This window comes from Mustelus asterias, chromosome 8 (assembly GCF_964213995.1).
Source record: "Mustelus asterias chromosome 8, sMusAst1.hap1.1, whole genome shotgun sequence".
In the NCBI taxonomy this organism is placed as follows: Eukaryota; Metazoa; Chordata; class Chondrichthyes; order Carcharhiniformes; family Triakidae; genus Mustelus; species Mustelus asterias.
The window spans coordinates 82,346,855-82,418,943 of record NC_135808.1 but is presented as its reverse complement, the minus strand read 5'-3'; the positions used below and the strand labels follow the sequence as shown (position 1 = coordinate 82,418,943).

The 72,089-nt window shown below is 41.2% G+C and overlaps 1 protein-coding gene across 3 annotated transcripts; it reads right to left on the bottom strand.

Moving 5' to 3' along the window:
* Positions 1-39,482: 39,482 nt before the first annotated feature.
* On the bottom strand, positions 39,483-63,593 carry prrx1b (paired related homeobox 1b). 3 transcript variants are annotated; one of them, XM_078218359.1, is made up of 6 exons: positions 63,325-63,593; positions 62,062-63,074; positions 57,688-57,863; positions 52,499-52,674; positions 44,754-44,858; positions 39,490-40,305 (listed from the first exon to the last, which is right to left on the bottom strand). In XM_078218359.1, the coding sequence occupies exons 2-5, from the start codon at positions 62,309-62,311 to the stop codon at positions 44,786-44,788; spliced, it is 675 nt and encodes a 224-aa protein (XP_078074485.1). In that variant the 5' UTR covers positions 62,312-63,074; positions 63,325-63,593; the 3' UTR covers positions 39,490-40,305; positions 44,754-44,785. The 3 variants fall into 3 exon arrangements, with proteins under 3 accessions (XP_078074486.1, XP_078074485.1, XP_078074484.1); XM_078218360.1 differs by lacking the exon at positions 44,754-44,858 and having other exon boundaries at positions 39,483-40,305; positions 52,485-52,674; positions 63,325-63,545; XM_078218358.1 differs by lacking the exon at positions 44,754-44,858 and having other exon boundaries at positions 63,325-63,544.
* Positions 63,594-72,089: the final 8,496 nt, after the last annotated feature.

Genomic DNA, 72,089 nt, shown 5'->3' with positions numbered 1-72,089 from the left:
TGTTTAGCTAAATAATACTTAATTCATTACTCTATTTTTGAAACAGCTATCCTTATAGAACAGTGCATAGAATCAAAGGATTTGGGTAGGATGGGAAAATGGTGTTGATGTAGAAGATAAGTGTTGTGCATTCATATGGTTCCTAGTTGGTACAGGGGCACCTTAAGGGACTGATCACATGATGTGCTGATGACATGATTGCCCATTTGCACAGGAAAATGGGCTGTCTATCCTAACAGCCTGCAGAGTAAACACTTCTCCAATAAAGCTCTTGTTTGTTTGTACCTATCCTCTTAAAATACCATAAATAACTGGTGATGAGGTGGTTGATCCATACTGCAAACACCCACGAAGAATTGCAGAAATCCGGTGGAACAAGAGAAATATCGTCAGTCCATGCTACTGATATCTAGAAAGACATAAGAGGTTAAAAAAAATTGCGGGACTAAAGTTGGCAACGGTGGGGTGCTGAATAACGGTAGCAGCCATCGAAGGAACTGAAATTTAAACTAAGATTTTGGAGAAAGAATGTCGAATCGAAGCTCATTATGTGCTCTGCTTGGAAAGATCTGGAACAGTACGGGGAGCACTGTGAGTAGCAAGTACCCTGCAACAATAGCTAGGGATGTTACAAAGCTTGGCAGGAAACAGGCTGAGCTCAGGAGCACCTTGTTTGTAAAAGGGAGCAGGATAGGTACATTGTGCTTACGCGAGCCCTTTCCATAGTAAAAACGGCAGGGGATTTTGGTGCTGTGGGATCGTATAATGAGAATACTGACTCTGGTGGAGCTCATATAGTGGGAGTTCCACTTGTGATCCACCTGACGAAGGAGCAGCACTCCGAAAGCGACTGGCTTTTGCTACCAAATAAACCTGTTGGACTTTAACCTGGTGTTGTGAGGCTTCTTACTGTGTTTACCCCAATCCAACGCCGGCATCTCCACATCACAGCTGGAAGGGCCAGGCTCGATAGAGGGATTATTGCAGGGTCATTTCTCACCCAAAACTTTGGTTGTCGCCTGGAAGTTCAGGTTCCATAAGCTTAATCAGCAAGAAGGTGAATGTAACACACAATTTCGAGCTACTCTGAAGAAATTAGCTGAATATTGTGAATTTGGGGATGTCTTGAATGATCCCATTAGGGACAGACTAGTATGTGGGTTTAGAAGCAAAGTTATTAAAAAGCGATTGTTAACAGAAAGCAACCTAAACCTAATTAAATCATGGTCTCCATGGAATTGACAGCCAAGGAAGCTCAACAGTTAAGTTCAAGCACTAGGATCCATAAAACATCAGCTGAGACCTGAACAAAGACACAGGTTCGAAATTGCCATCGTTGTGCAAAGACCGGGCACTCAGCAGCAGATTGCTGGAGCAAAGACGTAAAGTACAGAAGTTGTGCAGAAATTAGCGCATCAAACACGCTTGTTGGAGAAAGAAACAATAAATTCCAAGCAAGAACTATAAAAAGTAAGAACTGAATGCATCACATGGAAAACCAAATAGAAGGAAAAGTATCCACATGATACAAAAAGGGCACAAAAAAACCCAGAGTCCTGGTCAGAAGATGAACTGTCATTGAATATACTGGCTATTGCTGGTGCAACAAACTGATACTTGGTTACTCCTTTATTGGATGGACAGCTGGTGAAAATGGAGGTGGACCCTGGCGCAGCAGTTTTGTTGATACCAGAAACTGTTTCTCAAGGAAAACTATGACATATTGCCTTGAAACCCTCAAAGATAATATTAAAAACCTATTCTGGAAAAGTGGTCCCATTGAGGGGCCGTATCGATGTAAATGTGCAGTTGAATGGATAGACCACTAACTTGTTCCTGCACGTTATTAAGGAAAATATCCAACATTAATGGGGACAACCTTTTCTCACTGGAAAAGATCAAACTAAGCTGGGCTGAGGTGAAGCTCATGTCAGATCCTGAAGCAGGTCTACTAAAGATTTTAAGGAAACATGTCATTGTCTTTAATAGGGAGCTGGGAAGCATGAAGGAGATCTCAGTCAAGTTAAATATTAAGGATGAAAGTCAAGCAAGATGCTTAAAGGCTAGGTCAGAACCATATGCAATCAGGCCTCCAGTAGAGGCAGAATTCGAGAGGCTGGTCGAGACAGGAGTCCTCAAACCTGTTAATGTGAGTGATTGGGCCATGCCTATAGTACCATGATGAAGCAATTTAGATTAGTACACAGTTGTGGCAACTATGAAGTCACTATCAATCTGGTACTGTGCGCAGAGCAGCACCCCCTGCCCCGATTGATGCTTTATTCGCTGGGTTGGCTGCAGGCCAAAACTTCAGTAAAACTGACGTTAATCAAGCTTATCTCCAGATGAATGTGGATCCAGATTCACAACAATATTTGACAATCGTGACACACAAAGGGCTATTCAGATGTAAAAGACTTCCATTTGGCATCACATCTGCACCTTCATTTTTCCCAACATGCCATGGATCAAATTCTAAGCGGATTAGAAGGAGTCCAGTGTTTCTTAGACAATGGGCGGGATTTTATGGCCTTAACTGTTCCAAAACCATAAAATCCCACCCAAGGTCAATGGACCTTCCCAGGCTCCGCCTCTTGCCTGCTTTGTTTCCTGTGGCAGGCGGGCAAAATTCTGGCCAATTTCTTAGTTACTGGAAAGAATGAAGAAGAACATCTCTACAACCTAGATGCCACACTCCAGAGACTAGAAGATTACGGATTAGGAGTATGTAATAATAAATGTGAATTTTTCCAATCTTCTATTGAATATCTGGATCATGTCATAGACGCAAAGAGAGTTCACAAATTGCCTTCAAATGTCAAAGCCATTATTGAAGCACGAGCACCTCAAAACATCAATCAACTTCATTCTTTTTGGGCTTATTGAACTATTATGGAAGGCTTGTCTTCACTTACATGACTTATTGGAAGGGATTTTGCCTTGCTTGACCCGAGACCGGAAAATCCAGCCTAACATCAACGGACATTTCCATTGTCCGCCCCTTGCCCGCTCCAATTCCATGGCAGGCGGGGCGGTAGAATTCTGATGATTATGTCAAAACAGGAAATGGAAATGTGTGCATCGGTGTGAGAAAGCCTTCGTACAAGCTAAAGAGGCATTATTAAAGTATAAAGCCCTGACACACTTTGATCCGAATTTACCTTTGCAACTGGCATGTGATGCATCACCTTAAGGGTTGACACAGTGGTTTCTCACATAATGCCCAATGGTGTAGAGAAACCAATAGCTTCTGCATCAAGATCCTTGAACAAAGTAGAAATGAATGATGCACAGAGAGAAAGAAGCTCTAGAAATTATTTTCAATTCCTGTATGCAAGGAAATTTACTTTATTAAGAGATCATTAACCATTGACAATGATATTTGGGCCTGATACTGGGATTTCATCTCTGGCAGCGAGCTAGATGCTGAAATGGGCATTGCTGTTGTCAGAACACACATATATGACAAAATATCATCAGTCAAATCTCTATGGGGATGTTGAGGGACTCTCCTAATTACCTTTACCCACCGAGTTATCAATAAACAGTTCAAGCAGGGGCAGCACGGTGGCACAGTGCTTAGCACTGCTGCCTCACAGCGCCAGGGACTTGGGTTCGATTCCCAGCTTGGGTCACTCTCTGTGCACATTCTCCCCGTGTCTGCGTGGGTTTCCTCCGGGTGCTCTGGTTTCCTTCCACAGTCCAAAAGACGTGCTGGTTAGGTGCATTGGCCATGCTAAAGTTTCCCTCAGAGTATTTGAACAAGCACTGCAGTGTGGTGACTAGGGGATTTTCACAGTAACTTCTTTGCAATGTTAATGTAAACCTACTTGTGACACTAATAAATAAACAAACAAACAGAAGTGGAAATATTTTCCGCTTTGAGCAAGTCGATAACACTCCGGTAACCACAGGACAAGTGAAGAAGTATACCAGAAATTATCCACGATTGTCAGAAGATATGGACATGGCACTTTGTGGCAAGACTTTGGGAGCAAACCCAGAGTTGAAGCCATATGTCACCCGAAGAATCAAACTATTGGTGCAAGCTGGTTGGCTCCTCTGAGAAATGAGAGTTATTATTCCACCATTATTAAGGAAATGTGTACTAAACCAATGTCACAAAGGTCACTGTGGGTAAGGATGAAGGAGATAGTCAGAAGCTCTTTTTGGTGATCTGGGCTCAATACCAAAATCAAGGAGAAGGCAGGGACATGTTTGTCTTGTGCCAAAGTTCGGAACCTGCAGCCACTAGTGTCATTACTCCCATGGGAATGGCCAGAAGGACCGTGGAAAAGAGTTCATATAGATTATGCCGGACCACTCGAAGGTTGTATGTTTTTCATTATAAGAACATAAGAACATAAGAAATAGGAGCAGGAGTAGGCCATCTAGCCCCTCAAGCCTGCCCCGCCATTCAATAAGATCATGGCTGATCTGATGTGGATCAGTACCACTTACCCGCCTGATCCCCATAACCTTTAATTCCCTTACTGATCAGGAATCCATCCATCCGCGCTTTAAACATATTCAGCGAGGTAGCCTCCACCACCTCAGTGGGCAGAGAATTCCAGAGATTCACCACCCTCTGGGAGAAGAAGTTCCTCCTCAACTCTGTCTTAAACCGACCCCCTTTATTTTGAGGCTGTGTCCTCTAGTTTTAACTTCCTTACTAAGTGGAAAGAATCTCTCCGCCTCCACCCTATCCAGCCCCCGCATTATCTTATAAGTCTCCATAAGATCCCCCCTCATCCTTCTAAACTCCAACGAGTACAAACCCAATCTCCTCAGCCTCTCCTCATAATCCAAACCCCTCATCTCCAGTATCAACCTGGTGAACCTTCTCTGCACTCCCTCCAATGCCAATATATCCTTCCTCATATAAGGGGACCAATACTGCACACAGTATTCCAGCTGCGGCCTCACCAATGCCCTGTACAGGTGCATCAAGACATCCCTGCTTTTATATTCTATCCCCCTCGCGATATAGGCCAACATCCCATTTGCCTTCTTGATCACCTGTTGTACCTGCAGACTGGGCTTTTGTGTCTCATGCACAAGGACCCCCAGGTCCCTTTGCACGGTAGCATGTTTTAATTTGTTTCCATTGAGATAGTAATCCCATTTGTTATTATTTCCTCCAAAGTGTATAACCTCGCATTTATCAACGTTATACTCCATTTGCCATATCCTCGCCCACTCACTCAGCCTGTCCAAATCTCTCTGCAGATCTTCTCCGTCCTCCACACGATTCACTTTTCCACTTATCTTTGTGTCGTCTGCAAACTTCGTTACGGTACGGTAGCGCAGTGGTTAGCACTGCTGCTTCACAGCTCCAGGGTCCCGGGTTCGATTCCCGGCTCGGGTCACTGTCTGTGTGGAGTTTGCACATTCTCCTCGTGTCTGCGTGGGTTTCCTCCGGGTGCTCCGGTTTCCTCCCACAGTCCAAAGATGTGCGGGTTAGGTTGATTGGCCAGGTTAAAAAAATTGCTCCTCAGAGTCCTGGGATGCGTAGGTTAGAGGGATTAGTGGGTAAAATATGTGGGGGTAGGGCCTGGGTGGGATTGTGGTCGGTGCAGACTCGATGGGCTGAATGGCCTCCTTCTGCACTGTAGGGTTTCTATGGTTACCCTACACGCCGTCCCCTCCTCCAGATCATCTATATAAATGGTAAATAGTTGCGGCCCGAGTACCGATCCCTGCGGCACGCCACTAGTTACCTTCCTCCAACCGGAAAAACACCCATTTATTCTGACTCTTTGCTTCCTGTCGGATAGCCAGTCCCCAATCCACTTTAACACACTACCCCCAACTCCGTGTGCCCTAATCTTCTTCAGCAGCCTTTTATGGGGCACCTTATCAAACGCCTTTTGGAAATCCAAAAACACCGCATCCACCGGTTCTCCTCCATCAACCGCCCTAGTCACATCTTCATAAAAATCCAACATGTTCGTCAAGCACGACTTTCCCCTCATGAATCCATGCTGCGTCTGATTGATCGAACCATTTCTATCCAGATGCCCTGCTATCTCCTCTTTAATAATGGATTCCAGCATTTTCCCTACTACAGACGTTAAGCTGACCGGCCTGTAGTTACCCGCCTTTTGTCTCCTTCCTTTTTTAAACAGCGGCGTAACATTAGCCGTTTTCCAATCAACCGGCACTACCCCAGAATGCAACGAGTTTTGATAAATAATCACTAACGCATCCACTATTACCTCTGACATTTCTTTCAATACCCTGGGATGCATTCCATCCAGACCCAGGGACTTGTCCACCTTCAGTCCCATTAGTCTACCCAGCACTGCCTCTCTGGTAACATTAATTGTATTAAGTATTTCTCCTGCTGCCAACCCTCTATCGTTAATATTTGGCAAACTATTTGTGTCCTCCACCGTGAAGACCGACACAAAAAACTTATTTAAAGACTCAGCCATATCCTCATTTCCCACTATTAACTCCCCCCTCTCGTCCTCCAAGGTTGATGTGCACTCAAAATGGGCTGGAGAAACGACGGGCGGTCAATCAAGATTAGACCCTGTCAACATTGTGGTCAGGATGAGTGGGTACTTGATGTGCATTTAACTGTGAAGGGCAATAAACACAGGTGGCGGGAGGATTATAGAAATCCACTGGGCTGACAGTTTAATTTTTATGAGGCACTGCACGTTAAACCTGTTACAGATCAAAGGCTTCAAGTGCAATGGAAAAGGATTCAACGATTTCTGCTTGCTGGGAAGGCTCAGCAGCTTCATATCAAAGCTGTGTTCAAACATTGGACCTGCTCCTCCATCCCTCACTACAGGTGAAATTGACATCTCCTCTCTGTCAGAGGACTTCAAAGACGTCTGCTCTCACAGGGAAAAAGGAAAATCTCTGCTGCAGAATGGAGTGCTGCAATGATTTAAAATCCTGCCAGGTGACCGGGGGGACATGGAGGTTAAAGTGACGTGGCCACTTCAGAATTTGCACAGCTGACAGGCAGGAATGCAGATATTGATCACAGAGCTGCCTGAAATCACCATGATGTGGAGATGCCGGCGTTGGACTGGGGTAAACACAGTAAGAAGTTTAACAACACCAGGTTAAAGTCCAACAGGTTTATTTGGTAGCAAATGCCACTAGCTTTCAGAGCACTGCCCCTTCGTCACTGGAGTGGGAGATCTGCTCGCAAACAGGGCACACAGAGACACAAACTCAACTTACAGAATAATGATGGGAATGCAGTCTTTGCAGATAATCAAGTCTCAAACGTACAAACAATGTGAGTGGAGAGAGCATTAAGTACAGGTTAAAGAGATGTGTATTGTCTCCAGACAGGACAGCCAGTGAGATTCTGCAAGTCCAGGCAAGCTGTGGGGGTTACAGATAGTGTGACATGAACCCAAGATCCCGATTGAGGCCGTCCTCATGTGTGCGGAACTTGGCTATCAGTTTCTGCTCAGCGACTCTGCGCTGTCGTGTGTCGTGAAGGCCGCCTTGGAGAACGCTTACGCGAAGATCAGAGGTCGAATGCCCATGACCGCTTAAGTGCTCCCCAACAGGAAGAGAACAGTCTTGCCTGGTGATTGTCGAGCGGTGTTCATTCATCCGTTGTCGTAGCGTCTGCATGGTTTCCCCAATGTACCATGCCTCGGGACATCCTTCCCTGCAGCGTATCAGGTAGACAACATTGGCCGAGTTGCAAGAGTATGTACCGTGTACCTGGTGGATGGTGTTCTCACGTGAGATGATGGCATCCGTGTCGATGATCCGGCATGTCTTGCAAAGGTATACACAGGATCTGCTCGGATGAGGAGGATCGCAACAGACACCTCCAGACGCTGAAAGATGCCCTCATAAGAGCAGGATATGGTGCTCGACTCATCGATCGACAGTTCTGACGCGCCACAGCGAAAAACCGCACCGACCTCCTCAGAAGACAAACACGGGACACGGGGGACAGAGTACCCTTCATCGTCCAGTACTTCCCCGGAGCGGAGAAGCTACAGCATCTCCTCCGGAGCCTTCAACATGTCATTGATGAAGACGAACATCTCGCCAAGGCCATCCCCACACCCCCACTTCTTGCCTTCAAACAACCGCACAACCTCAAACAGACCATTGTCCACAGCAAACTACCCAGCCTACAGGGGTACAGTGCCCACGACACCACAAATCCCTGCCACAGCAACCTCTGCAAGACATGCCGGATCATCAACACAGATGCCATCATCTCACGTGAGAACACCATCCACCAGGTACACGGTACATACTCTTGCAACTCGGCCAACGTTGTCTACCTGATACGCTGCAGGAAAGGATGTCCCGAGGCATGGTACATTGGGGAAACCATGCAGACGCTACGACAACGGATGAATGAACACCGCTCGACAATCACCAGGCAAGACTGTTCTCTTCCTGTTGGGGAGCACTTAAGCGGTCACGGGCATTCGGCCTCTGATCTTTGCGTAAGCGTTCCCCAAGGCGGCCTTCATGACACACGACAGCGCAGAGTTGCTGAGCAGAAACTGATAGCCAAGTTCTGCACACATGAGGACGGCCTCAACCAGGATCTTGGGTTCATGTCCCACTATCAGTAACCCCCACAACTTGCCTGGACTTGCAGAATCTCACTGGCTGTCCTGTCTGGAGACAATACACATCTCTTTAACCTGTGCTTAATGCTCTCTCCACTCACATTGTTTGTACCTTTAAGACTTGATTATCTGTAAAGACTGCATTCCAATCATTATTCTGTAAATTGAGTTTGTGTCTCTGTATGCCCTGTTTGCGAGCACATTTCCACTCCACCTGACGAAGGGGCAGCGCTCTGAAAGCTAGTGGCATTTGCTACCAAATACACCTGTTGGACTTTAACCTGGTATTGTTAAACTTCTTACTGTGAAATTACCATGCCAGGGGTCATCTTCAGGTTTGCCAGAGCTAGGAGGGGCAGTCTATCCACGACATCCCCATCCCAGTGAAGAGTGCCAAGGTCAACCCCTTGCCCCCAGCTTGAACCCACCCAACTCCCAGGACCCTTGAGGGACTCGTCCTTTGCAGCTTGGCAACAGTAGAGGGGCATGTGGCCACTGGATCTATCTCTTCGAGTCCCCTCTGGGCCCAAGGTGACAGGCCACGGTGTCAGTGCCAGGGTTCAGGGGGTAGTGCACTGTTGGCACTGCCAAGGCGTGTGACCTGAAGGGGGGGGCCTGAATGTAAGATCTGAGGGGAAAGGGGAGGGATAGGTCAGATAAACCTCATGCCTGCTGATGTGGGGCAAGGGGACAATGCCTCTCATTGCTGAGAGGTTGGTGGTATGCTCTTGAGTCTTGGGGTCCAACACGCCAGGTCTTTGCTTGTGAGGACCTGTATGAAAGCCTTTCCACTACAGATCCCCCTGGGGAGGCAAATGAAAGCTATTTGACTTGGGCTGCAAGCGATTGGGGCCTGCAGTGCAGCCTGGGAGGGGCGCAATGGGTTTGGCGCCCAGTGCATAACCCACTTTTCCACCAAATCTGGACCATCATAATACGCACCGGGAGCTAGTGATCCTGGAAAATCTCCCCCATAGTGTTGGAGTGATGCAGCAGGCTTGAAGGACCACAAGGTTCACTTCTGCTCCTATTTTTTGCATTAACTGGAGAGCAACCAACATCCATAAAGAGTGAAGTATGAAGAAAACCAGACAGGCTCGTCAACCTTGAAAGAAGATGTTTGAGATGGAACATTGTAGAGGTTTAAAACATAGTAAAACACATAGAAGTAATAAATCTGAAACAATTACTTCACATTAAAATGTGACACATAGAACAATTGGTGCGGGTCCAAACTAGTAAAGGGCACATCTAAGATGGATACTGGGAAATTATTCATGGAGAGTAATAAATATAAGAAAGGACTTTCCGGTTAGTGGAGGTGAGACTCAGACATTTTTAAGAAAGAACTGGATGTTGTCAGGGTGTACTGAAGGATTTGCAGTAATAACTGCAAATGATGGAGATGGTTGCAGACAAAATTAGATTCCTACGATTAAAATTGATTGCTGGAGTGCCAATACTTCCTGGGCAGAATTCATGACTTCAGCTCGTCCTGTTGCCGATGAAACCTTTCACATCTCACATAACTGCGTCCTGTTTGGATTTCCAGCTGTCGAACCCATCCACACCAAAACTCAGCATAAAACCTCAGTGGACTTATTCCGTCTGCTTCTATAACCACTGTTATTAAACAGGCCACTCTATAAACAGTCAGGACCTTGCATTTCAAATGTCTGTCATCAGGCCTTCTTATGTGTAACTTAAGCAAATTCCTAACAATGATATTAGCTTAAAGAAACTGTATCCCAGTGCGGGTCCTGCCAGGCTGATTTTTAAAACTTGTGGTAATCATTTTACTGTTATTACAGAGTAAAGACTCTTCGCAATTGGACAGGATTAGAAAAGTTATTTTGGCACAGAGAATGCCTCAGGAGTAAATGCACCATCTTTATTTTTACTGGTGTGTTTAATACCCTGTAATATTGTTGTTCAATATTACAATTTTTGGATAACTTGAGATTTTTATTTGGACAGTGAGGTGGATAAAATGTCACTCTGTACTCAGTGAGGGATATTTTCTGAGTTTGTGCTTCTGCTGGGGTCTCTTGCCCACTGCCTGTATGTATCAGGAAATCTCAAGAATGCTCCTATGACTACACACTTGTTAATTTTAAATGGCTGGAAATCCTCAGTGATGCTTTTCACCCAAGGTACAGACAAGAACAATTGCAGATATTGTATTATAGCTGTCTGTTAGCAGTCTCGGAAATCACCCCAACAGCATGTGGAAAAGTACCTCAAAAAAACCCCAAATACATTACACTTAAACCCCTTCTCGGTAACCTTCTTCTGCCTTCCATCCCTCTGAGATTTCTGTGCTCCTTCAATATGGGATTCTTGCACATCCCTGGTTTCTATCACCTTATCACTGGTGGCTGTTTCTTCAGCCTCCTAGTCCCTAAGCTCTGGAAGTTCCTCCTTGAGTCTGTTCTCCTTTAAAACCTCCTGACAAACTCTCTTTTTGATTAAGTTTTTTTTGTTCACCTGCCCTGATATCACTCAGCAACTTGGTGTCAAATCTTGTTTGATAATGGTCCTGTAAAACACTTTGGGGTTTATTTTGTTAAAAGCAGTACAGGTTGTTTTGTTGTTGTGACTGGCAGAGAGAGGAACCCATTAGATTCTCAGTCCGCATAACCATGATGTGGAGATGCCGGCGTTGGACTGGGGTGGGCACAGTAAGAACTCTCACAACACCAGGTTAAAGTCCAATAGAATTATTTGATAGCACAAATTTGCTACCAAATAAACCTGTTGGACTTTAACCTGGTGTTGTGAGACTTCTTATTCCGCATAACCAAATCTTGGAGGTGAAATACAAATTGCGAACCCTCCATTTGCTCAGGATACTCAATGTGATCAAAATTGTTTAGAATATTTATAACTTATACACGATGCTCTTTTGGTGTTTTGATGCATTTTTATTTCTGACAATAATCAAGTAAAAATGGCACCAAGAGGATGACAGATGGTTCCGGGATCCCCGATAGCTGCTTTGGAGTCACAGAAATGATAACTTAATCGTCTAAAAAAAACAGTATTGTTACAGAGTAAAGAAAAGTAACTTTAACCTTAATTTGAATATTTGCAACCAATTTTGAATCATTTATAACTGAAAATTCTTCATCATAATCAAAGAATCTGGGGAAGAAAGAAAGGTGCAGAAAAAAAATAAATCAGAATGAGAGGTGGCGAATGGAAAATAGCAATTTATCTGCAATCATAATAGGGAAATAATTAACAGAAACCGAAAAAATAAAATTAAAGTATTAACATGTTAGTAACCACCTAAATTTTTTTTTTAAATTCTTCAGCGTTTACCTTGTAGAAAGGATATAATTCTACAATAATCAACCCACTTGGATATAGTTCAGGAAGGTTGGAGATTTGTTGCCCTATGCCACGTTAGCTGATCTCAAATGAAATGACAGTGTGTCCTTTAGGTTTGGAATGGGTTCCCACACAAATGACTATCTAGCATAAGAACATAGCATCAGGATTTAGCCATGCAGCCCTTCAAGCCTGTTCTGCAATTCAATGAAATCATGATTGATATGTGACCTAATTTCATACAATCACCTTTGCCCCATTTCCCTTAATACCCTTGGTTAACAAAAACCTATCAATCTCAAATATGAAATTTACAATTGATCTAGCTTCAACTGTGGTTTGTGGAAGAGAGTTTTTTTTTTCCAAACTTCCATCTGTGTAGAAGTGTTTCCAACTTTCACTTCTGAAAGGTCTTGCTCTAATTGTTAGATTATGCCCGAGTCCAAAACTCCCCAATTAGGAGAAATAAATTTCTCTATCCTATCTTAATATCTTGAAAACTTTTATCTTATTGTTATTATATCCCAAACTTTTCTTATTGCATACACCTTTCAGCTGCCCCAAGTACCCCTACCAGCGCACAGTAGTAATATTTTAATTCCTTTAGTGCCCATTAAGGGACAAATGACCTCAGTTGGTTAGTTGGCTAGCATGTGGCTCAGAATCATGCCAGGAGTGTGGATTCAATTCCTGCTCCAGCTGAGATAGACTTGGGACCCGTCGCTTTGAACGGCCCCTGAGAGTGGTAGGCAATGGCAAACAATACTGAAGAAAATGGCTGCAACATCATCAGTGAGCCAAAGACCAGGCTTTTGGGCAGATCAAACATGAATAAATAACACTCATTGTACAAAATGGGCAATAAAATGTATATAGACATATACAACTTAAACAATGCCAAAACTGTGCTATTCACCACTAATTCGATGATCAAATGGTTTGTTCGGGCCTGGAGTGTTAGTTTAAATCTTAGATTGCTCTGCAAATTGGACACTGAAGCAAATGGCAATTTTTTGGCTGAACAATACTTCTGCTAATTTCTGCATCGGTAGTCCCCCACACACCCCCAGGCCATTGTTCCTCTTTAAGTTCTTTCAATCAAAGTTTTTTGAGTTGTTACCAGTAGTATGACAATGGAAATACTCTCTCAATGTCTGCTATCACTAAATGCTATGCTGTGGGAACAGAGAAAGATGAAAGTGGCAGCCAAGCATTTCATTCCCTGAAATAAATTGTGTGAATCCTTGGCATTTTATATGATACTGAACTGAGGTCATTAACCATCACCAAAATCTCCCAATTTTACCTTTGCAACATTGTCATCCCACTGCTATTAAAGCCCTAAAACTCATTTGTTGTCAACTCCATAATCGATGCCCTCCTGAGCTCCATAAACCTTCACTTATATAAAACACAGCAATCTGAAAACTGTTCCACACTAATACCCATTTGGACATCATTGACCTGCTTTGGCCCTATCCCACATATATTAAATTTGAACTACCCATCCATATAAACTTGCTCTGTGACCTTACTGCACCCTATTTCTACAACATCTTCCAAAGTCTTATTTACATTCTGCAGCATTCTTAAGTTCTCTGATTCTGGTCTTATTTATACAACTCCCTCCCTTCTGTGGCATTGGTTTTACTATTCCCCTAGCCTCCTCTGCATGTCCACCAGTCCCTGTTCCTTTAAATGTCAAATCAAAAAACATCATTTTGGCAGGTTTTGGTCATTGCTCTACTAATATTTCATCCTCCATGGCTCACATTCCTTTCCCTACAAACTACCCCTTGGGCATTTTTCTTTACCATAAAGGAACTACACAAATGTTAGCTTTTGTTTGAATTTATTCTTCAGATTATCGTATTATATCTGCACAATTGTATCTCATCATATCTATCAAAATGTTGGTCCAATACACAAACATTTTCTAAAATATAAATGATACATTCATTAATGGAGTGTTAATTAGATTTTAGATTGTCAATTTAATGTTACAGTGATTTTCAGTTTGATTTCTACTGAAAAAGTATGAAAACTCTGTATTTCTTACCTAAACTGAGGAAGCTTTCAGCAGAGTCTCCCGCTGTGAACTGCCCAACCTCACTGACTCCACCTTTACACTGATCATAGGTGGGTCTGACACCGAAAGGAAGAGGCTCCTCTCAGAGTGTAAAAGACTCCCTTCAGGGGGAGATGTTGGAGTCTTTAGATATGGGAATCTCCTGAAACACATAGTTAGCAGATGAGGTCAACAGGCTGAACAAGTTGACCTTCCCACTCTAGACCCTGTAATTTAATCTCCAGTTGGGAGTCTTGCACACTCAGGAAACCCCAGTCGGGGTCCATCGTACATTTCTAGGCAAAGGCCAGGTAGGTGTAGGTGATGGTCTCTTCCTAGATGGTGCATTGCTTCAGGGAACCTATGAGCCCCAAGTAGTTTGGAGAAAGATGATTCCCCTTGGAAACCACAGACCTGAATGCACTAGGGAGTTGTAAGAATGGACAGAGAGGGTCACTAGTGATCAAATGACATTGAGATCTTCCCTTTTTGGAGAAACTTGTGTTCCCAGGACCCTTACATTTGGGAAAATACAACAGGAAGAGCAAACATCTAGCAGTAAGCAGCCCAACCTTTATTCTTCACACACACACAAAGTTTTAAAAAATAAAATGCAAGGGAAAATAGTTAAATGTTTGCATTAGATCTTGAATCCACATTGGACCATCTGCCCCTTTTATGCTCCAGAAATGTCTCGCATATCTCCAGGGTTCCTAGTTTTGGAATTGCTATTCTAAATTCCATAGAATCGAACCCTAGTTATGTAACCTCTCCTTGTAATTTAACCCTTGAATCATTCTGGTAGATTTAAGCTGCACTTCCTCTTAAGCCAATATATCCTTCCTAAGGTGTACTGCGCAGTATTGCAAATAATATTCCAGATGTGTTCAAACTAGGCTTTGTATAACTGTGTCATAAAGTGAAGTCCCCTTGTACTTAAGTTTTCTGAATATTTTGATTTGATTGATTTGATTTATATTGTCACATGTATTGGTATACAGAGAAAAGTATTGTTTCTCGTGTGCCAAACAGCCAAAGCATACTGTTATTAGAGTACATTGGGGAGAAGGAAAGGAGATATATAAAGGCCAGCATATGATTACTTGTTTATGGTATTTTAATGATCTCCCATCCTCAGTCTCTTTGGGCCTCCTGTTTCTAACTTTTCAGCATTTTGGAAGTACTCTGTTCTATTTCTTTATGTCCGATATCAATGACAATCACATTTGCCTACATTGAAACATTGGAATAGCTTTGCCCATTCATTTAACCTATTAATGTCTCAGTAATTTCATGCTCACAGTGCAGCAGTACCTGAAGAAAAGTCAGCAAGTGTGGATAAGTAGAGAATCAAGTTCACTCCCAAGGCTAGATCATTCATTCACAGTCACTGTGTAGGATCACACTTGCAAAAAAGCCACTGCACAAGATGTAGGAAAGCTGAAATGTCCTTGAATAGTACCACTGTATTCATCACTATCTTGGAGGGGTAGCAGGGCAGGGAAGGCTGAAGAAACTCTTTAATGCTAGTACTTCATTTCCAATATTTTGATTGGTTTAATGTGTTGTCAAAATATAACTAACATCAAGAAAATAATGTTAAACAAAATTTAACAGCAAGGGTATACAATTCGAAATCATGCTGTATCAGACGTAATTCCAGTATCACAGATCTGATTTGTATACAATTCTTCTGCTTCATCTCAGGAGATACAGCCACATAAGATGATCACTGAATTATTTTTTGTTCCATATTTGAGTATGAATGAGCATGTCATATTCTAACGGCATTCTTTCTATCTTTCGAAGCATTTGAGGTTTGGCCTTTACAATTACATATGATATTGTGCTTTAAGAATCATGACGTGTATCAGCAATGTACAGTTAGGTTTTCCATTATGTTAATCCCTGTAAATTGGAGGATGCACTGTTCATGTGATTAATAAGCAATGGCAACAGTAAGATAAGTAACATTCCATACAGCTCTCCTTCTTGCTTCACTCTTTCCTGATTAAGTTAGTGTTTGTCTCCATCCCCATACCACCCCCACCACCGCCCCCCACACACACCCTGACCACATTCAATAAGTGGCAATCTAAATGAAAATCACAGTTGTATGGCATCATCATGGCACCAATGCAGTTTCCTGACCGCAACACCTGACAAATGGTGGTTCCTACCCACAGCCCATAAGTAGAGCAAATTCTGTGGCAGCCAATTTTAAATAGTGCTTCAGGGGTTTCTCAGCCCCTTCCAGGTAATTGGAGCTTTTGGAGACATATTTCTTGCATTAATTTTGGGATATTTTGAACTTAAATTATTATAATTTTTTATAATCACTATTCTAAGCTTTGTACTCTACAGAAACTACTGGCTGGCTTTGCCTCTGTCTACACTTCCCACTGCCTCGGCAAAGCAGCCAGCATAATTAAGGACCCCATGCACCCCGGACATTCTCTCTTCCACCTTCTTCCTTCGGGAAAAATAGACAAAAGTCTGAGGTCACGTACCAACCGACTCAAGAACAGCTTCTTCCCTGCTGCTGTCAGACTTTTGAATGGACTTACCTTGCATTAAGTTGATCTTTCTCTACACCCTAGCTATGACTGGAGTACTGCATTCTGCACTCTCTTGTTTCCTTCTCTATGAACGGTATGTTTTGTCTGTATAGCGTGCAAGAAACAATACTTTTCACTGTATGTTAATACATAAGAACATAAGAACTAGGAACAGGAGTAGGCCATCTGGTCACTCAAGCCTGCTCCGCCATTCAATAAGATCATGGCTGATCTTTTTGTGGACTCAGCTCCACTTACCCGCCCACTCACCATAATCCTTAATTCCTTTACTGTTCAAAAATTTATCTATCCTTGCCTTAAAAACATTCAATGAGGTAGCCTCAACTGCTTCACTGGGCAGGGAATTCCACAGATTCACAACCCTTTGTGTGAAGGGTACATGCGACAATAATAAATCAAATCAAAAATCAAATCAGTTATTTTCTAATGGGGACATTTCTGGGAGGAGAAGGAGAAAGGAATAGAGTTAAAACTTAGAGATGGAGTAAATAGAAGGGTTATAGGAGAAACTTTACCTTCCCAAAAGAGCTCGTAAACTCAGAACAACTGACCTGCAGTTTTCTGAGGAATAGTGCAATTCGAGGCTTCAATCAGCAAGCAAGCATAGCAATGTCTATGGCAGTCAAGGTCACTGCACTCCTGAACTCCTTTTCCTTTAGTTGCCCTGCAGTTGACAGCCACATCCAACGTTTATCCCAGATATTCAAATATAAAATCAACATTATCTTCCAAAATAGCATTTGTGTCACCTAAGATTACCAGACACTACAGCAACATGCTCTGCAGATAGAAAAAAAGTAACATTGTGGTTTCAATGGCCTATGGAAACTCTTATACATAGTTTCTGCTGGGCAATCCAATGCAGTTTGTCTGAAGTCAGTCAAACCAGCAAAAATGATTAAGGAATTTTAAGAGCAGGTTATGCCCAGCACAAATTAAGTTTTATTGGTTTAAAAGAAATTGACTTGAATCCAACTCCACCCATAAAACTAGCCATCTCCCCAGAGCAAACTAATCAGCACGGCCAGTTTCCACAAATTCTCATTTATGTTCTTTTGATGTTGGATCTTTCTATTGTTACATTCTTCTTTTTATAACTATCCATTCACTGTATTCATTATCTACTCTGATTGCTGCTGTTTGGTCCAAAGTTCAGTTTTGAAGCAGTCTTAAATCTTTCCCTTTTTTGTCCAGATTATATAGCATTTCAAAAATCTGTTTGTGCCTCACACTGTGTGATTTATAAAACTTAGGTATATGTCTTTTGGACCTCTATTGCCCCTTCCATTGCAGTTCTTAACACAACTATTCCAAAGCCCTCTTGACAGGCCTCCTACATTCTACCCTCTGCAAACTTGAGGCCATCCAAAATTCTCACACAAATTCCAATTACCTATCACCCCTATGTTTGCTGACCTACATTGATTCTCAGTTAAGCAAAGACTTGATTTAAAAACTCTCATTCTTGTTTACAATTCCCTTCATGACTGGGCCCCTCCCTATCTCTGGAATCTCCTCCAGCCCTACAAACCTCTGAGATATCTGTTCTCATCTAATTGTGGGCCCTTGAGCATCCTAATTTTAATTGCTCCATTGGTGGTCAGGCCTAAGCTCTAAACTCAGATCCTAAATCTCACTGTCTCTGTTTTTTCCTTTAAAGAACTCTTTAAAACTTTCCTCTCCGACCAAGCTTTTGGCTACCTGCCTTAGTTTCGCATTATGTGGCTCAGTGTCAAATATTGTTTTATAATAATTCTGTGAAATTAATTGGAATGCTTTATTAGTTGAAAGGATCTGTGTAAATGCAAACAATCAGATATTAAATCTTTGTTCAGTGGTAGCCAACAAGCTTCTTTATCTGATGGGTGAGGGTGGGGGAGATGTGGAGCAGAGGGCAAACTCTACTGTATGACATGTTTGTGAGGGAGGAAGAAGCCAGCATGAACATCATACAAAACACTCAGAGGATACAGATTGTACATCTCCACTTCTACTGCAACCATTAATATTGGGTTCATTGAGTACATCTGCATACCATGGAAATGAAGAAAATGTTTCAACAAAAAAATAAAGGAGAAAAAGTGCAGAACAAAAAATTTACTGGACGCAACTAAAATTATTTTTTGATCAGTGTCGTGAGGTTGTTGTGTAACTTTAACATGATGCCACTTTATTTAATGGGTCATACGATGAGACCCTCATCATGCTCCCTATTGATGTCAGAGAGTCATTGAGATATACAGTGCACAAAAGGCCTTTTAACTACCATTAAAGTCACACTAATCATATTTTCCAACACTTGTCCCATATCCTTGAATGTTATGATATTTCAAGTGCTCATCAAATACTTTTTGAAGGTTGTAAGGTTTCCGGCCTCCACAACCTTCCCAGGCAGTGCATTCCAGATTCTCACCAACCTTGGAGTGAATGTTTTTTCAAATTCCCGCTGAATCTCCTGTCTCCCAACCTAAAACAATGCCCTCTTGTGATTGACCCTTGAACTAAGGGGAACAGCTGCTTCCTATTCACCCTGTCCACACCTCTCATAATCTTATACACCTCAATCATATTCCCCCTTATCTTTCTCTGCTCTAAACAATCCAAGCCTATCCAATCTCTCCTTGTAGCCCAAATACACCATCCCAGGCAACATCCTGGTGAATCTCCTCTGTATCCCCTCGAGTGCAATCGCATCCTTCCTATAGTGAGGTGATAAGAACTGCACATAGTACTCCAGCCGTGGCCTAACCAATGTTCTGTACATCTCTAACATAACCTCCTTTCTCTTATACTCTATGCCACATCTGATAAAAGCAAGTGTCCCATATGCCCTCCTACCTACCCTATTCATCTGCTCTTCTGCCTTCAGGGATCTGTGAATAAGTGCCCCAAGATCCTTCTTCTTCTTCACTATTAACCACCCCACCAATCTTGGTGTCATCTGCAAACATGCTTATCATTCCTCTCACATTCTCATCTATATCATTTCTGCATATAACAAACAATAAGGGACCTAATTCTGTGGTACGCCACTGGACATCGACCTCCAATCACTGAAACAGCCTTCTGCCACCACCTATTGTGTCCTATTATGAACTTAGTTTTGGATCTATCATGCCAAGTTTCCCTGAATTCCATGTGTTTCAACCTTCTCAATCAGTCTCCCATGTGGAACCTTGTCAAAGGCTTTGCTAGAATCCACATAAGCTACATCAACTGCACTTCCCTCATCCACACACTCAATCACATTTTTGAAAAAATGCTATCAAATTTGCTCAGCATGACCTCCCTCTGACAAAGCCATGCTAACTATCTCTAATCAACCCATGCCTTTCCAAATGGAGATTAATTCTCTCCTTCAGAATTTACTCCAATAGTTTCCCTACCACTGACTATAATTTCCTGGTTCATCTCTACTACCCTTTTTGAAAGGTGGGACCACATTAGCCATCCTCCAGTCCTCTGGCACTTTCCCTGTGGCCAAAGAGGGATTAAAAATTTGTGTCAGAGACCCTGCAATTTCCTGCCTCACCTCCCACAGCAGCCTGGGATACAATTCATCCGGGCCTGGGAATTTGTCCATTTTTAAGCCTGTCAGAGCCTCCAACACCTCCTCATTTCCTATGTCAAACTGTTCAAGGTCCTCATAGTCCCTTTTCCTGAATTCTGTACCTATGTTCTCCTTTTCCTGAGTGAAGCTTGATGGGAAGTATTCATTTAACAGTCCTGCAACTTCACACACAGATTGTCCCCTTTGTCTCTAATGGGTCCTACTCTTTCCTTGGTTAACTCTTCCCCTTAATGTATGTATAGAATATATTAGGTTTCCCCTTAATCTTGCTTGCGAGTCCTTTTCATACCTGTTTTGGACATTGTGACCAGTCATTGGGGTAGATTTTGACTGCGGACAGGTTGGGCTGGCCAATAGGAACAATGTGGCCACAAGCTGCCGCATAGTTTTGAGAAAGTGCCAGCAGGCTGTGTGAGAAGAAAAACAAACAGTATTGGTGCCCTGGCCATCCATTGAGCTGGAGGAAGGGGGGTGAGGGGTGGTTGTTGGAGCAGTAGTGGGCTAGATAGTGTTGTGAAGCCTGAAAGAGCATGTCTACTCTTCCACAAAAAGCCCCACAAAGTAATTGAAAACTTACATGCTGGGTTCCTCTTCTGTTAAGCTGCCATGAGCTGATACTGTGAGGAATTTGCATAGTGCATGCTTTGTCCAGTACTGTCATAAAATGGCTGCCAGAGTGCTACATGTATCATAACATCCTTATTTGCACACTAAAACGGCTTACAGTCTGACTCAATCAGCACTGGCTGTCCAGTGGTTGGCCTTTCCAAAGTTGCCGTCAGCTGAATTGGCAGCAGGATCATGCAATATGATTTTCCTCACCACAATAGGAATGCTACCATTCTATTTATGCCCAAGATTGTGAATAAAAATCTACCCTGCTAGCTTTAGTAACATACAGCTATATGGAGAACCTGAGAAATGAAGTTTACAGTTTAATTGTAATAATTTACAGAACAATATTGTTGTGTTCAATAATACATCAAACCAAAAGTGACGGACTTGTACAGCAGGTTGATCAGAAAGACTGGCTAACATTTTGGATGTGATCCCTTATTGGAACTGGCGTGTTGTTCTCCTGGGGTTAGCTGAAAACTATGCCAGAAATAGCTGAAATAAATCTTTGAGAATTGAAATCACTTGGTGATATGTATTGTTATTTGTGGACGGCTCGCTTTTGTTTTATATGAAGATATTATTTTAGGTCAGTTCTTGTGTCTGTAGTAACTCTGTGCATATGGATATAACCTAACACATTAATGGAGTAGTATTGCTTCCTGCATTTGGTTTGTGAATAGTTTTTGATGAAAGGTAATCAATCTGAAGCATTAACTCTGTTGCTCTTTCCATGGATGTTATCTGATCTGATGAGTATTTCCAGCATTTTCTGTTTTTATTTGCAACTGAATGCAGTTACGTATTCATGTCTCCCTATTATCTACAACAAACACATTTGTTTCATGGGCTGCTGTGCATCAAACAGAGTGGGTTACTTTCTTTTAATACAACTCATTTTAATCCAAAACGTACAATAGCAACAATCTGGACAAATTAATGAATAAAAAGAAAGCTTTGTTGAACTGCTCAGCTAAGTATTACATCTGATTCTGGGCAGCATAACTTAGAAAAGGTGTCATGGCCTCGGAGAGGGTGCAGAGATTGACAAGAATATTAGCAGGGGATGTGGAATTTCAGTTATGAGTTAAGGCTCATGAAAATGTGATTGTTCTCCTTACAGCAGAGAAAGGCAAGGGAGATTTAATAGGGATGTTCACAATTCTGAGGGAGAAATTGATAGAACGCTTGGGAAAGCTGTTTCCAGTGGCAGTGGGTTGGTAACCAGAGGGTATTAATTTAAAATAATTGGAAAAAGAAATAAGAGGGGAGATGAAGAGAGATTTTTTGCACAGTGATTTATTATGGCCTGGAACGGCGTCTGAAAGGGAGAACATTCAATAGTAACTTCCAAAAAAGAACTAGGCATATACTTGAAAAATTTGCAGGACTATTGGGAAAATGTAGGACAGTGATATACTTTGGTATGAACAACAAGGAGAAATGATACAAAATAGAGGATACAAGTCTAAAAGGGATGCAGGAGCAGAGAGACCTGGAAGTATGTGTTCATAAATTGTTAAAGCTGGCAGGATAGATTGTGAAAGTAAGGCTTTATAAATTGAGGCAAGTTATGGTGAACGGTTACAAAACTCTTGTTCAGCCTTAAGTGAAGTATTGGGGGGAATTTATTGGTCCCTTGGAGGTGTTCAGAGGCAGGGGAGGGAAGGGGCTTATAATCAGGCAGGCACGTGCATGGTAGGGATCCAACTACCTTCCCACCTGCCTCTGAATAAGACCATGGTAGGAAGGCTTGAGTGCAGCCTTCCCAGAGGCCACTTGAAGTTTTGCCATTCCTGGTTCAACCAATGGCAGCCAGGAGACTTGCTATCTGGGGGGGCCAGCCAGCAAAAACCTGACAGCAACTTTCAGGCAGCTGATTGTTGCCCTACTGGGACCTTAGTTAGTGGGAGACCCAACGCTGTCTACATAAGTGCCTGCTTGCTTTGAAATATCATTGGATGGCGAGTGGGAGGGCACGTGGGACTCCCACCAGTTCGGCAACCAGTGATTGGGACATCCATCACCAGAACTAAATTCCACCCATTGGGAAATGTTATGCCCTCGTTTCTGGGTGTTTGGAAATGGGGAGGGTATTTATTCAGCCAAAGAGATAGAACGGAAGCACCCCACCACTTCCTACCTCTGCCAAGATTAAGCGCAGGGCTGGAAAGCCTGTGGTCGGACTTTCTCTAAACTACCAATTGAGGCCATTAAGTGGCCACTTTATGACCACTTTGAGGCCTCATCCTACCACTGTTGTTGCTGAGCCTGTTGCTATGCAGCATTCACAAGCAGATTGCTTGTGGTTTCCTGGAGGGGGGAAGGGACCTCTTTCAAAGGCATTCAGTGCCTGATGTGGCATCAAGAAGGGGGGAGTGCCAGCTGGGAGTCACCCCCGTGTCCTTGCTACCAATTCGCTCTCCTCCTCCACCATGGCCCATTCTCTACCAGGCAAAACCCAACCCGTCATGGTTTATCTCCTCAATCTTGGACCTCCAGTGACTGTCCTTCTGGCAACAGCCACCACCTGCCTGGTGAAGCTGATAAGCTAAAGAACTGCAGGTCTCTGGCTGGCTGGCAGCTCTCAAGAGTTGGAACCTCCTCCCCAGCTGTCCTTCATCCTGGGAGAGGTCTGTTGATTGTCACTTAAGTGCCTGGGAAGCACTTAATACCAATGGGCCTTGTAAGAGGAGGTAAAGTGGGTCTTTCACCAGTTCATCAGCTTGCAGGCAAAACCCCAGACACCTCCATAAAATGCCCCCCATTGTGTCCAATCCAGGTCACCACATTTTAAGATGTATGTGAAGGCATTGGAGAGGTTACAGAAACTATTTAGAAGAATAATTCCAGGGATGAGGGATGCATTTATGTGGATAGATTGGAGAAACAGAGGTGTTCTTCTGTGAAGCAATTAGATAGAGGTATTCAAAATCATAAGGGGTCTGGACATTGTAGATAGAGAGAAACAAATTGGCAGAAGGGTCAAGAACCAGAGGGCAATGATTTAAGGTGAGTGGCAAATGAACCAAAGATAACATGAGGAAAATGTTGTTTTGCAGCACACAGTTGAGATCTGGAATGCCCTGCCTGACAGGTGGGATGGAGGCAGATCCAATTTTGGCTTTCAAAAGAGAATTGGATAATTATTTGAAGAGAAGTAAAATTGCGGGGCTAAGGGTGGGGGAGTGGACCTAACTGAGTTGATCATGTAAAGATAAAGCATGACATGAAGGGCCAAATGGCCTCCATCTGTGCTGTAACCATTCTATGATTCTAATTGAATAGATTTTTCAAAGAGGTAGCACAGGAGAAATGGATCAACTGGCCTATTTGTGTGCTGCATTTGTCTATAATTCTTCACTTTGAAATGAAAAGTATTCCAATTTTGGTGAGAGTACTGTCGCCTGAATGACACAGAACTGGTAGCATTCTGGCAAAGGTTATATTTATCCAATTTCTTAGTCTCCACCAGCTGAGTCTTTGCCAGCATAATTGCCCATATGCGACAGATCTTAGATTTTAAAGAATGGTTAAGGTGGAGGCCATGTCATCCAACATAGATTCAAAATTTGTTCCCTTGTATTTTTTCTCCAAAGTACTCTACTAGTATCTGAGTATAAAAATGTAAGATGAGAAATTTTAGAAGAAAAACCCTTCAACTTTCTTGCCAATGGAGATTTTGGATACTATTCTGCAAAGGTGGTCCAATGATATCACTGATGGGGAGAAGCCGCATGGGGACTACTCCAGATCTCTTTAATCCAAGAAAGGTACACAACTGACAAGAGTATATAGGACATTTTCCAAGTCATAGGTATCTTCAGAGCAGCGCTGAAGTATAGGAGACCAAAACAGGTAGGTTTTCTGTTTTAGTAATGTTTTGCCAAAATAGCAGATTGACCAGTTTATATGGAAATGGTCCAAGTTCAAAATGTAATGGAGTTTAACAGAGAATTGTGGAATTTAATGTGCACAGCAATAGATTGTTGATAATCGGAGAACATTATACATTTGGACCAGGATTTCAGACTTAAATGTTATGCTTGGATGAGGAAGTCAGTACAGTGGGATATGGTTCAGACCACCAGAATTCTAACCTTGGGTTAGATTTTTTTCTTGGATCAGGTTTGTGATTCATTGAAGCAATACAAACTCTGTTCCTAATGCTATCAGTTATTTATTAGTTTAAAAGGAGTGTGCCTTTCTAGTTTGAGAAAGTATTATTAATATAACATGCTCTTTTCCATCGGGGGCTTTAAGCTATTCAGAGAGTTTCTTTCCTTTGAAAGATATTTCAAGTTATGCCATTCCAAATGCAGTCTCAAAGGCGTTTGCCCAGACCAGATCTTTCTGCCAGAAGCCAATGCTCAGTTTGGGTTCTGCCAGGACCACTTAGCTCTAGACCTCATTATAGTTTTAGTCTAAACAGCTAAATTCCAGAATGAAATGAGTAACAGTCCTTGACATCAAAGCAGCATTTGACTGCAGGTGGCATCAAAACTCTCCAATAATATTGAAGTCAATCTGAATCAGGAAGAAAACTGTCTGCAGATAGAAGTCATACCTAGCACAGGAAGATGGTCATGGCTATTGGAGGCCAAGTATCTCAGCCTCAGAATTGCTGTAGGAGTTTCTTTGGCCCAATCATCTTGAACTGCTTCATCAATGACCTTCTCTGCATCATTATGTCAAAAGCGGGATATTTTCTGACGATTGCGCAGTGCTCAGTTCAATTTATAACTCCCCAAATAATGCAGCAGTTTGTGTCCACATGTGGTAGCATGGCTCCTTTAAGAGGGCGTTCTCTAAGGGCCACGTGGTCAGGCTGGGCCCTATGTAGTGTTGAAGTGGGAAACTGAGTCAATCGAGGGCTAGGACACGTCTCCTGGGCCGGGAGAGGATCCTCACTTCGATCCTACTGTGTTTACCCCAGTCCAATGCCAGCATCTCCACATCATGGCGACAAGAACAGGTCAGAGAATGGGTGTTTTGTAACAACTGACTCACTTCCTGACTCCCCAAAGCCTTTCCACCATCTTCAAGTTAGGAGTGTGATGAAATACTCTCCACTTGTGTGGATGAGTGCAGCTCCAATAAAACTCAAGAAGTTCAACACCATCCAGGACAAAGCAGCCCATTGGACTGGAACCTCATCCATCAACTTAAATAGTCACTTCCTCCAAAACTGGCTACTAGATGCACTGTAGCAACTCGTCAAAGCTTCTTTAACAGCAACACCCAAACCTTTGACCTCTACCAATTAGAAGAACAAAGGTGCAGATACTTGGGCAGATCACCATCTCCAAGTTCCTCTTCAAGTCACACACTGTCTTGGCTTGGAAATATGCTATTGTTCATTCATCGTCACCGGGTAAAAATCCTGGGTGTTATTACACAGACTGCAGTATTTCAGGAAAACAGCCGACCACTACCTTCTCACGGTCAGTTTGGGATGGGCAATAATTGCTGGCCTTGTCAGTGATGATGACAAAACAGAACAGCTAACGGGAGAATTTATAATAGAGGACAAGGAAATTGCAGAACAATTAAACAACTATTTTAGTTCTGTCTTAAAGGAAGAAGACACAAATAATTTCCCAGAAATGCTAAGGAACCAGGGGTCTAGTGAGAAGGAGGAATTGAAGGAATTGGCATTACTAAAAAATAATAGTGCTGGAGAAATTAATGGGACTGAATGCTGACAAATCAGGGCTTGATAATCTGCATCACAGTACTAAAGGAGGTGGCCATGGAAATGCACCCACCTTGGCATTGGTGCCAAACTCCCAACTGTCCAAAAAAGTGATTGAGTGTCGAAAGATTGCGATGCACAGCCCGGCAAAAAGACTGGTGCCGATCACTCCTGTCTTTTTGCTGATATGGCACTTAGAATTTTGGGGGGAAAATGCCACCCTTTCGTTTATTGGTTAGGGCCAGAGTATAAAAGCAGGCAGAGTGTGTTCAAGATGTATAAAACGCTTTTTAGACCACAGCTAGAGTACTGTATACAGTTCTGGTCACGGCTTGCAGAGAGGATCCAGAAAAGATTTACAAGGATGCTGCCAGTAATAGAGAATACTAATCATGAGGAAATATTGGATAAAAACGAGGTTGCTTTTTGATTGGAACAGAGGAGGCTGAGGGGAGATTTAATTGTGGTGCATAAAATTATGAGAGTCAAAGATAAAGTGGATCAGGTGGACCTACATCTGTTGGCAAGAGTCAATAAGCAGGAGGCACAAATTTAAAGAAATTGGTGGAAAGATTGGAGAGGAACTGAGGAGTATATTTTTCACCCTGAGAGTGGTGGGGGACTGGAATGCACTGTTTGAAAGGCTGGTAGAGACTGAAACGCCCATAGCTTTAAAGAAACACTTGGATATGCAGTTAAGGTGCTAAGGACCAAGAGCTGTAATTTTGGATTGGATTGGGTAGCTCTTCCTTGGCCTGCACAATCAAAGTGGGCTAAATTGCCTCCTTCTGTTTGGTAAATCTTTGTATGTTTCTAACTCTTTTCTTAAAGTAAAAGACACGCATTTATATTGTGCCTTCCGTAACTTCAGAACGTCTCAAAGTCCTTTTTAGTCAATTGACTACTTTTGAAGAATGGTCACTATTGTAATGTAAGGAAATGTGCAACCAATTTGCACACAACAAGATCCCACAGACAGTAAAGTGATAATAGCCAGCTATATTTTTGGAACTGAGGGTTAAATATTGACTCAGACAATGGAAGAACTCCCATGTCTTCTTCAAATGGGTCACTCCTATAATTTTGCATGCAAATCACAACAGCTTCAACACTGTAGCCGTCCCTTAGTACTTCAAGAAACGGCTGAATTTTATGAAGAGAATTGGAACCTCAATATCAGAGTGAAAAGTGGGCCCCAAGTCTTTATTTGCTGGCAGTGGTATCTGCTTGGCAATTCTACCACAGGAGTTGTTATGTTCTTTGGACAGAAACAGTTATATATTCAGCAAGCAACGTTTAGAATTAGGACTGCACGAAAAGTTAACATGGATCCTTAATTATCTTTTCCTAGCAGACTCCCTCTGCCATAGGCGTCCTCCTAATTGGCCATCACAGGTTCCTGATGTTGCAACTCAATCAGAGGTGGTTGCTGCAAAGAAAGGCAGGAGCTGGGCTGGAGGATAAGTTTAAAAATCACTAGGCTAATTGTCAGATGGCAAACCACTCCAGAGAGGTGTTTGAGTCAAAGGTGCTGCCTTCTCTCTGCCTCCAGCCTCTTCTTTGGCTTATGAGACCTTCCTTCCTAGGCTGCCACTAGGAGGTAGCCTCCATTAGCTGGTGACATCCTCACACAACTGGGAGGTGGCTTGCCATCAGTCAAATGCTGACAGCAATGCAAATTGGCCTCTAATTGGGCCTTTAATTATATTAATCTCTCTGCGTCTGGTCCCGCCATCGGTAAAATGCAGCAACACAAGGCCACGTTGGCGAGTCAATCCAACCTGGCTCCCCACACCCCCACCTCACCTCCTGGGGGTTAGTAAAATCCTAGAAAAGTTTTAGCCTAGACTTTGAATCCCAATCTGCAACTTTCTGACGCAGAAGTGAGAGTGTGACCACTGAGTCAAATGTTACCTAAAGTAGTTCTGACTGTGATATAAATCAATCTTTCAAAGAACAAAGAACAGTACAGCACAGGAACAGGCCCTTCGGCCCACCAAGTCTATGCTGACTTAGATGCATCTCTAATCTAATATTTTTTTGCCTCTACATGGTCCATATCTCTCTATTCCCTGCCTATTCATGTATCTCTCCAGATGCCTCTTGAATGTATGGCGCCCAGAATTATACACAATACTCCCAATGTAGCCGACCCAAAGTTTTATACAGCTGCAACATGATTTTCCAATTCCTATTCTCAACACCCTGACCAATGAAGGCCAGCATGCCATACATCTTCTTGACCACCTTGTCTACCTGAGTTGCCACCTTCAAGGAACTGTGGATCTGCATGCCTAGATTCCTCTGTATGCTAATATTTCTAAGGTTTCTACCATTTACTGTATACTTTCCTTCTATGATAGACCTTCCAAATCGCATCATCTCACAATTGTCCGGGTTAAATTCCATCTGCCATCTTTCGGCTCAAGTCTCCAGCTGATTTATGTCAAGCTGTATCCTCTGACAATCCTCCTCACTATCCGCTATTCCCCCAATTTTTGTATCAGCTGCAAATTTACTCATCAGACCACCTACATTTTCTTCCAAATCATTTATATATATTACAAACAACAGTGGTCCCAGCACTGATCCTTGTGGAACATCACTTGTCACAGACTTCCAGTTAGAAAAGTACCCTTCCTCTGCTACTCTCTACTTTCTATGCCCAAGCCAGTTTTGTATCCATCTTATCAGTTCACCTCGGATCCCATATGACTTCACCTTTTGTATCAGCCTGCCATGAGGAACCTTATCAAAGGCTTTACTAAAGTCCATGTATACAACATCCACTGCCCTGCCCTGGTCAATTTTTCTTGTCACTTCCTCAAAGAACTCAATTAAGTTTGTGAGACACGACCTCCCCTTCACAAAACTATGTTGCCTATCACTAATAAGCCTATTCTCTTCCAGATGTGAGTACATCCTGACCCTAAGAATCTTTTCCAATAATTTCCCCACCACTGATGTAAGGTTCACAGGCCTGTAATTTCCCGGATTGTCTCTTCTGCCCTTCTCAAACAGAGGAACAATGTTAGCTACTCTCCAATCCTCTGGTACCTCACCAATGGTAAAAGAGGATACAATGATTTTGGCCAAGGCCTCAGCAATTTCTTTCCTCGCTTCTCTCAGCATTCTGGGATAGACCCTATCTGGCCCTGGAGTTTTGTCCACCTTAATATTACCTCCTCCCTTTTTATCATCAACATGTCCTAGAATGTCGACATCTTCCTTTCTACACTCACCATCCACCACGTCCTTCTCTTTTGTGAATATTGATGCAAAGTACTCATTAAGGACCTCACCCACCTCATCTGGCTCCACACAAATTCCCTCCACTGTCCTTGAGTGGACCTACCCTTTCCTTAGCTACCCTCTTCTTCCTTATATATGCACAAAAAGCCTTGGGATTCTCCTTAATCCTGCCTGCCAAGTACATTTCATGGCCCCTTTTTGCCCTCCTGAGTTCCTCTTTAAGCTCTTTCCTGCTATCTTTGTATTCATCAAGAGACTTATCCATTTTCAATTTCCTGAAATTTATGTATGGCACCTTCTTCTTTTTCACTAAGCTCACAATCTCTCTTGTTATCCTGGGTTCCCAAATCTTGCCATCTATATCTTTCATTTTCACAGGGACATACTTGTCCTGAATTGTTAATAACTGACTTTTAAAAGACTCCCACATATCGGATGTAGATTTACCCTCAAACAGCCACCCCCAATCTACATTTCCTAGTTCCTGCCTAATACTGTCATAGTTAGTCTTCCCCCAGTTTAGTACTTTCACTCTGGGACTACTTCTATCCTTTTCTACGAGTATCTTGAAACTTACAGAATTGTGATCACTGTTTCCAAAATGGTTCTCCACTGAGACATCAATCACTTGTCTGGGCTTGTTTCCCAGAAAGAAGTTTAATGACACCAGGTTAAAGTCCAACAGGTTTATTTGGTAGCAAAAGCCACACAAGCTTTCGGAGCTCCAGGCCCCTTCTTCAGGTGAGTGGGAATTCTGTTCACAAACAGGGCATATAAAGACATAGACTCAATTTACATGAATAATGGTTGGAATGCAAACACTTACAGCTGATCAAGTCTTCAAGACACAAACAACGTGAGTGGAGAGAGCATCAAGACAGGCTAATAAGATGTGTATTGTCTCCAGACAGGACAGCCAGTGAAACTGCAGGTCCAGGCAGGCTGTGGGGATTACAAATAGTGTGACATGAACCCAATATCCCGGTTGAGGCCGTCCTCATGTGTGCGGAACTTGGCTATCAGTTTCTGCTCAGCGACTCTGCGCTGTCGTGTGTCGTGAAGGCCGCCTTGGAGAACGCTTACCCGAATATCAGAGGCCGAATGCCCGTGACCGCTGAAGTGCTCCCCAACAGGAAGAGAACAGTCTTACCTGGTGATTGTCAAGCGGTGTTCATTCATCCGTTGTCGCAGCGTCTGCATGGTTTCCCCAATGTACCATGCCTCGGGACATCCTTTCCTGCAGCGTATCAGGTAGACAATGTTGGCCGAGTTGCAAGAGTAGGTCATTGATGAAGACGAACATCTCGCCAAGGCCATCCCCACATCCCCACTTCTTGCCTTCAAACAACCGCACAACCTCAAACAGACCATTGTCCGCAGCAAACTACCCAGCCTTCGGGAGAACAGTGACCACAACACCACACAACCCTGCCACAGCAACCTCTGCAAGACGTGTCGGATCATCGACACCGATGCCATCATCTCACGTGAGAACACCATCCACCAGGTACACGGTACATACTCTTGCAACTCGGCCAACGTTATCTACCTGATACGCTGCAGGAAAGGATGTCCCGAGGCATGGTACATTGGGGAAACCATGCAGACGCTGCAACAGCGGATGAATGAACACCGCTCGACAATCACCAGGTAAGACTGTTCTCTTCCTGTTGGGGAGCACTTCAGCGGTCACGGGCATTCGGCCTCTGATATTTGGGTAAGCGTTCTCCAAGGCGGCCTTCATGACACACGATGACGCAGAGTCGCTGGGTTCAGTATTGGGTTCATGTCACACTATTTGTAATCCCCACAGCCTGCCTGGACCTGCAGAGTTTCACTGGCTGTCCTGTCTGGAGACAATACACATCTTTTTAGCCTGTCTTGATGCTCTCTCCACTCATGTTGTTTGTATCTTAAAGACTTGATTAGCTGTAAGTATTCGCATTCCAACCATTATTCATGTAAATTGAGTCTGTGTCTTTATATGCTCTGTTTGTGAACAGAATTCCCACTCACCTGAAGAAGGGGCTTGGAGCTCCGAAAGCTTGTGTGGCTTTTGCTACCAAATAAACCTGTTGGACTTTAATCTGGTGTTGTTAAACTTCTTACTGTGTTTACCCCAGTCCAACGCCGGCATCTCCACATCATTGTTTCCCAGAACCAGGCCTAAGACAGCTCCTTTCCGAGTTGGACTATCTACATATTATCTAAAGAAACACTCTTGGACACACTTAACAAACTCTGTCTGACCCGTCCAAGCCCCTGGCACTAAAGGAATCCCAGTCTATTTTGGGGAAGTTAAAATCACCCATCACACCAACCAGAAATCATAGAAACCCTACAGTGCAGAAAGAGGCCATTTGGCCCATCAAGTCTGCACCGACCACAATCCCACCCAGACCCCTACATATTAACCCGCTAATCCCTCAAACCTACACATCTCAGTACACTAAGGGGCAATTTTAGCATGGCCAATCAACCTAACAAGCACATCTTTGGACTGTGGGAGGAAACCGGAGCACCCGGAGGAAACCCACGCAGACACGAGGAGAATGTGCAAACTCCACACAGACATTGACCCAAGCCGGGAATCGAACCCAGGTCCCTGGAGCTGTGAAGCAGCAGTGCTAACCACTGTGCTACCGTGCCGCCCTGTTGTTTTTACATCTTCCCATAATCTGCTGACATATCAGTTCCTCCACTTCATGCTGGCTGTTGGGAGGCCTGTAGTACAACCCCAACAGTGTGATTGCACTGCTCCTGTTCCTGAGTTCTATCTATATGGCCTCACTGCATAATCCTGCCAAGGTGTTCTCCCTCTGTATAGCTATGGCATTCTCCCTAATCATTTAAACAACACCCCCACCTATTTTGTCACCTTCTTTATCTCGCCTGAAACATCTGAATCCTGGAATGCTAAGGTGCCAGTCCTGCCCTTCTTTCATCCTAGTCTCTGTAGTTGCCACAACATCATAATTCCATGTAGTAATCCAAGCTTTAAGTTCATCCGAATTATCTGTCATACTCCTTGTGTTAAAGCAAACACATCTCAGACCATCTCACCTGGCATGTTTTGTACACCCTCTCTGTGTTTTATTTCTCTTTGCCTTACTGTACCCATTCACTGAGTTCTCCACAGTCTCTGTACTCCCTGACCTACTGCTGTGGATCCCATCCCCCTGCCTTATTAGTTTAAATCCATCCAAACTACACAATCAAATCTCTCCGCTAGGATGTTAGTGCCCTTCCAGTTAAGATGCAACGTGTCCTTTTCTCATTTCAAGAGAAGTTGGAATTATAGTTCGCCACCCAGTCTTATGAGCTTTTAAGCATTCTTTTATAGATACTGGCTGAGTTGCAGGATCTGCATCATGGCTGGAACATGCCTTAGCTGAACTGCATTCTCAAGTCCCATACACTTCATAAGTAAATGCCAGCAAAACTAAAATATTGCACACAGGTACAAATACAAGATTTGCATTTATGTTTGAGAAGGAAAAGGTGTAACTGATGGTCGAGGCTGGTCTACAGTGAGTATAAAACTATTAAAAGGCACTACACCAGGCTCCATCATTGTGAACCAGTAACTCGGTCACTTGCTCTTTACAATGTGCACGAGGCAATTTTCTTATCTTAATTCATTAACATAAATATACAACATGTTGGAGGCTAATTGTAAGGTTTCTTCTATTTACATTATTTAATGAGAGATCAACAAACTCTCTAAATTGTTGGTAATGTGTATGGACTTGTGACTGAAGTATGCAATCCATGTTTAAGTCTGGAGACTTCTGTTTCCACTCAGTGGAAATAAATATAGGTACTTGTGGAACCAGGATTCATTCAAATGTACTTTTGTTTTCAGTAGATGTGAGATTATGTGCCCAAACCATACAATCATAGAATTGTTACAATGCAGAAGAAGGCCATTTGGCCCTTCCGCTCTCTGAATGAGCAATTCCCTTAGTGCCATTCTCCCACCCTGCATGTTCTTCTTTTTCTGATAGCAGCTTAATTCGCTTTTGAATGCTTCGATTGAACCTGCCTCCACCACACTCTCAGACAGTGCATTCCAGACCTTAATCACTCACTGAATGACAGCGCACCTCCTGAGGCTAGTAGATCAGCACACACTTCTGGGATTGTCTCATTCTCCTGTCCACACAAATCTGTCAATGGTCAATAGTGTGTATCGACAGGGGATATTCAGGTAAGGCGGGCATAAAGACAAAGAGGGAAAAAGGATGCTGGCACCAAGAGGATTGAAACAGAGAGATACAAATAGGAAAATAAAGGGAGGGGAAGATATTTTGAGGTACAGGAAAATAGATAGAATCAGAGATATAGAATGAGAATTGAGGGCAGAGGGAGAAAGAGTGAAATGGTGAGGCAGAGGGAAAGTCAAGGCAGAGATATGGGAACAAAACAGAAAGAGATGAATAGAAACATAAAAGGGAAAGTGAGACAGAAACTGGAATAGAATAGAAAGCAGGAAGATGTGAGTAAAAGAAAGGAATAAAGAGGCGAGAGAAAGATAGCGGGATAGGAGATAAAAGATATCGAAAGAAAGGAAGTACAGAGGAAGAATGACTGGAGGCATAGAGAGGTGTACAGAGGATGTTGGAAGAGATAGGTGATAGTTTTTAAAGAATTTGCATTTTTATAGTACCTTTCTAGTCCTCAGGAGGTTCCAAAGCATTTCGCAACCAAATTAATTAACATCAGATATAGGAGCAGGAGTAGACCATTCAGCCCCTTGAGCCTGTACTGTCATCCAATATGATCTACTTTAACTTCACTTTCCTGCCAACTCCCCATATCCCTCAATTTCCTGAGAGAGTAAAAATCTATTGATCCCAGACAGCATCCACACCTTGTGGAGCGAAAATTTCAAAGATACACAATGCACGGTGTGAAGAAATTTCTCCTCAGTCTTTGATGATCGTGCCCATATCCTGAAATGGTGCTCCCATGCTCTAGATTTCCCAGCTGGGGAATAAAAGTCTTTCAGTGTCTACCCTGTCAAGCCCCCCATCACTCATTCTCCTAAAGTCCCAAGAGTATAAATTCAATTTATTCAGATTGTCATCATAGAACAACCCTTTCATCCCAGGAACACAATCTAGTAACTCTTCACTGTGCTGCCTCCAAGGCAAGTATATCCTTCCTTGAATATGGGGACCAAAACCATGTGCAGTAATGATCTCACCAAAGCCCTATATAATTGTAGCTGCACCTCCTTATTTCTACATTTCAATCCTCTGGCAATAAAGGTCAAAGTGCCATTTCCCCAAAAAACATCTATATGACTAGGTTGATTGGCCATCATAAATTGCCCATTAGTGTTGGGGGATTAGGAGGGTAAATATGTGGGGTTACAGGGATAGGGCCTGGGTGGGATTGTTGTTGGTGCAGGCTTGCTGGGCTGAATAGCTTCCTTCTGCACTGCAGATTCTATGTTCTATCAACATTTAAAAGTTTCACATCTTTTTAAAAACATCCTGTTTGTCTCTTCTTGTTGCCAAAATGAATATTGTCACACTTTTCTAACTGATACTTTATCTGCCACCTTATTGCCCTTTCACCTAACCTGCCCTTATGTCTTTGCATTACATTTCCACCTGACTTTGTATCAACATACATTACGCTCAGTTTCTTTGTCTAAGTTATTAATATAGATTGTAAATAGCTGAGGTCCTAGCAGTGATCCGTGTTACACTCCACTTTCCTGCCTTGAAATGACCCATTGTCTTTATTTCTGTTGTCTTTTAACCAATCCTCCATCCATGTTAATATATTGCCCCCAACTCCATGAGTCCTTATCTTGCATATTAACCTTAATCAGTGTCCTTGGAAATCCGAATTACTACATTTGCTGGTTCTCCCGTATAAATTACTAGTTATCTAACTAGTGACCTCACAAAACGTTAACAAATTTGTCTATCATAATTTCTCTTTAGTAAAGTCATGCTGACTGTCTGAACATTACTATCATTTTCTAAGTGTTTTGTTAAGATTTTCTTAATCATAAGACTATAAGGCATAGGAGCAGAATTCGGCCACTCGGCCCATCGAGTCTGCTCTGCCATTCAAACATGGCTGGTATTTTTCTCATCCCCATTCTCATGCCTTTTCCCCATAACCCCTGATCCTCTTATTAATCAAGAACCTATCTATCTCTGTCTTAAAGACACTCAATGACCTGGCCTCCACAGCCTTCTGCGGCAAAGAGTTCCACAGATTCACCACTCTCTGGCTGAAGAAATTCCTCCTCATCTCTGTTTTAAAGGATCGTCCCTTTAGCCTGAGGTTGTGCCCTCTGATTCTAGTTTTTCCTACTAGTGGAAACATCCTCTCCACGTCCACTCTATCCAGGCCTTGCAGTATCCGATTAGTTTCAATAAGATCCCTCCTCATCCCTCTAAACTCCAACGAATACAGACCAAGAGTCCTCAACCATTCCTCACACGCCAAGCTCTTCATTCCAGTATTTCTCCAACAATTGATGTCTAACTAACAAGTCTGTAATTTCCTGTTTCCTCTCTTCCTGTTTCGTGAACAATGGTGTTACATTTGTGAACTTCCAATCTATGAGAACCATTCTGGACCTAGGACTTTTTGAAAAATCCTAATTGGTGCATCCACTATCTCTGCAGCTATCTCTTTAGGAACCCTGGCCATCAAGTCCTGGGGATTTGTCCACTTTTAGTCCCATAAATTTCTCCAATATCTTTTCTCTGTTTATATTAACTATTTTAAGTTCCTCATTTTTTAATCCCCTTAGTTATCTCCTCTTCCTGGTGTGTAATTTATGTCTGTACTTGAAAAAGTTCTTCCAATCTGTTTTTATATTTCTGGCTGGTTTATTCTATTTTTTCCCATTTATCAATTTTTAGTTGGTGTTTTCTGGTTTCTAAAACACTCAGGCTTGCTGTTATTCTTTGCAACATTATAAACCTCTTACTTCAACATAATCCTTTTTGGATAATGGATAGAGACAGTGTTAGAGACAGAAAGAGAGGGGGATAGAGGTGAGAGAGAATGAAAATGAGGAATGATGGTCGAGAGGTAGATGAACTGGGCTACAAAGGCAAAGACTGGAGTGTAGTCATTGTGCAATGTGTAGAAACTCAGCAACCAATTTGCACACAGCAAAGTTCTACAATGAAATAATAAACAGATCATCTGTTTTAGTGATGTTGATACAGGAATAAATATTGGTCAGGAAACAATGAAGAACTCCTGAGTTCTTCTTGGAACTGTGCCATGCAATCTTTTCCATCCACTTGAAAGGGCAGCTGGGGCCTTATGCAAGGTATTGTTGCATCTCGAATAGTACAGATTGTCCTCAATACTACATTACAGTGTCAGCCTAGATTACGTACTCATATCTCTGGAGTGGAACAAGAATCTGCAGCCTTCTGACGCATACACTACCCATTGAGTTAAGTGTGCATGTATCTAGAGAGGGAGAAATGAACAGAAGAACAACAGATCAGAATACAGTTAGGAAGAAATGGAATTAAAGCATAGAGGGATAGGAATTGGGAAAAGGATAGAAAATAGAATGATAGAGAGAAGAGGTTAAAGGCAGAAAAAGCAGAGAAAGAGAAAACATTGGAGCGGGTCAATGGGATAAAGAAAGATATGTAATCCCATTAGCAGATCCATGTAGAGTTAAAATTATTATATCCACAAGTGTGCATATTGTGGAAATAGTGAAAATGAATCAGTGCTTCCCAAACTGAGACTTCAGCTGTTGAGCAGTGGGGTGAGGAACAGGCGTTGAGTGTGGGGGAGTTGGAGAGGTAGGATTTCTCAAATAAAAAAAAAGAACTGCGACTTATTTGCAGGCCTTTATTGCAGCAGCAATTCAGCCTCAGAAAGCAATTCATTAAGCTATCTCATAACACTGCTGGAAGCTGCAGCCCACAGTTTGGGAAGCCCTGAAACAGTATTCTCTATGCTTCTCTCCATAATGCTACCTGATTTGCCGAATATTTCCAGAAATGTTTTTACTTTTATTTCAAATTTGCAGCATCCACTCTATTTTGGTTTATATTACTGATGGAAGGTCATCTCGACCTGAAACATTTGTTTCTCCCCACAGATGCTGCCTGACCTACTGAATATTTCTAATATTTTGTTTTTATGGCTGTACTAAAAGGGCAATAATAAGGCCAGAGCAGTTGAAAAGAGTCCCCTTTGTAATACTAAAACTCCTGTAAAACAACCCGTTGTCCTTACAGACTGGTCAAATTGAAATCCTCCCCTTTCAAAAACTTACAATTGTGTGACAGGTCATTGAGAAAGCTTCTTTCTGTCAGCGACTTAACGGTAAACTCCGCCCTGCCTGAAATCTCCCTCCCTGCCTCCCTCATCCTGCCCACTTTAACTTTTCAAAAGATCTTTTGCAAAATGAGGCGGCCGCTTTGGGAATGAGACGAAAAACCGGAGCAATTGTATTGGGGGAGGGTTAGAAAGGCAGGGGGGATAGGCTTTGGGAAATAACAACCCAGAGAGACTCGTCGAGGGAAGCAAGTTCTTTGGAATTTTATGGAAATCGGGAAAGGGTCAAAGTACTGAGTGGAACGACTTTTCAGCAGATTCAGCCACATTGTTTGTGGAGGGGATTCCGTTCTCAGAGTAACACATGAAACCCCTCCCTCCCGGTGTCAACTTCAAGGCCCTCGGCCTTATTTCAGTTCTTACTGTAGTTTCACTCGATCCTGTAAGAACACATCCCGAGTGCACAGCCGACGCTCCACTCACTGGTTTTAATCCCTTCCCGGTCCCTTAGCTCATTATTGGCAGCCAAATCAATCTCTCAGCCACTGGCGTCTTATTCATTTGAGAATCTCATTGTTTTCATTACTTTCGCTCTCCTTCAAAACCACCCTAAAACCTGGTTCCTCGGGCAGTGGTTAGAATGTAGAACTCGCTGCCACAAGGAGTGATCACAGCATAGGCTTATTGAAGGCAGAGCAGCATAGGGGAGGAATGAATGCTAGGATGTGCTTACAGGGTTTATTTGAAATACGTGGAAGGAGGTTTGTGTGGAGCACAGAAATCAGCCTCAGTTGTGCTCGATGGCATGTTGCCGTGCTGTAAATTATCTTCGGTCCCATTCTCGCCCTTGCCACCTCCCAAAGTGCTTTGAGAGGACTGCTGTGGGGGAAGGCACTGTTTAAACCCAAACACTTGTGGGCCGGTAACTAGAGGCCTATACTAATTACATTGGGTACTGTATATTTATGTATTGGTGTATTCGACTCGTTTTATGGGGAGTGTTTTCAAAAACTCCAAATAATAGCAGATTCCGCTTTAACAACTCCTAAGTGTTGTTCTGCTCTGTACCTGACTGTCTTAACTTTGAATTTTCTTTACATTGGATAAATCTCTGTAGAAATCACCCTTCAGTAAATTATGTGAGGAACGTTTATAACAGCTAACCTTGGCTTCCTTTCCTGGCAGTGACTGAGGGGTTTGAGGTGGGAGGTGAGTGTGACTGGGGAGAGGGATGGGGAAGGATTGGGGGGTTTGGACCGCTTTGTACAGTAATCTTGATGACTTTCACAGCTGAAATTTAGAAACTCGGCTTTCAAGCAACAAACACAGCTGACGAATAAATTCAGTCCGGAATATCAATTGTATATATACAGTCAACTGAGCTACACAGATATAAATGGCCACGGTCTATTTTCTACCTGGCTCGAGTGTATAATACAGTATTATTGTAACGAAATTGTACAACAAATTAATTTTGAAAAAGACCCGTTTGGCACCAACTATATTTTCGTAATAATTTATTGATGTATTTCTAGTCAGATATAAACCCACGTCTTTGAGTGCTTGTTACTTTATTGTACACCAAAGAATCATTTCTCCTTTAAGAACAGTTATAAAGGCTGTTACAGACGTAGACAGAATAGAAAATCAGATTTGCCTTATTTCAAAAAATTGTTTGATCAACAAAAAATTGCCATATCAAGCTTGCCTTTATAGAAAAAAATGCATTGCTAACAATAACCTTGTCATTGGATACAAAATGTAAAATCTGTAGAGAAACAATACAATATAACTTTAATACAACACTCGGTTGGAGACCCAATAAAAGCCTCTTTAAAAACATACGCACAACAAAAGAAAATCTTGCAATTGGTCTAGCCAAAGTTTGAAAATTGTGTCCCCGTATTTCTTAAATCCAGGATGGAAAAGGTTTTGACAAAACTGGAATATATACTTACTCTTATCTTTATTTTAAAAATCCACAGGGATGAAACGCGTCAGCAATTCTGGCTCTATACAGGTCAAGTATTTGTGCGTGTCCATGTTTTTATTTGCCTGTTGTATTGGGGATTTGGTTGCTGTTTGTAGTTTGAGTGTTCTTGTCCCTTCCGTGAGACCTTTTGCTGTTGCGGTCTGGTTGCAGGGAATGGACGGACCCGTGGTTGCTGTAGTCCATGAAGGGCGCTCAGTTTACGGTGGGCACCTGATTTCTTTGTAAGCTGTACTCTTTGGCTTTGAGACGAAGGTTTGCAATACTGTTGGCCATATTCATTCCTTGAGTGGGGTTAGTGGTAGCACAAGAGGAGGAGTATGTGGCCATGGCACTGCGGAACAAACACACAGAATATTAACTAGCACACACACACATTTTCTTTGATACCATTTTAATTCAGAGCGTGTTTATGCATGTAACAAACTGGTTAGGTGCATTGACCCGAACAGGCGCAGGAGTGTGGCGACTGGGGGAATTTCACAATAACTTCATCGCAATGTCAATGTAAGTTTACTTGTGACTAATAAATAAACTTTAACTTTACTTTAACTCAGCAGGTTTTTCATATTATATAGAGGGAAATTATGAGTTGTGTGTAGTCGTATCAAGAGCCTGTCTTAGGAAACTTTTATATCCGGGAAATTGAGAACGTGTTATGGTCACTCGGAAGCACTTACTGACAAAACAAATGCTATAGCTATCTTGTAAAATAAATCACCCGTTCGCAATTGAACACATTTTAATTCTCTCCACTCTCCAAGATGATTTGTTGGTCTGAAACATTTCACACGAAAAACAGGCCTCGGTGCTACAGTAATTAAATAACTTTCTGAAACATGCGATTTTGGGGACCTTAATTCTTTATAACCGTCTCAACTGGCATTCGCACTGTTTTGAATTCGCCTCTACTGCACGTACACAGGTCTGGAGAGTGAAAGGGTGTAGCTAGCGACCCATTAACAATTTCTGGCGCTGAATTGAATCGCAACCTATGGGAGAGTGAATAGAGAATGAAGTTTACAGCATACCCGCAACATATTGTGAGAGAGATCGTGGAACTCCTGCAGCTGCAAAGGGGATGTGGACCAAAGGTTCGCAAACACATGATCCAGAATTAGCTTTCCAACCATTGAATGGTTTTTTAATCTGAATAAGTAACAGGATACCTGTGGCTGAGGTAACACCCAACCGTCATGTCTAATTTACTGGGCTCCTTAAGATATTAAAATCTTAAACACCATCCCTCCCGCCATAGCATTGCTGGAAGTAAATCTCCAGACGCGAGCATTTTTTGAGCGTCAGGTGCCATCTGATCAGTAGGGAAATAGTCATTAGTTAGTCGAAATTTCTGCATGCTTTCTCAGATTTCCACTTCTTTAACCAGGAACATGTCCACTTATTGACATTACTCTAAGAACTTACATGTGAGTATTTCACTTTATAAGTTTAAAAGTACCCCTTCCGAGTTCAGCATTTTATGAAGAGAAAAGCAGAAACTAGTAAAGCTTTGGACTTCAGAGAAGCTTTCTCCAACTGTTATCTTTATACAGGGGTGATCTGATTGTTTCAAGCTTTCTTTACCTTGCAGCCCAGAATGTAGCTACCTTTGTCACTTAACTTATGCTAATAGATAGATCCCACTACAAGCTCCTACACTTGTCTTAAATGTGGCATGTAGATCTTTCACTCATTTAACACACTGTGAAGGTCCCCAGAATCTCTGGCTCTTTATTACACTATCTTGCTACCTATCTTTACTACCTCCACCTACATAAAGACCATCTCTGCGGTTCAAAGGAAGTTCAAGATGTTAATGACCCAAAAGACAGTATGAATATATAAGGAATAGTATTTGTCACAGTGTAAAGGTGATGGCTGCTCTAATCAAGCAAAAATTCAGGAAAAAGCCCAATCTCAAAACCATGAAATTATTCAGTTCCCTGGATCAACTTTTAGATTATTTTCTGAAATAAATGTGATACTTTTTCAGAGCAGATCTGAAGAAGAATCATATTAGACTCAAAATGTTAACTCTGTTTCTTTCCAAGATGCTGCCAGGCCTGCTGAGTTTTTCCAGAACTTTTTTAAAAATTTCTGATCTCCAGTATCCACAGTATTTTGCTTTTAATTTTGATTATTTCATTTATTTGTTTTATAATGCCAACAGTGCTTACAAAGTTCTGCACTGCTACAGTGATTGACTAAGTAAATTTTCATTGCTTCAACTCTCTAATATATTTTGAAACTCTTTCTACTTTTAATGCATTTTATTTAAGAAGATATTGTGAGCACAGTGCCGTGACTACTGATTTGCCATTAGCATTTGCTTTAGAGTTATGTTAGCTGGTATTGCTGATTAATATGTTTTCACCCTTCCTTTACTCAGACAAGGTTGAGCCTTGCACACATGTGCTCAAATCACATTGCAGAACAGTGTAACCTTCACCATCATCAGGCTGCTAATTAAAATGTTTCATTTAGTGAAGTGCTGATTGACCTGTTAGCTTGAAACTAGCATTAAAATTATAGTGGATCACGTGGGGATCTTTTTAAATGTTATTTTTACTAATATGGCTGTAAAAATATGGCTATCCATTGGCTGCACTCAGGCCTGCCTGAAATGCAATCAATGCAAATCAAAGCCAATATCATTTATAAATAACTCTGGGTGAATGGGATATAACCAAAAAGAAAACAATTGCTTGTTTGAGGGGAAACCTCCTCATTACTCACTGTCTGTGCCTATCAAGAGATGTTATTTACCCAATAAAATTAAAATCACCACCAAATTATAAGTCATTTATATGAAAGTTTGTGTTTAAGAAATGGGTAAAAGCCCTTGCATCAATGCTGAAAGTAGAGTATAACTAAACTTAAAGAGTACGACATAACCAATCAATGGAAACTAGAGACCTGATACAACAACTCACAAACACAGTTTCAAACTCTCACGACAAAACATTATTGTTCTTAATGCATTGCTTCTAAATCATAGCATCTTATTACTTTCCTAAATGCAGCATTCTTATCTTTGTACTTAGCCTTTCCCTGTTTTTCACTTGAAACTAACCCACATGCTTCCATGATCTCAATTTATAAACCATACAAATAAAATGTTGATGACAGGCTGTCAGGATGACCAACGCTGTTCTAAATGGTGCAGAAATAGCTATAGTACATTTTGAAGGTTTGTAGGATTTTAATAGTCCTGGTGTGATATTTGACCCCTAGATGAGCTTCCAACCACACATTCACTTTGTCACAAAGATAGCCTATTTCCTTTCCATAATGACTCCCAATGACACCCTGGCTCAGCTCAGGGGCGACACTGTGGCACAGTGGTTATCACTGCTGCCTCACACTGCCAAGGATCTCTATTCAGTTCCAGCCTTGGGCCACTGACTGTGTGGAGTCTGCGCATACTCCCTTTGTGTGGGTTTTCTCTGGTGCTCTGGTTTCCTCCCACACTCCAAAGATGTGTGGGTTTGGTTGATTGTCCCTGATAAATTGTCCCTTAGTGACAGGGCACTAGCAGGGTAAATACTTGGGGTTATGGTGATAGGACCTATGTGGGATTGTTGTTGTTGCAGCTTGATGGGCCAAATGTCCTCCTTCTGCACTGTAGGTCTTCTGTCCCACTGTAGGGATTCTATGATTCAATGATTTACAGCTCAACTCTCAATCACTCCGTTGTTATGTGTAGAATTGATTATTCCAGTGCACTCATGGCTGGCCTCACACATTCTACTCTCCAAAAAATTGAAAGCATCTAAAACTCTGCCAATGATTTCTTAACCTGCATCAAGTCCTGTTCATCTAACATCACTGTACTCACTGACCTGCATTGATCCCAAGCCAAGCAACATCTTGATTTTAAAATGCATATCCTTCTTTTCATATCAATCCATGCTATCACCCATCCTGCCCCATAATCCTCCAAGATATCAATGCTTATCTAATTCTTGAGCATCACTAATTTTAATCATCAGTAGTCTAGGACCTAAGATTTAGAGTTCCCTCCTGACACCTCTCCATCTCTTTGCTTCACTCTCCTCCATTAAGACACTGCTTAAACCTACCTTATTGACCAAGCTTTTGGTAATTTGGACCAGTATCTCCTTATGTGGCTCAGTGTCATATTTTGTTTTATAATGCTCCTGTTATATCCCATCTTGGGATCTTAATTATATTAAAGATGCTATAAAAATGTAAATTGTTATTAGCTACTTAAAATAATCATCAATAAACATTATTTGAATGTAGGTTTAAACTCATTATGGAAACAAGGCCTTACCGAAACAAGTTAAACTGATAACATTCATTTATTTTTCCAGCTGAAAACTTGTTCTGGCTATTATAAATAAAATATCATATATTTAACAATGATGTATGATAAAAATCACGTAGCTGGCAATTATACTTTCTCTGTGTCTTTTCTTTTGGTAACATATCTGTTCTCAGTAGTAACTTCCCTTTCAGTTGAATTAATACTTCTGCTTAGATAACTATGAGAATAAACATATCCACATAGAGAGGAGAAAAATAAAGGTTTAATTTGTGTGTAATTAAATATGTGCGTGAGAGAGAAAGAGAAAGGGAGAGAAAAAAGGAAACTCGAGGGCAAACAGATACATAACAAATGGGTCAACCATGCTCTCTGACAAATCTGAACCACAGCTTTTATAAAGTAAGTGATGTACATCGCCTGAGTGTTACTGATCAGTGCTCTTTATATCCAGGCATATGGGTACATTGTATATTAATGTGATTGATACATACCCATTTGTGTACAGAGGAATTGTGGATGGGACTTATGGAGTCCAATAGGATGTGCGGCCAAAGAGACTAGCAGTAGGGTATGGTTGATCCTCAAGTGTATAGAGTCTGTTTAGAAAGGTTGTGCACAGAAAATGTGGAAATTACCCTTGATGTACTGGTTATTGATAAGGTTCTATTGACATCAGATTATTGACACAGCAATCATTCCAAATGAATAACTTCAGTTTCAAGTGAATAAATACATTTCAGATTGTGTTGCATATAGTCAGCATTAAAACCAAGTGTGTGTGCATGTTGTGATGATGTGTATATGTGTGCATCTGTGTGTGCATGCATGCGAGTGTGTGCTTTCTGATTATTGACAGCAGCCATTAGCCTACATGTTAAGGAGGTTTAAATCTACAGAGTCCATTGTTTAAAAAGATAATTTTTCACTGTATTTTGGATGCTGTGAAAACCCTGCCTCCAATGCATTATTTTTTTCCCTCTGACTAGAAAACAGGAGAAGAAATATAAAGCGGACATGTAGAAAGTACTGATACAATCTATACAGACGGGGCAAGGAGTTTATTGTCACTAATATCAGGATGTCCTGGGACAAATAAAAGGTATACTCAAAGCTGTTTCTGAAAGCAATGGCAATGAAAATGGCAATAGTAGTAATAGATTATTACTTTTCAGGTTATTCCACATGACAGTCTCTGTCTATGTAACATATACACATATTAATAAGTGTGCTGAGAAGGGGTTGTAGGTAGGTGTGATGTACATTATTAAAACATATTCTGCACCATGATCGTTTACAGGAACATTTACATTTTCAGGACTCTTCAGATGGCTTTGTGAGTAAAAGCAATGACTGTTGTAACACTAAGTAATAAAATAAAAAAGTTAGAGGGTTCATCACTGAGCTGTGCTCATTCAACTGATAATGGGACATCGGTTGTTGCAATACTACAAGTGATCTCAGTAACCCCAGCTTTGTGAGGGAGAAATAGTGTTCCACACACTAATAACTGTCGCTACATAAATGTAAGTTGCTGCTGTAATGGTTGTTAGTCACTGATTCCTGCTACATATTGTACAGGTTTGGGTGTCAAGTGAGGACAAGATCTAGCTTGGCTGTGATGCCTTCTGCAGTCAAATTCCATGCCCAGCATTCACTGCCTGTGTTCACACATGAATAGCAGTCACTTGGATGAAATACTGGAGAGTGAAGTTGGTGGAATTGTTTAAGGAAAGGAGTGGAGAAAATCAATGGAAAAAGTGAAGGGATAAAGTAAAATGTATTAATTCAGATAACATGCCTTGTCAGAGATTAGGATTAACAATTTATGCTCATGATTTTTCTCATGGTAACTGCAATATTTACACTACATGGAAGGAGCTAAATGGAGGTCAGTTATTTTGTTTACAAGAGAGAAGAAATGGCAGTCTACTGTCTCATATGCGGATGCGGTATGCGGATTGGGACTAGCTTTCCAGTGTGCTTCTCGGTTGTCAGAGATCATGGTTCGTGGGGCCCATGTGAGAAAAGAAATAATAAAAGAAACAAAGTACAAAAAAAAGGGGAAAATCGGCTGGCAGGACAAATATACAGTGTGTGAGATACATGAATTTTAATACAAACTCATTTGCTTTTATGTTGCACTTAGTGGAGTGCAAGGACTATCAGCTACTGACACCCATCTCTCACACAGAGAGAGATGAGTGTCAGTAGCTGACACCCCCATCTCTCACATTGGTTAAAGTGAGCCATGAGGAAGATTCATTTTTACTCGGTCCAGCCTTAGAAAATCTGATAGATTTACTCGGGGCTGCCACCAGATGCATCAGGAGTTAGTGGAATCTTGCACTTCGCTAAGTGCACTATAAAAGCAAATCATAAATGCAAATCCTTGATTAAGCTACGATGGTGTGAAATTTCTTCTCTCCATCCCAGTTCGTACTTGCTGACCATGATGGTAAAATTATCAACGGTAGGAGTTTTGCCAGAAATGTGACCTGTAAGATGAGTCTTACTGGTAGAAATAAGTTGCTTCCCACTGAGATAGTTTTCAAATAATGTGTTGATTAGTGAGTAACTGTTATATGGAAAATAATAGTGGATAGACAGGATATATAGATTAATGTTTTTCAGACAAGACTACTGGCTCATATCTGGAAATTGGGTCTGGAACTATGATCCCTACCCACTAATTAGAAGATAGATTATTAGGGGTCTGTGTTAATAATGTTAAAGCACAAAAAGTATTCAAAGGTTTACATTTCAAGACACCACCAAAGTTGAAATGAGCAGAAAATAGAATAAATCCAGAAGTATTAATCAGGTAATGTCGAGCTTGAAAGCATGTTGATTATAGGAAGAGAAAACTGAGGAAGGTAAGGATTTCCACATGTTAATTTCTTGGCGGACATCTATTAGATGAACATTTAGAGCAGATAGGATACACATACATGACTATATGGATTATGTGAGTTATATGAAGGGATCAGTACTGTTTATTTCAAAATATGAAGTGTTAATAATGATTATGCACAATGAGATCCCCTTCCACAGGCTAGAAAACATGTGTTCAGTATTAGAAATTTGGGAACTTGCCTGACCTGGAAGTATTAATGGACTAGAATGTAAACAGTTCGCAAATGAAAGATGGATAAATGATTATCTAAAGTTAGTTTTGTCAGATTACACCTCTTTGAATTGTCTTGATACATGTTTATACGTTAAATGTGTTACATAAATGCACATTGCCATTCTAGTCATAGCGTGGAGCTAACATTTCATGGGGTTAATCCTGTGCTCTAACAGCTGACCCTGGAACCTATGAAGCCCTTGTGGAAATAACCTTAACATTAATTGTCTGTTCTATATCGCTGAACGGTAGGAAGCTGTTTTGTCTTCAAATCTCCCAAGGGCTAAGTTATCAATTACAGCCACAATATTGGAATGACCAATTATTACCCAAAGGGAGGGTTACTTTACACACAAGCCATGCTTCTCTATCATCCAGTTACTGGTTTCAAAGCTATAGTGTCAGAGGTGTGGAAGATATTGACTACCTGAACTCAAACAGATACAATAAATGTCACTGGACAATTAAATAGAGGGAAAATGGAAGAAAAAATTTAAGAGACACTGGGCGGGATTTTCTGGCCAAGCTCACCCAAAAACCAGAAAATCCCACCCAAAGTCAATGGACCTTTGTATGGTCCACCCCTCACCTGCTACGATTCCCGTGGCAGGCAGGATGGTAAAACTCCTTCCACTATCTCTCAATCTGTGCCCAATTAAAGTAAATTACACAGTCATAAGTAGAACTTTTTTCTTTGACAATACTGTTCACATTATTGTCCTCCTAACTCTTAGTAATATTTACAAGTGAGTTTGATCATTTGACTCTGTAGTTTCCACAAAAAATGACAGATATTAGAGACAATAATTTTAAGTGCAATTATTAAGTAAATTGTATTCTTAGATTCACGGTTACTGCAGTTATTTACATAGGTCAATGTTCTGCTTTGCAACTTGGTTAGACAGTAAGTAGTGGGGTCACCATATACTGAAGTAATGTAGCTTTCAGTCAGTGATGATTTCTGTTCTAATTCACTTGTAAATTGGAAGCAAATACTTAAAGGAACAAATAGCAAGATTCTGTTTTCTTTGTGCATCTGACTTTATGATAGTCAAACATTTTTTAATTGAACGTTGGAGATGGTTCTTTATTTTTTGGTGCTTTGGTAAATTTCACTGTGCACAATAGGTTAACAATAATGTCAACTTGCAACCTGGGTTCAAGCTAAATTCCTTTCTTCTTGCACAACTCAGTTGCTTGTGCACTAAGCTGTCTGCTTTTATGCACATCAGTGTAAAATTGAAAGGAAATGTTTGCTCTACTGTATTTACAACATTGCACTGTACCCTAAGAATAAGATATATTTCATAGTTAATGCTCCTTTCAAAATCCAGTGCTAAATTGTGTCAAATATAAATACTGTAAGGGAGATCTGTTCACTTGCATCTTGTGCCTCCTAACTGTTGGTCAGAAGCAACTGAAGCATTTGTTTTGTGTAGAACTATCTCGTGACAACTTCATGTTCTATTTCATTAAAATAATTGGTAGAAATATCGTAGCTGCAACAAACTCTCTATACTAACGAAATCATTATACCATATTTTAATGATGTCCTATTAGAAACCTCAATGGAAACTGTCAGCACCCATGCTGCCCCTCCCTAACTGTTTTAAAGTATATAAACTATATCAAAAAAATAGGAAAGTGAGAGATTGCATTTCACTGTATAAATTTTAGAATTAAGTGACACTTCCCTTCTAAAAACAATACTTATCCTAACTTGTCATTGACCTTAAAAGTTTGAATACTGACAGCGGGTGAAGGTCATAAAGTTTTCAATTCAATCAAAGTATATTCACTATGAATAAAGCAAATACTAAAGTGATTAGACACAATTAACTATTGAATATGATCCAGCTCTAAATTGCAACACTCCACAACAATATTTCCATTGCCTTCTATTTACATCCAGCATATTTGATATGCATGGAACTGTGACTGCTGTGAGGAATGCAGTCGGGAAGGATCTCTTTACTGAATCCACTAATTAACAAAGGGCAAACTCTTTTAACAAGTAGCAGCTGGTCCCTGGCTAACATGAGATGAACCATCAAAAAGTTAACCACCTAATTACAGAATCTAATTACAACTGAAAAGACCTCTAGGAATTGGGATATGGAATTAATAGCCAATAATGATTGTTTTAAACTCAATCTCTTGGACACTATAAATAATGAAGGTAGAAATGTAATGCATCCACACAACTGTCCCAGTGTATTTACAATTACTTAACATAGGATGAGTGGTGTGTACATAATTGGAAGCAATGGAGAAGCATGGGGAAACTTCTGAAGTGTGGAATTCCTTTCAATTTTTACCTCAAAAAGAGCTTTAATGGCTCTGATAACATTGTTCCACATTAAAATTAAAATGTATTTATATAGCACTTTTCATAACCACCGGACATCTCAAAACACTTTACAGCCAATGTTGCAGCAATGTTACATAGAAACATAGAAAATAGGAGCAGAAAGAGGCCATTCAGCCCTTTTAGCCTGCTTCACCATTCATTATAATCATGGCTGATCATCCAACTCAATAGCCTGATCATGCCTTTCCCCCATATCCTTTGATCCCCTTCAACTCAAGTGCTATACCTAACTGGTTCTTGAAAACATTCAATGTTTTGGCCTGTACTACTTTCTGTAGTAGTGAATTCCAGAGGCGAACCACTCTCTGGGTGAAGAAATTCTCACTCCTAAATGGTCTGCCCTATATACTCAGACTGTGGCTCCTGTTTCTGAATGCCCCCACCAAAGGGAACATCCTTCTTGCATCTATCCTGTCTAGCCCTGTTAGAATTTTATAGGTTTCTATGAGATCCGCCATCCTTCTTCTGAACTCCAGTGAAAACAATCCTAACTGACTCAATCTCTCATACGTCAGTCCCATCATCCCAGGAATCAATCTGGAGCAAAAACACCCTTCCTCAGATAAGGAGACCAAAACTGCACATAATATTCCAGGTGTGGCCTTACCAAGGCCATGTGTAATTGTATTAAGGCATTCCTGCTCCTGTACTCGAATCCTCTTGCTATGAAGGCCAACATAGCATTTGCCTTTTTACTGCCTGCTGCAACTGCATGCTTACCTTCAGTGATTGGTGTACAAGGATACCCAAGTCCTGTTGCACATTCCCCTTGCCTAATTTATGGCCAGAGACAGCAAACTCGTTTTTGTCATGTTGACTGATGGATAAATATTGATCAAGGACATCTAAGATAACTCCCCTGCTGTTCTTCAAAATAGTGCCATGGGATCTTTCTCATCCACCTGAGAGGGTAGATGGGGCCTCTAACCGAAAGATGGCAGCTCCAAATGTTCAGCCTATCCTCAGTACCAGACTGGAGTGTCAGCCCTGACTTTTGTGCTGAAGTCCTGGAATGGATGTTCAACATAGAATCTTGTGACTCAGAGAAGTTTATCAACGGAGGAACAGCTGGATTTGAGGAACTGTGACTGCTGTGAGGAATGCAGTTGGGTGATTTTTTTTTGGACTTCATAGAACTACATATGACATTGTGGGGAGCATTTATGTCCAAGCTTTGATTCTTATACAGAGAGCATTGGCATTGGGATTGTCTAAATTTCATGATATCCAAACCCTCATATTAGAGCTGACTTTGACTGTAAGTTCAAAATATATTTCCCGAATGAATGTTCCGTGTCCCCAACAGAACACTTTCAGGACTCCACATATCTCTAGCTAGGCCATTTAAACAATACATAGTATGGTTAGGGCACACAATTTCAGCAGAAAATTCAGTAAAAGTATATTAGAAAATAATAAATATGTATGGCTGTAATTTGAATTTAAATTTCCTGTGACGTCAATAAACTATAAATACATCTGAAATCAAATAATTTTTTTTTATATTACTCATCTTTCAATCTATTGAATAATGGTTTTGGATTTGAATACTGTCTGTGGATGAGATTCCCATTTTGTTTCACACCCATATAGGAACTCAGCCTGTGCATGATTTAGCTCCTGGTTGTCACAATGAACAGTGCAATACCTCAAATCCTAATTTCCTTGAGTTTTCAAAACTCTGAAGCCATGACTGTACTTTACTTCCCTGCCATTATTAATTGTCCTTTTGCCACTGATGTCTTGCTACTAATAAGCATGGCTACTGCCAGTCTACCTACTGTGAGGACTGATCATCTGAAGTAAATAAATCGCTTTAAATAACTAGCTGCCTACCGTCAAGTTCAGATGGACAAAAAACATATGTGGCACAGGTGCAGTTCTTCGTCATTTTAGATTTGTTTAAACACTTCAGCATTGAGGCCCTGAGATTTGCAAGTGGGGATAGGACATCGGGGCTGCTGTGGATTTCACTCCCTGGAGTTTTCCGCTAAATTTCCTCTACAGTGTCAACAGGAGAAAACCTAAATGCACAGAACCGCTCTCAACCTAGATGGCAATGCCAAATAAAGCAATGAAACACTGCGACCATTTTGAGAACCAATTCATTTTACAGGCAACAGCTACCAATGCGTGAGCTCCAGGCTATTATCATACTTTGGGATGCCAATGATAGTAATAAACCAGTGATGCTTTGCTCTCCATATATCAACAGGATCTCAATTACATTTCCTCCAGGTAATGATACCCCCTCCTTTTCCACTATAAAGCGATCATTTGCATTTATACAACATCATTCACTTTCTCCAGATGTCCCAAAAAGGTCCACAATGAACTAATTTGAAATGCAGTCAATGTTATGTCAGTAAATGTGATTATTTAATTATGTTCCTCACCAGTATTTATTATTCTGCATCTGTCTCATTTTTTCATAAGTAATTATATTCAAATACATTTTTAAATTACATTTATACCAAGAGGATACTTCAGGACAAGTGATTTTATTGTCATTTTGCAAATTAACTCTGGTTGTGTGAGATGAAGTAGATTTGCATGGCATAGTATATAATCGTTTATATTTATGAGATTATAGATGATATTACCTATGGAGTCATTTTGGGACAGTTAATTTTGAGCCTTGGAGACTTGACTCAGGAGGACTTGGTTACGTTTATATTATGGACAATTTGCAAGCATTGTGGTTAGAGATGACAACTATATTACCAATAAGAGATTACCCATATGGAGATGTCGTTCCCCAGGACAGGTAATCCTGGGCTCTGGGCGCTGGACGCGGGGCCATGGGCTGCTCCACCGCCTCCCCGCTGTATGATTTGAGGATAGAGGCATTTTTACTGGCCAGCAGGGCTCTCTCGTTCCGTCGGAATTTTGCTCTTCTGTTTTGAAACCAAACCTGGGAGAAAAGTGAGAATAAAATAATAAATGCAAAACATTTAACCTTCTGTAACTTCTGGCTGATAATACTCGTTCATTTTTAACAAAGCCCAAGGCATCTCACTCATTTCCTTATATACTGAATTCACACAAAATGTCTGCCCTAGTGTAATATTCAGTACAGAACCTTCATTTCATTAGGAGAAATGACACCTCGGACAAAATCTCCAAAGAGATTCCATTACAGGACACAAAATATTAATCTATTATCAAAACACAAAGTTGTGCCTTTTAAATTGCTTTCTGATTGGTAGGGGTGGATTCACTGGGATTAACCCAGAAGAAAGGCATTGCTGTCTCACCCATCCACAAACTCCAAGCTAATCTGATCCTGAGGACATACAGAAGTAACCCACGAATTGAATTCTTAGATTTAATAGAAACCAAATAATCTACTGGTTTTGCTGATTATCTTGTTAAAACGACTGACTTTTCTGGATATAGTAGTTTCTCGGGGTGCATATTCCATTTGATTAGGTTCCTCAAATGGATGGATTTACATTTAAACACATGGCGGATCAGGCTTGAAGGGCTGAATTGCCTGCTCCTGCTTTTATTTTCTAAGTTTCCATAGACAGGGTAGATTCAGAAAGAATGTTCCCGAGGGTGGGGGAGTCCAGAACTAGGGGTCATAGTTTGAGGATAAGGACTGAGGTGAGGAGAAATGTCTTCACCCAGAGAGTGGTGAATGTGTGGAATTCACTATCACAGAAAGTAGTTGAGGCCAAAATGTTGGGTGATTTCAAGAAGAATTTAGGTATAATTCCTGGGACTAAAGAGTAAAAGTAAAGTTAAAGTTTATTTATTGTCACAAGTAGGCTTACATTCACACTGTAATGAAGTTACTGTGAAAATCCCCTAGTCGTCACACTCTGGCACCTGTTCGGGTATACTAAGGGAGAATTTAGCACGGCCAATTCACCTAACCAGCACATTTTTGGACTGTGGGAGGAAACCCACACAGACACAGGGAAAATGTGCAAACTCCACACAAACAGTGACACAAGCCAGAAATGGAACCTGGGTCCCTGAACTGTGATGCAGCAGTGCCAACCACTGTGCCACAATGCCGCCCCTAAATAAAGAGATTAAGGGATAGGGGGGAAAGGCAGAATCAGGTTATTGAATTTGATAACCAGCCATGATCAAAATGAATGGAGGAGCAGGCTCGAAGGGACGATTGGCCTACTCCTGCTATTATTTTCTACGTTTCTGTGTTATGACCGTTTCGAGGTTCAACACCTAATGCTTTTCCTAAAACGTTCATTTGGAAGATTTACAATCTAACAGAGTTCCCAGATAGTGTGCAGCTAAACCGGCCTGTTTCCCTTATTTGTCTATTTCAGTAAGTTCCTTACCTGGCAGTTAAAAAAAATCTGCTGGGAAAGGCACCAATCTAAACTTCTCCTTTACAATTAGCGACAAAATGAAAGCGGTGTGCATGCATGTGTGCGTGTGTGTGTGTGTTTGGTGGGGGGAGGGAGGATTTACATTATATGGGAAGATGGATATCACGTTTGTGATTAATTTAAAGTCTGCTTTATAAACGTCTGAGCGACAATATCTGGATTTTTAAAAGAATACATCTTGTGCCAATCTCGCACAAATTGCGATATTAATCATGCGCCTACCCGGATCTGTGAAAAGCATTAATTTGGATTACTGAGGGCCAAACGTTGTTGCAAAACTAGTTACTTACAATCATATTTTATGGGCAGTGCAATGTTCAGTAAATTGTACAAATTCTTCTCTAACCAATCTCAAAACAACCTCAATAAATGGCCGGCATGATCCATTTTTTTCTGGCACTGTTAAAGCCATTCTGACACATTAAAATATAGCGAACATGCCGGGCCTGATAAGTGGATTTCTTTACAATCAAATTGCAACTAACTTACGTTCTCACATGTGGAGTTAGATGCATATATAAATTGTAGTTTATTTTATTTTTTCATCATTTTCTGATTCCTGTAAATATACAATTCAGTCAGTACCTTGTCAACTGCGCGACTGGGCACGAGATTGGAATGTTCTAGTATTTTGGGATTACTTTGGAGTCTAGTCGCTGATAAGATCTTAGTTGGTTTGCCAAACCAAACTCAGTGTTATGAACAAGCAATGTTATGTATTAGATTTTTTAAATGAGCAGGTCAACGCAGAAAGTTTGAGAGTATTCGATCCAACTTGAAGGATTTTGCTGACCTCTGCAAGTATCCATAGCTCTCTGTCGGTCTAAAACCTAAACATATTGACACATTCATTCTTTGTAGCTTTCTGACGTTTAATGATATTTAATTTTTAAAAGGGAGGCAAACATTTTAATACATAGAATAAAACTTAAGGGATATCTGCCTGGAAATTGAGAGGCTACCATGCGGACACGTTCATGTTGCGAAGCGGTTGTCTGGAGCCAGGGTAATGTACTGAAGTGTCTGACCTGGACAATGGAGATTATGGTGAGCAGTGGGTGGTGGGTGGAAGGTATTGTTACTTTCCGCAGAGTGGGAGGGTATAGAGAAATAGTATGTGGACCTGACGTCAGGCAACATTCTGCTAAAGGTTCTGATGAATGGTCACAGACTTGAAACGTTAACTCCTTTATCGCCGACGCTGCCTGATCTGCAAATTCTGTTTTTATTTCAGATTCACGTTACCCTCAGTGTAATCTACCGAAGGAATCTGGCTAGCCATCCTCACACCTATATAAAAGCATCAGTACTCCTCGGCGTCCATTCCCTGGTGACATTTTAACAAAGCGTCACAATATGGGGCTTGTGGAGTGTTTATTTTTATGGGACCGGTTTCCCTTCCAAAAAACGCAGCGTATTTGACCATCCATCTGTATTGGTCATTGAGAAGAACGTGAGAGTAAAATTAGGCAACACTCTACCGTTGAAGGTGTTTCCATTTGTAGTGTCTTTCCTGTTTTTGATTCATTTATTATATTATTATCCATCACGTGGCTTGGAGACCAAAAAGAGGAAATGCTGGAAAATGCTCATGAGGCTTGGAGACTTGGTTCTCAATCTGAAGATACCTGTTGTTTCAGTTACAGTTCTAACCTACAGTTTTCTTACATTTAGATCTGTGATAGTCCAAGAACTGTCTCCAGAACTGTTGGAAATTCTAATGTTTAATTGAGGTTCTCTTTGGCCTTTAGCAAATACTTACAGGCGCTAAATACCTTGCATTGTCTGCTCTGTCAATGTGTCTATGCTGCCTTTGTACTGTGCGCATTTTACTCAAACATACTGTATGTTCTACCCATATACTGCACACATTCTCTACCTGCAATCAAGAATTACGGAGATAAGACAGGAAAGTGAACTTAGTGAGTACTGGATCAGCCACGATCTTATTAAATGGCAGAGCAGGTTCGCAGGGCTGAATGGCCTACTCCTGTTCCTATTTCTTATGGTCTTGTGTGTGCTGTGTATTGGGGTCATGTGTCACATATATTCCACTCACAATGAAAATCGGTACATGGGATTTTTAAAAAAACAAGTTTCAAGTATCGATTGTAACCGGATAATCGAATAATGTACAGTTTGGAATTCACTTTTTGCGCTCACTTGTATTGTAAATTGAGATGAGAGGCAAAATGGAGACGTTTTCATTAGTATTCCGCAAAATGATGATCTTCTCGAATCGGTATGGCCAAAATGTCACCCCCCCCCCCCCCCACCACTCCGCCCCCAGTCCACTCCCAGTCTACAGCATCCGTGACTATATTATTGCCTGGCACGGAGTGCTATCTGGGCTACATTAAAAGGAAGCGTGACCTGAATGAAAAGTTACTGAAGTTTCAAAGAGGACAATGCACACTAATGACTCTTTAAATATTACATTGGCCAATCATACGGCGAGGACAAGTAAAACGGACAATGCAAGCTCCAGCTAAAACGTAGCTCCTATCATGAAGCCCGTACAACTTTTTTGAAGCAATAGTTTTATATCTAAGTTGACTGGCAGTTTTCTTGCTCACGAATCCCGGCTGATTATATAGTAGTTTTCAATAGAACATTAAAGCAGAAAAATTGCATCAGTTGCAACGTCTAACAAACCAGAGCTCGGACCCAGAGAAACAAAATATTGTTTTCTCAGTCGGAAATGTACTAGCCAATATTGTGCAGTCATGTTCAGACAGCAGGGGGTGGCCTGCCATGATATTAATAATATACCCATATTTCAAATTTCCACTAAACTCTGCGCTTACTTTTGGGATTGAACGCAGGGCCTGACCAGCGAGATGAATGAATGTCCGGTTCCAATTTCAGTGATGCTGTATCCCACTGCCTGTATGCTAACATTCTCCAGAACTTCCGAGCTCGACGCAAGGTCTACCACCACTGGTAATGTTTGAGCTTTGATTTCAAGAAGGGGTAAAGACAGTGTCGGTGCGATATCAGGGAATTCGAGATGAATAATGGCAAGGAAATTCTTGCAATTCTGAACACCAACATTTATTGGTTCTCGTACGTTTTGTATTAAGATGCTAAATATTGGTGCACATTATGGATAAAGGGATATGCAAACATTTCTGTGTTCACATCTAATCTGATCTGGCTGACACTTGGAGGAAATCAGCATCCCCAAAATACAGCCTTGGTTCATCCTATAAGTATCCGTGTTTCCATATTAGCGAAATGATTTGTTATTTTGTGCAATATTGGAGGTGAATAAAAAGGTGCTGTCTTTGTCTTTTTTAATCATTTCAACTTACATAATTTACTTCATTGAAAGTCAAGAGTTGGGCAAAATCGTTCGGTGATCAGCTGCTATGATGAGCACAATGAAAAAACTCTTAGCAACAGACCCTGCAACGGTAAATGGTCAGTGAATGGTCTGTGAAAACACATCTTTACTTCATTGCCCATTTTTTCCCCCAATCAATTATATCAAGTGGGTTGCGAATGAACTGTAACAGGTAATTGTAACTCCAATGCAAATAGTGGACTGAATAAAAAGGTACCTGGACCCTGGCCTCGGTGAGGTTGACTCTTCTGGCCAGATCCTCACGTACGAAAGCGTCCGGATAGTGCGTCCTCTCGAAGACTCTCTCCAGAGCCTGCAGCTGGCTGCTGTTGAAGGTGGTCCTGTTCCTCCTCTGCTTCCGCTTTTTCTTCTGCTCTGTGTTTATTTTATCACCTACACTCCATAAAAAAGAATTACACGCACCGTTTAATCAGTTAGCACTCAGAAAATTAAAAGAGACAAAGGCTCTATTTCGAAGTACAGGGACCTCAGGAACTTGCCAGTTGAACACCACCGCAATTTGATTTGCCAGACTATATCTCACTTAGCCGGAGAAGCTCCTGCCTGTTTAGGTAAACCACTACCATTGTGGGAAAGAAAAAAAACCCTTCTGTGACTGCCCCAAAGTTGAAATGGAGTGAAAGATGAAATAAAAATGCAGGTTCCCCCTTTTACTGCAAATAATTCCCATTTCGATTTTCACACTTGGAATTGAGACTCGACATTGAAAGCTTCTCAAACACATTCGATGAGTAGCAAATGTCCAGATGAAACTTCCATGTATTTCCTAGCAATCCTTTATGCAACAAAGCACCCCCATTGAGGTATCCTTCTGAGATTTTAGCATTTTTGGGATGATACTGATTCAGTTTATCAGATGAATCTTTCCTGTTGCCTTTCGAGCCCTTTTGGAATGGTATTAGTTTATAAATCACAACTGAGCTTTCATTCTCCATGTTTTTCGAACCTTATTAATTTCCTGAATGCCTGCGGCTGCACCTTTCCATTAAGAGAATACCCCGTTTGTTTTATCTGTAATTCCCAATTCCAAAACCATGCCTTTGCTTTGATTGATGAGAGGGTTAAACCGTGCTGAGCATCAATATTGTCGCAAGTTTTACAGGTTCCCTGAGCTATAACTGGAACTGAAACCACGACAGGGAACTTCCTAGCACAGGAAACTTGCGTGGGGATTAGAGAAATATTTAGTTAATATATTTTCTTTGCCCATCAAATGGCTGTTCGTTCAGTGACTAAGCTGCAATGAAATGGCTACCTCTCCATCACTGGAAAATCAAGATCTGTGGCAAAGTCACCGAGCATTCCAGATTTATCGACGTTTTGCCGTGGCCTAACATATAGACAATGTCGTAAAGGATGAGTGTGCGTTACATGTTGTATAAATTAGTTGTATCTCATAATAGATCAGTGCTCCACATTTGTATTAAGAAATTGCCAACTGTACATGGCGGATGTCTGGCATGTAGTAAGGAGTGAATTTTCAAGGTAAAGCCATTTTCTAATAAGAGGTTTTATGGATATCGATTTAAGGATACAGTTAGTTTGCCTGATGAGCGTGTGCTACAGGTTAGTTGAAGAAATTGACGATTGGGTAATGCTGTCTAAAGAACTATTCGATTGGGTGCGCTGTGTATTTAGACCGTGCAAAGATAGTTGATTTCTGTTGTGGTCCACGCTGTGTATTCCGCCCCCTCCCCTGTTTAGACTCTTGTCTTACAATGCTGTTAACATTGTTGCACGTTAATGGTTCCTTTATCTTGTGCACGAATCTTCCAGTTGTCTCCGTGTTAATGTGTGTTTTGTGATTTCTTTGGCGGCTACATTAGGGCAACAGATCATGGACGGATTGATTCAGCACGAAAGTGGTTCAGATCAAGCCTCCAGCAATTTACAATCTTCGTATAAATCCACTAGAGACCTACCAACCTCTACCAAAATGATTCTTTCTGTCAAACATATTAAATAATTATTTACATCTGTAACCGATAATTAAAGGTTTGAGTCAGGTTAATAAATAACATCTTTTCTTGTTATAAACAAATTGCAAACGCCCTGTCTCTGCGAACACAAATCGGAATGTTTGCCTCTTAATCTATATTAAAAATCCAGGCTGCTGGAAGGTTACATAACGGTGCTGTTGTTGGTAGGAGTGTCACTGAAACATATTTATTACGCATTGTGAATCGTTAATATGATGTCAATTCTTCTAAACGTTGAGCAACTTAGACTCTTGCTCAATGCATATTTTCCAAATAGAAGTCCTCACATCTTCACCAGCAGAAAAATACAAAGCAATCGATGTTTCCAATGTATGGAACTGATGTCATCGTTGTTTCCTTTCTGTTCAGCCCTCACTCTGCTTCTGCGGACGAGTCAGTCCCCGAATGCCACATTTTGGTGTGCTATGTGATCAAATGTGTGAAATGTGTAGATTGAATAGATCATCACTCGAGTTTATGTGAAAAGAATGGAGGTCTCCCCGGAATATGTTGCGTCGAGAGTCACACTGGCTGGTGGGATAAGCGGGGCGAAATCCAGGACAATATCCTCAAATTACCTTCTGGTGGTTTTGGTTTAAATGTGATGGTTAATATTATCAAATATTGTTTCAAATTGGAGGCCAGCGGGTGATTCTGGGCCTTTAACCATGAATGCTTTATTGGGAAGGTCGGGCCTTCATCTGAAAACAAAGTTTAATTTGATCAGTCCAGACTCCCTTCCTCTGTTACAATAGCCCCCTGGGTTAATAAGTGGCACGGCGAAACGCATTACTGATACAAAATGTCCTTAAACCATCAAAATGTTTCATAATTGGGTAGTTAAAATGTAGTGAAGAACTATAAACTATAAAATGTTAGCAGTCACTTCCCGGGGCCTTCTTCAGAATGTCAGGCTCGTTCTGTTGCTCGGGGCAGATTCTCAGACCAGAGGATCAAGGCAGATCTCCGGTCAGGGGCACATTGCCGGCGCCGATCCACATCTGCTGTGCTGTCAGAGAGATGTAAAGGGGGTGGGGGCCGATGAATTCAGGCTGAACTCGCTCCCTAAGCCGTATCTAATGGTCAGTAGAGGTCTCTGGAGGGAAAGAGAGAGAGAGCGCGAGGCACGCTCTAAACACCTCACATCAATCAGGCACAGCATCAAACTCACTCTGATCCATAGGCAGTCGGAAAACTTCTAACAATCTTTATCTTAACAGCATCAGGATGAAAGAAACTGAGAATTTTACACGCTTTTCCCTTATCTTTTATTGGCAAACTGGTGCCAGCAATGGAAGAGGACCCAATTAAAGTTTTTTTAGTCCTTTTAAAGTTTTTTAAACTTTATAAAATGTTGAATTAGACTGTTGGAGGTTAAATTGTTTCTGAACTGATATTATTTTCCCAAGTGTGCGCAAAAGCCTGCGTATTCAATGTGAGAAACAGTTTTAAAGTCATTCACATGCAGAATCCTATATAGACTCATCTCTGCGACTATATAGACTTACAGGAAGTTCAAATCTTACTGGAGATGATGGTTATTTTACTTCTTTAAGTGATAAAATCAGTTATTTTGTGCGCGGGGAACGCTTGTGTTTTGGCCGCCGTGTTGCCGTGGATAATGAGAAGTAAATGTTTCCTTAGCTTTACATGCTAGGCATGATTCATTGAAAACAAAGATGTCGTCTTTTATCGCTGATGCATGACAAATCAATTTATCAAACTAATCAGATTAGCTGTCATTACCAGTGTTGTTGTCTGTGGGGACACTTAAAGCACTTTTGTCAAATTCAATCCGTCCACTTGTAATGCCTACACATGCCCTGGAAGAATGAACCATCAAGTGCAGTCTGTTACTCCGAATGGAGGCGATAGGTTGCTGAATGACTGAAGCCCTGAACCCCTGCGCTCCCCCAATTAGCTTCGAATTTAGAAAGGTGCCTTGACTTTTCAAAGCAACTGGATTCAATGTTACTATGCATTTGCACATGTCCTTGAAATAGTTTCCATTGAAGTAGTGTGAACCATCAAATCAGCCTCTAAGAGCCTGACCAGCGTTCACATTGCACTGTGACATTAGGGTCCGAAAATACTCCCAATTTCCCGACCCTGGCGGCTGCCCCGTTTCTCACTCAGTTATGTCGCCTCTACATCTCTCTACATACCTGCACTAGTCGAACTCAGCGTGCCGGGCGAGCGGTACTCGATCTTGGTGCCAGTGAACATTCTCCTCTACACCTCGGATGTGAACTTTTGCGTAAAGCTTTATTGTATGGGAAGGTTATTATTTAATTAAAAAGGAAGCGGAATGTGGGGACTCTTGCTATTAAAGGTGAGATCCGGCACTGTCATTGTTTCAAAAAAATGATTGTTCTACATTTCTTTTCCCCCAAACTCTTATCTCCAGCTGCCTCCTAATAGGCGCCTCGGGACTCTGCCAAGCGATATCTCCACACTTTGGTAATAACAAACGGCTCTATGACATTTACACATAAGTGTTAATGCGATGATCCCTCTTTGCGCCACAGTGATAATCCCGTTAGTAACCCCGTGTCCCCTATTTGTTTCTTTCTTTAGTTGCTCACACTTACTTTCTTGTTGGGGAGTGTCACTGCCGCTGGTCACCGCCGGGGACTCGAGCAGTTTCCTGCCTGCCTCACTCACACTTTCGTCGGCCTGCTGAAGGTTCATATCCCCCACTTCTTCCAGATCCAGCAGGTGACTCACCGTGAAGTTCTTTTTGGACTGTAAATTGTCTATGTTGGCCGTGATAGTGTTCTCCAAGCGACTGGGCACAGAGGACGTCTGTCTGTCCATTACATGGGGATAACTCGAGGTCATGGTTTAAGATGTTTAAAAAAATCTTTTTTTTTGTTGGGAAACAAAAATTGTATCTGCGAATTCTAGCAACCTTCCGAGCCTCGGCGCACTTCGTCTCCAGTTTAGGCGAACGTAGTCAGATAACAGACCTCCACACACTTGAATGCACGCCGGGGGACTCGAAACGCTTTTAAACAATTAAAAAAATGAGCAAACTTTCCTTAAAGTTGATAGCTGTTCCGACGCCCATGCAACAGCAGCACATAGCCAACTTCAGAAGAACTTGAAGAAAAGTTGTCCTTCCTTCTCCTTGACTCACATAGGTGACATCAGTTTAGAAAGAATGATGTTTTGCAGATGTACACGAGTGAGGTTTCTCAACTTACTCTAGTTTTTAAAAGGAGACACACACACACAGGAGAGAAGGAAAGTTTTTTTTGCTGTAAGACTCGGGGCGGGAGGAACTCTGAAGTGTGCAGTACTTCTCCTCCTTGCAGGGGGAAAAAAAGGCCTTTCTGGCACTTCAAAAGCCAGCAGAGTGCCGTCCAGAGATTCTTTTGCGCCGAATAAATTAAAATTGGCGACCCCAGGGAGACGAGATTCTGCTAATACAAGCCTGTAATTACGTGGCAAAGCCCCTGTGTTCTGTGCCTCTGACGTTCTACAGACCCCTCTCCATCACAGCACTCCCACCACTTTGATTAGAGCGGGCAAATGAAACCTTTGCTCTCTTGTAATCTGCCCTCGAATCCCTTTGTATTTCGTAATAGGACGTAATTATTATCTGAAAAATATATAAAAACGAGAAAGTGACAGCCAGAAAAATACATCAAAGAGTGAGCTTGTTTATCTATCCCGTCAAGTCAGCCAGACTTGTTTTGCATTGCGGTTAAAGAACTAATTTGCATGTTTTATACCAATCGCTGGGCACTTTTCCCCTCCCCCTCAAAAAAAATCCGCTTTCCCTGAGCATACTGCCATAAATAGTTCCTTGCTTTAGGCAAAAGAAAATATTACGAGGGCCATGTACTCACCTACACAAGCCGCGCCGAATCAACGTGAAGTGGCGAGTAAAACGCTAATCCGATGGCCCTAACTTTCATTTCGGAAGTGTTTGAAGATCTTTTTTTAAAAAAAACCCTACCCTTTGTGTTTGAACGTGTACGAGGCTCCGGCGTCTCTAGGTATTGGCGGGGCGCAGCGGCTTGGAGAGATAGGCTGCGATTGCTACAGCCTGCCTGTCTGTATGCGAGCAGCCTGGCCAGTTTTTTTTTCCTTTAGCTTTTGTTTCACTTTTATAACTGGACGTACAGAGAACGCAACAGCGATCAGAGAGAGAGACGGATAAGAAGGGGGAGGGGAAAAAACACCGAAGCTTTCAGGGAAAGGCGTTTTTATTATTTTTCGGTTGACAATTTCTCTCCGTGTTTTTAAATGCATTTGCAAAAAAAAACACAATTTTAAAAAGTTCAGTTGGAGTCCACCTCTTTGCCATTTTTATTAAAACTTGACTTGAATATATGATAGCACCGGGGATGAAGTCATTATTTTTTTGCAGTGCCCTGCACTCATTACAAAGATTGCGTGAGGCTTCAGAAACAGGACTCAACAGGAGTGAAGGGAGCCCATGTGTGGAAATGGCAGGAGTCTGGACTCCTAGCTGCAATAGACATCCCATTACTTGCAGCGGCCTGATATGGGAAAAGAACACTTGATGCCATCAAAGAGATCCATATTGAAACCAGATGTGAGCCTCTCGGTTCTTTCCATGCATTTAATTAAGGCAACTGAGACGGAGTAGACGTTTTTTTTCATCATTAGTTTCCCTCCAGACCCTTTCCCCAGATTTGGGCGGCCAACTCGGTGCCAGTGCAATATGTCTGTCTTTTTCATCTACAAATATCATTGAATTGAGACTTCCATCAACATCTGTTTGGAGAAAGCTTTAAACCCCCTTCCCCCCCCACCCCCCGCCCCCCGCCTCCTCTCCCCATTATTTGTTAAAGTCGAACTCATAGACGCGGAAGGAAACGTCAAATGAACTCGCCAGGAAGTTTATTAACCTGATATTGTACGGTTTCTAATTGCTCCTCCAACGGGCGCGCGTGTTTATTTTTCAAATCGCGTTAAAACCTTTATTTTGAAGCAGTTTGCCAGATGTCATAAGCTCTGTTAGGCTGAGGTAGGTGCCTTGGTGGAACCGGTTCAGGCAACACAGAAATGTCTCTAATATTTACCCCCATTAACAGCCCCCCCCCCCCAAACAAAAACTCCCACATCTGGGGCCATGGAGCTCAACAGATTTACAATAACGTTATACATATTTTATTTTTGAATTAATGCATTAGCGGCGTTGCACTGTCAAGGATGCTCCACGGGCAACAGTCACCCCTCTTTCTATTAAAATACCTGAAGAATAATTCTAAAGGACAGACTTTTAAAATGTATTTGTTGAATCATTGACGGGATTTATCTAAGTACTGTTTAATGTGCTCTGCCCATTAAGGTCAGTGTCAAAAGACGTTTTTCATTAGCCAACCTCAAGTTCCCCCTGCCCTTTTTACGCGTTGTTAAAGGAACGATGAAAGCGCACATGTTGCTAACTAGTCCGAACAATCCAAGTTATTGGCTCGAATTTCTACTGGTTATGTCGCTGTTGACAGTTTTGTTCCATTTTCATTTTTAAAAAATTGTTTCTAATTATGACAAGGGAAAGTTAAACATCCCGCAGATGCTGGAAATCTGAAACAAAAACATCGGGTCTATTTATTTTTCAAATTAATTGTCGAGGATCTATTGCAGTCATATAATATCTTTATGTGATTGATGGTTCAGTTTGTTCTGGAGGCTTAAAATCTTCAGGTGGCTGTAAATTTAAAAAAATGAAACAACGCTTTTCAATTCCAGGACCACTTTATGTAGGTTATGCTAACATTTCTCTGGGCTCGATGTGTCCCAAAGAGACTCTTTCACTGTTATAATACAAGCGGTTCACCCAGTCCCCTCTTCTTGGGAAACAAAAACAGAAAACCATAGAATGAAGAATGGACATATTCACCGACACGATTAGATTTTTCCTCATTTTGCTGGAACGGTTATTTTTTTGTTGCACTATTTCGTTTGTCACAGCCATTTGATATAACCGAGAGTGACATGATTTGATATCAATCGATGTTTATTGGTGTATGATGTAGGACAGTCCTTGTGTAATCTTCTTTCGAGGGGCAATTGTCTGTTTCATGCACCTGACACGCTCAAATCTAGTACTCGGCAAAATAGTACGTTCCTGTCTCTTACAGATGTGGAGTGACACCATTACCCAAATATGAAAGTGATTGGAATAGCTCCGTCAATGGTATGAGCCAAACAATGCAGCCAGCTATAAGCTCATTATGAATGTGGGTTGGTACCCAGAGCACTGTCCACACGGAATGGTAAAATGTTTACATTTGTGTAAATTTTGTGAGAATGTTAACATTCTCTCTGGATGCATCAACAAAATGATCCTTCAAAACCCATGGAGACTTGGATGTCATTATCGCCTTCATACTTCCTTCAGTCACATCTCAAAGAGTTCCATAATGATCTTATTCGACATGTTGTTTGGCAAATTATAGATTAAAAATCAAATAAATTTAACATCAACATAGACCCAGTAAGATGCCATGAAAATACTCTGACTTCCATTTTTATCTGTTTACCATTGAGAGGTGACCCTTCTTATAATTTGCTTTGCCAGTCTACAGAGAATACTTTGGAGTAAAGGGTTAATGCTCTGTGTACGCTAGTATAGTCAACTTTCCTTTCCATATTTTTCCCAGCATTTTACAGCACAGCTCAGAGAAGGAAGAAACAACAGCAGTTTATATGTTGAGATTACAGATGGCTCCGAAGCAGTGCACATATAAAGACGTTGCTTATAATAGTTCCCAAAATTAACAAAAAAATCCATACAGTACGGATTTATGATTTGTACCGTGTACGTTGGTATGGTTGTAATCCTGTTGATACCAGTATCATTTGGTTGAATAAATTTATAATGGAACACATTGTTGAATGGAAATGGACAGATTCATTGTAAATTGTTAGAAAGCTTTGCCAGTGTCAAATCCAGAACTTGAAAGGATGACATATGGTACTGCCGAGCTCACGAGTGCTCTTCCAATACTCGGACATTCGGCGGATGAGCACTGCACCCCCAGGTTTTTTGATTTAGGTCCATGCAATGTGCTTACAAATCTAGCAAATGCTGGAGTACAATCTTGCGATTATATTTCTGCCTGAAATCGATAGCCAGATTGCACCGTTTTACCATCACAAGTCGACATGTCACTTCCTGGCTCCATGAAACATTTCTTAAAGTTACAACGTGTATGTGTTGTCTATATTTATCTCGATAGAAACCAGGCACCGTGATTCCTAGATTTCTATTATCTTTCGGCTGCTTTGCTAAATGTGTGAAACGCCAACACAGAGAAAAACGTAGCACATCGACCACAATTTATATAATACGCAATTTGTATAATGCTAGCAATTAAAAAAAAACAAAATGCAACAAACATGAGATGAAAAGCAGAGGATAGGCAGTAGGTTTGTCGGCATCTGTAAAGGGAAATGAAAAATGAAAAATTGGGGTGCGTCCACTTCATCAGCAACTTCTGACAAGTACAATCCTAATGTCATTCCTTGTTTCTGAAATGTGCTCTGAATGTCCTTTCCAATAACAAAAATAAATCAGGAAGAAATTATCCCAGGACGCTGCGTCTGGAACATACCAGGAGTCTAGGTTTTGCGTTTTAATTTAAGACATCGAGAGTAGATCCCATATTAATTAGTTAATTGCTAATTACTGTAGGTATTTTTTTTCTCTGATTATCGCATACATACGTTCAAACACTTTTTTTTACACTCACTTTGCGGCAAGCAGTGTGTCATTTATGGCAAACAAACCCAGTCTCTCATAATGTTAACTCTCACACATTCCTTCATTCACACACACTCACATACATACAGTATAATCTCCCCTCCCACCGAGCCCAGTAAAGTGCCCTGCAGACCAAACTCTAATTAAGATAAGTGGTAATAGCAGTGTGCCACTAAAACCATAATTTATTATAAATGAGGGCAACGGAACAGAGTGGCGGTCAGGCGGTTCTTTAATAATCACAAGAGGTCATTGCCCAGCACTTCAACAGAAATGTTGCTCAAAGTGTGCGTGTCAATCGCTGCAAAAATGAAAACCTACTAGGATTTCAGCTCAACCGTTGGTAAAATCCGTCTTATTGCAAGAAACAAACTGGTCGAGTTATTCACTTTAGTGCTATCATTTCACCAACGGAAACAGCAAAAATCTACTGGAAATGTAGCCAAGCGTTTTATTCACAAAAGTTTAAGGCTGGGTCCCATTCTGGTCTCTGAGTAGATATCAGATAGCTATTTCCCCCGGAGGGGAAAAATTCCCACGAATTGGCTCGCCCCGAAACCCTTTGTCAGAAAGTCAGGCTAGCGGCAGACGTATTGGCACCACTGATTTTGAAATGAAATTATGGTCAGCACATCTGCAAAATATTGGGTTGTTTCAGACGTTTAAACTTCTCAAGCAGCTTATTCGGGAAGCAACTCCATGCCAATAAATGGAGGGAATATTTAGAATAACAGAGCAAAACTAGTGATTACTCTGTTCCAAAGATTAACTATTCGCCTTTTGAAAGATTGGTGCACCTATTTCTTATGGTTGATTGTGTTGGGTAAATATCCCATTCCAAGTAAAAATCATATTGCCCTCTCGGCTTAAACTGTGAACACCTATTTAAAGTATCAGGGGCTATAACTACACCCTGACCTTGATTTTCCGACCTCATATGATCGTATACAGTAATCCTATGAAACGTGCAAAGAAAAGCAGCAATGGAATTGACAGATCAGACAGTTTCGTGTCCCAAATCGTATTTGAAATGGTCTCTTTATATCAACCGAGTGTCAGTAATTAAAGGATATTTCGTCCACGCGACTTCTGCAATTAACAAACACAGGTCGACTAAGAGGATTATTTCGATAAGGAACTATCGCTTTGATTTCCAAAATGAAACGGAAACATATGTGGTTACCCGCAATAATTTTCATAAAATCAGTTACGTTTTGACAGTAGTGCATTTTCAGTTAAAACGCGTCTGCATAAATGTCTAACCGGGGTTGAAATTAACTGGTTGTTAAGTCCAGTTCTGCACAAATCTTTGTTAGAAACAATCTTAACATCAAGTCAGCATTGTTTTGTATTTCATATTCCATTTGCTGTGATATTTTACAATTTTGAATAAAGTATCATTGTAGTGAAGTATTTAAACACTTTAAAGTGAAATGACATTGTGATTATTTCCACGGTGCGATTAATACAAAACTTAAGCACAAGTAGTTGCGAACTGCGAATGAGCTTCTATTCAATAAAACACTCTTGGTTAGTTTCAAAACGTGTGCTAATAGGACTGAGTGTTTTGCTTAGTCCAGCATAGGACATGTTAACGTAAACGTTTTTTTATTCAGGATGCTCGGAATATCACACAGCTACCTTGACGCGAGCCTATCATAAACATATATTTCCCACTAATAACCTGAACACAATTGTGTTTGTGGTAATCTCTATCTGCTGTCGTCCAAACAATAGGTTTTGAACAACACGCTTGGTGCTGTATGTGAAACCAATATTAGACACTTTACAATTCTGGCCTTTAAATATGACATCAGTCGTGTGAGTAGATTAGGTTTTACTGGAACCTGAAATATTCTTATTTCATGTTAAATGAAGTCTTTTAAAATTCAGTTCTTCATTTGAATAGCCTCACACCGTGTTTGCACTCAGTTATCACTCTGAGGTGTAAAGATGTTGTTGGGCAGAGACATTGTGTCAATGGATTAGGATGTGAATGAATCCTATTGTATCTTTACCTCTTAAAACGATTATAAAATTAATCTCATAAATGTACGTTTTTTTCTGGATTAACCTCCTTGCATGCCTGAGCTATATCCAAATAGTCTAAACAATCTTCTATTTCACATCCGGCGACATCTCATATTAAATTCTTGTATATTGGGCAGTCTTTCTGGACAATTGATCAATTCGTATCTTTGTGATTAGGCGAATTCTAATGTCGCTGTCTATATCTGAATCAAAAAGAAATGTTTATGCATGATTGAATTCAGCGTTCACACATGCTCCGGGGTCGGCAACTCCCATTATCGTCACAAAAGTACCTCGAAATACAGAGACGGGAGCATTGCATATTCTTATACCTGGACTCATTGATGCATTTAATATTTCATTGCAATAGATTTTTGAGGTGATATTATACAAATTTTGGTATTATATAATAATATCAAAACTTTAACAGTCCAGGTGCCGGCGGGTAATTGGGTAAATGCGCCGACTATTCATGTCTACAAATTGTGTACACATGTATACACATGAGATACCTCATAAATTCATTAAGTGTTGAGGACACGGGCCATATCTATGTATTCTCTAATGCATATATGTGTTGTATATGTTAATACATATTTGAAGTGCGCATATAAATAAAATAAACCTTTCAGTTGCAAGGATTTTACAAAACAATTCTCAATTTTTAAAAAAACTATAAAGATCGCATTAAAGTTAATATTCCAACTACATTGTCGTACGGATGTTATGAATAGGTCAGTCACGTGGCCAGAATTGCAATCTGATCAATGCAATGATCAACCGACTCAAGAACAGCTTCTTCCCTGCTGCTGTCAGACTTTTGAATGGACTTACCTTGCATTAAGTTGATCTTTTTCTACACCCTAGCTATGACTGTAACACTACATTCTGCACTCTCTAGTTTCCTTCTCTATGAACGGTATGTTTTGTCTGTATAGCTTGCAAGAAACAATACTTTTCACTGTATGTTAATACATGTGACAATAATAAATCAAATCAAATCAAATCAAAGTCCCCAGCCTTTCAGCGGATATAAATACCAGTATTGCCCGCCTCGCCGGCCACTTCTTGGGCTAGTCTCACCTGTGAAGACTTTCAGACGGCTTGTTAGACTATATCAACCGTGTATACACATTGGATCATCACAGAGAAATCTTTCGCAATATTCATTCACAGAAATATAGATATTGCCGCACGTACATGAAACTCTCATGATATAAAGGGATGATAATATTGATTTTCAGATTGCCTCCACATATATTTAACATGAACCTAAATAGGTGGTTCAAAATGCCTTGCTATCATCTCGTATATAAATGATTTGCCGATGTTTCTTTTGCTGGTACGTTATTAACAAATGTGATTGTAATTATTACCACGCATGTCGAAATGCGCAAACATTACAGAATTGTGGAGTAGCAGGGACATTTGATTTAGAATTACTTAGTTCATCTTCCCTCCATACCTATTTATTCGAGGTTTTTTAATGATTGTATTGGCATTCGGGACTAACAACGTAAAAAAAAACAATTGACTTCTAAGGTCAGGTGGCATTTCTCTGTGATAAAAGCAAAATGCTGCGGATGCTGGAATCTGAAACAAAAACAGAAAATGCCAGAAAATCTCAGCAGGTCAGACAGCATCTGTGGGGAGAGAATCGAACCAACGTTTCGAGTCTAGATTACCTTTCGTCACCTGGACTCGAAACGTTGGCTCTATTCTCTCCTCACAGATGCTGTCAGACCTCTAAGATTTTCCAGCATTTTCTGTTTTCGCATTTCTCGACAAGTGCTTTTTGGTTGACATAGTGCATCACAGCAAAGATTAAAATACGTTGGGTGGACAAGAAATCAATCAGTCCTCTGCTTATAAGAACATAAGAAATAGGAGCAGGAGTAGGCCATCTAGCCCCTCGAGCCTGCCCCGCCATTCAATAAGATCATGGCTGATCTGACGTGGATCAGTACCACTTACCCGCCTGATCCCCATAACCCTTAATACCCTTACCGATCAGGAATCCATCCATCCGCGCTTTAAACATATTCAGCGAGGTAGCCTCCACCACCTCAGTGGGCAGAGAATTCCAGAGATTCACCACCCTCTGGGAGAAGATGCCACATGGAAAGGAGAATGAGCTTAATTTGACCTGAGACCACATGATCACGCAGCGGCCGTGTAGTGTCAATTACATATCCATATAGGTTGAGTACCACATCAGGAAGAACAAATAAATACATTCATAAGATCGAGTATAGAACGAAGACATACTTCCAACGACTTGCATTTTTACTTTTCAAGTGTTATCAGAACAGGAAAACAAACAAAAGCTGTAATCGTTTCCAATTATTACCGTTTTCCTGTGTCTCAGTACTTCATAATGTTGCTTTCCCGATTACTAATCTAGACAGGAACACAAGTCACAGATTGTTTAACCTGAACATGTTTAAAGCTCAACACCAAAGGGAAACTGTTGAGTTGGGACGAAGTGAATTAACTTTTAAAATGTTACTCTGTGATGATTTTATGTACATATGTGTCTGTATTTCAATGCCTGTGTCTGTGCGTTTTGTCTATTGTGTATGTGTATGCGTATATGTACTTTTGTGTGTGTCGATGTGTGCGCGTGTATCCAAGTGTGTGTGCATCATTGTCTATGTTTATGCGAGTGTGTGTCTATCTGTTCATGTCTATGTTTTAGTGAGTGCGTGTAGAGGTGGTGGGGGTATGAGGAAGAGCTGCTCTCACTCCCCTACTGCTTGCCAGTATGGTCTGAAAATCCTGGTAATTGTTTGACCTTGATAACGGGATTTATTTAAAATCATGTATTCTTTAAAAATACACTTT

What these genes read in the sequence shown, in the direction of transcription:
- prrx1b (XM_078218358.1), bottom strand. Translation starts at nt 62,311, where the DNA reads ATGACCTCGAGTTATCCCCATGTAATGGACAGACAGACGTCCTCTGTG. An exon ending in TGACACTCCCCAACAAGAAA is followed by an intron (nt 57,864 to 62,061) that starts GTAAGTGTGAGC and finishes TATGGAGTGTAG; the next exon opens with GTGATAAAATAAACACAGAG. An exon ending in GGAACGACATCTCCATATGG is followed by an intron (nt 40,306 to 52,498) that starts GTAATCTCTTAT and finishes TTTGTTCCGCAG; the next exon opens with TGCCATGGCCACATACTCCT.